The 71,117-nt window shown below is 39.0% G+C and overlaps 8 protein-coding genes across 8 annotated transcripts in view; 3 read left to right on the forward strand and 5 right to left on the reverse strand.

The window, feature by feature from the left end:
* Positions 1-5,837: 5,837 nt before the first annotated feature.
* Positions 5,838-7,551, reverse strand: LOC126583410 (putative transcription factor bHLH086). Its single transcript, XM_050247750.1, has 5 exons — positions 6,966-7,551; positions 6,586-6,693; positions 6,426-6,491; positions 6,254-6,319; positions 5,838-6,152 (listed from the first exon to the last, which is right to left on the reverse strand). Exons 1-5 carry the CDS (start codon positions 7,449-7,451, stop codon positions 6,027-6,029), a joined length of 852 nt encoding a protein of 283 aa, XP_050103707.1. The 5' UTR covers positions 7,452-7,551; the 3' UTR covers positions 5,838-6,026.
* A 9,021-nt stretch (positions 7,552-16,572) lies between these two features.
* On the forward strand, positions 16,573-18,699 carry LOC126583181 (benzyl alcohol O-benzoyltransferase-like). The gene is made up of 2 exons (XM_050247491.1): positions 16,573-17,065; positions 17,642-18,699. The coding sequence occupies exons 1-2, from the start codon at positions 16,616-16,618 to the stop codon at positions 18,572-18,574; spliced, it is 1,383 nt and encodes a 460-aa protein (XP_050103448.1). The 5' UTR covers positions 16,573-16,615; the 3' UTR covers positions 18,575-18,699.
* Positions 18,700-19,883: 1,184 nt separating this feature from the next.
* Positions 19,884-23,848, reverse strand: LOC126583060 (double-stranded RNA-binding protein 4-like). Its single transcript, XM_050247358.1, has 5 exons — positions 23,499-23,848; positions 22,066-22,337; positions 21,624-21,834; positions 20,973-21,504; positions 19,884-20,078 (listed from the first exon to the last, which is right to left on the reverse strand). The coding sequence occupies exons 1-5, from the start codon at positions 23,692-23,694 to the stop codon at positions 20,021-20,023; spliced, it is 1,269 nt and encodes a 422-aa protein (XP_050103315.1). The 5' UTR covers positions 23,695-23,848; the 3' UTR covers positions 19,884-20,020.
* A 19,999-nt stretch (positions 23,849-43,847) lies between these two features.
* Positions 43,848-45,928, forward strand: LOC126583045 (pentatricopeptide repeat-containing protein At1g77360, mitochondrial-like). Its single transcript, XM_050247345.1, has one exon. The coding sequence runs from the start codon at positions 44,135-44,137 to the stop codon at positions 45,740-45,742; it is 1,608 nt and encodes a 535-aa protein (XP_050103302.1). The 5' UTR covers positions 43,848-44,134; the 3' UTR covers positions 45,743-45,928.
* Positions 45,929-46,664: 736 nt separating this feature from the next.
* Positions 46,665-50,153, reverse strand: LOC126583047 (uridine 5'-monophosphate synthase). Its single transcript, XM_050247347.1, has 6 exons — positions 49,232-50,153; positions 48,444-48,527; positions 47,835-47,917; positions 47,666-47,753; positions 47,246-47,500; positions 46,665-47,045 (listed from the first exon to the last, which is right to left on the reverse strand). Exons 1-6 carry the CDS (start codon positions 50,036-50,038, stop codon positions 46,908-46,910), a joined length of 1,455 nt encoding a protein of 484 aa, XP_050103304.1. The 5' UTR covers positions 50,039-50,153; the 3' UTR covers positions 46,665-46,907.
* A 3,378-nt stretch (positions 50,154-53,531) lies between these two features.
* Positions 53,532-56,649, forward strand: LOC126583046 (probable serine/threonine-protein kinase PBL10). Its single transcript, XM_050247346.1, has 6 exons — positions 53,532-54,494; positions 54,580-54,837; positions 54,924-55,096; positions 55,229-55,308; positions 55,389-55,536; positions 56,065-56,649. The coding sequence occupies exons 1-6, from the start codon at positions 53,918-53,920 to the stop codon at positions 56,416-56,418; spliced, it is 1,590 nt and encodes a 529-aa protein (XP_050103303.1). The 5' UTR covers positions 53,532-53,917; the 3' UTR covers positions 56,419-56,649.
* A 1,608-nt stretch (positions 56,650-58,257) lies between these two features.
* LOC126583054 (polcalcin Bet v 4-like) lies at positions 58,258-58,831 on the reverse strand. The gene has a single exon (XM_050247353.1). It carries the CDS (start codon positions 58,636-58,638, stop codon positions 58,381-58,383), a length of 258 nt encoding a protein of 85 aa, XP_050103310.1. The 5' UTR covers positions 58,639-58,831; the 3' UTR covers positions 58,258-58,380.
* Positions 58,832-70,860: 12,029 nt separating this feature from the next.
* Positions 70,861-71,117, reverse strand: part of LOC126583048 (probable fructokinase-6, chloroplastic) — a 6,078-nt gene continuing 5,821 nt past the window's right edge. Inside the window, exon 7 of the mRNA XM_050247348.1 lies at positions 70,861-71,117. This exon is cut by the window's right edge and continues 114 nt beyond it. Coding sequence (XP_050103305.1) covers positions 71,097-71,117 — 21 coding nt within the window. The 3' untranslated portion in view covers positions 70,861-71,096.

Raw genomic sequence — 71,117 nt, forward strand, 5'->3', positions numbered from 1 at the left:
CTATAAGCCTTTAACATTTCATATAGGTTGCAAATCTAACTTCTAATTTACCCTCCAAAACTAACTATATACACTTCTTTTATAGAAAATTACCAATCTACCCTCTAATGTGTATCATATGCAAGTAACATAACTTAAATTGACGGAAGTGGTGACACACCACAACCTAAATCAGGGCGTGCTGACCGTTACATGAGGATGACGTAGCCATGTGCACAGTGCAGAAGCAATAGATATAAAAGGAATTACGAATAATAAAAACCCAATCAACTAGAGAATTAGCTAAAATAGAGTACTAGAGAGATATTAAGTGTGAATACACAACCAGAGCATAAATATCCTAAGTGTAGTCAAGCAGGACAAATACTAATTATACAACACCCGAGGGTGATCTTACATGGTGATGTTCTGTCAGAACCCCTGTCAGAATCCTCGTGATCCACCAAGCACTTCTACCTAAAACCTAGAGGGGCGCAAAACATAAAGTGTGAGTGGGCAAAAACAAAGCTTTTCAAAATCATTTCATTTCTCAAAAGTTCTAACCTCTCGCCGTAAAACCTGTATAATTTCCCAGAAAATAATAATAATAATAATAATAAGTTGTATCTGAAATCATAATCATACTCAAGATGAAAATCCATAGAAGTATACCATGCCAAATTATCTCAATGCAATGCTATAGGTAAACCAGGCAAAATATATAAATGTCAAATATCGCATCAGCCAAATCTCTCTAACTCAAACTGCATTGCTGGGTATATATCTCATAACCAATCTCAATCATATCAAATCAAATCCTGCACACGAGTCGGAACCACCTCAAGTGGCTTGTACGACAAGACTAGGTGAAAAGTAAATATGCTATAGTGCTACGATCGCGTGAAGGTTGTGCGAATGATCGCAGGTCACCTACAAGTCGAAACCACCTAAAGTGGTATGTACAACAAGCATGTGCACCTAACTTGGATCCAAGGAAATCATATGGTGCGGGAGGTGAACATCACATGAAAGACTGTGCCCTAACTCTGAGCGAGAGCACTAACACTAGGGTGCAGGTTTATGAGCTCTCATCACATCACAACATATCTCACATAACCGAAACAATCTCATACCGATGATTTATGAACTTACCTGGCACTTACCTATGCGTCCACATCACCAATCATGAGTGTATGTAACTACTAATGCATAATTAAAATAGATAGATACTTGCATGGCATTTCCAAAACATACATCCGTTTAAACATATTTTCTGGGAAAAATCTCAAGTATATAAGTATATACGGAAAACCAAAAGCCCACTCACTGGTATGTCGAAAGGTCGTAGCCCTCGAGCCTCGATTGATGGCGCTCGTCCCCAGGATAGGTCTCACCTATATACGAAATAACTGAATAAACGTTATTTAAAGCACATACACAAAACTAGGAAATAACTTCTCATACAAAGCTCAAATGGGGTATTTGAATATACCACCATGATCTACTCATCCCCAGGAACATCCCCATATTTTTAGAAAAAAACTTCATGACCCTACGCGCCCTCACGCACAGGTCAATGCACGGCCAGACGCGCGGCCCACGCGCAGGCACGTGCCTGGCACACCAAACGGATTCCCTAATGGCGTTAGGGAATATTCTGTTAAATATAAGCATATATCGTTAAAATCAACCAACGCCGTTAGTCGCTGTTAGGAATATTCCATCAATTTTGACGGAACATTCTGTCGTCTCCTACTTCAAACTCCAGCGACCGTCGCCGTCGCCGGAAACTGGAAAAACTTTAAAATCTTATAACTTCTTCATTTTTGTACCAAAATTCACCAAATTTATATCAAATTGAAGCCCTGAAGGAGTAGAATAAAACCTTACCACTTTTAGACCCTAAAACTCCGGGAACTCGCTGGAAAAAGCTCCGACCAAACTTAAAATTCGCCAATCTCGACTTCCCGACATCCAATTCACTTCGTTTTTCTTCTCCGAGCTTCGTAAGGATGTTTAAAAGCTTCCTACAAGCTTTAAATCTCTTGAAACATCCATAATTACGACCACATGAATAGTACTCTGAATCGGGGATTCTTAGTCCTCGTGAAATTGAAGGTTTCACGTCTTAAAATTTGTATGAATGAACTCAGAAACTTGCAAGGAGTTCAAAAATTACCTTATTGACGTCGATCCGTGCATGAAAGCTTGAGTTTGAAGTTCGTTCGTACGGCTTGTACGGAAAATGGAAAGAAGTCCGAAAGGGATGAGAGAGAGAGAGCACGAGAGTGATGTGTGTGTGTGAGTGAATGTGTGGTCGAAGTTGGCAACAACCACCAACCACCAACCACAAACTAGGAAAGTTTAGTTCTAATTGGTCCAAAATAATTAGAACTTAACATATTGGTCCACAACTCAAGTCTAAAGCACACAACATAACTCAAAACGTCCAAGGGCATATTCGAAATTTCACACCTAAAATATAATATTTCGGGACGGGTTGTGACAAGTGGCTTCGAATCTAATATTAGGGATGTAATTGGCATATTTTTATAATTCAAGGACTAATTTTTCTGAAAAAAATAGTTTAGGCATCTAATTTTCACTTAGGTGATAATTTAGAAAATAAATTGGCAATTTACCCTTTAAAATAACTTAAAGCATTTTAAGGTTTTTTTTTTTTACGAGATCATCTCTAACTCTTAGGCTAAAATTTTAAAATTTAGGTTTTGAACAAACTTAATCATTTTTCAATGGTTGGCCTAAAATAAGTTTTGGATTAAAACCTAAAATTTGGACAAACTTAACTCAAAATTTAGGCCAGGATTAAATGGTTGGGCCACCAAAATTTAGGTTTTAACCTAATCATTCTCCAATGGTTTGGTCTAAAGTAAGTTTTGGGTTAAAACCTAAAATTTGGGCAAATTTAAAATTTAAAATACATTAAATCTAACCATTGAGATCAAATATGAACAAATCTAACTGTTAAAAAAGATCTAACGGCCCACAATTAAATCCAATTGATGAAACAATTAAAACAATATTTAAATCAAAATTCACCAAAATAACTCTATAAATACATGTTCATGAGGTCGGTTTAATGAATTTTCAACCTTTCTCGGAATCTAAATATTTTAAAGGCAAAATGTTCATAAAAATAAATTATGATAACTACATAATTTTTTTTTTTGAAAAAAAAAACCAACAAAAATCATTTTAGCCTGAATTCATTCTTTAATAATCTTGAACTAAAATTTTAACTCAGAACCCTTGAAGCAAAAAAACTGTTCTTTAGTTAAAACCTAAATTTTTTGAGTTAAAATTTTTAGTTTTTAACCCGAGAGTTAGAGATGATTTGAAGCACTTATATATTTTGATTAAAAAGGTTAATATGCTTTTAATTGAAAGTGTGTTTTCAGGTTAAAGTGCTTTTTTAAATAGTTCTAAACGAGCAGCGACAATCGCATAGGGAGGTTAAATTATTTGGATTTATACCGAACAAGTTTGAACTTGAAATGCAGTGGAATAAAATCCTAATCAGTGCAGCAATTGGCCAGTACTAACTTTATAAAATAATAAAATATCTGGAAGCTACAGGCGTGAGCGTTGTCTTTGCAGTGGTTTGGCGATTAATCATGTCATTAGGAACCTTTTTTTTTCTTTTTTGTGAAACAATGCGATTGGGAACTTTATTATGCGGATGATAATGTTTGGCTGATCATGGGAACACGTGGTTTGCATGATTTGAGACTGGAATAGTGTAACTCTTACTAAAAACAATTATTTAATCATCAAAAAATCATAGGGAAAATTGTGTATTAAAACACAGTCCGATACAACAAGTGTCATAATACAATTAGTTTAATTATTATTGTTTTCAAATTTCCAACTAATTGTAATATTACACTTGTGACACGTTTATGTAAGGGTAATCAAAATCAAAAAGCAAAAATGAATTTTGAGATATTGAGAAAATTAAAAATTCATTCACGCAAATTTGGAATAATTGTCTTCCCCTACAATTCGGTGGTATTTGAATTCTAGGTTATTAGGGAAATCAGGATGAAGTTTTCCTCCCCATTATACGTTCGCATATTTTTTAAATTTCAAGATTGCCCTTGGCACTAACCAAACACCACCAACCCCTGCCCAGCAGAACCTTCCCTCTCCCTTCCCTCTGCCCTAAACACCTCCTTCTCCTATCCCACTCATTCTTTATCCTCAAACAATCCTTCCCCAAACCCCTTCCCAAACACACTTTCATCTCCTCTTCCTCCGCGGCTTCCACTTCCACTTCCACACCCATTCCCAATCCCACCCGCAAACCAATCCCCAATTTCCCCGACCCAACTCCAATGGGTCACCAGAACTGCCTCCTGCGACAACCTATCCACCCTTACACCTTACACCTTGACCATTACCATGACACCACCCTTACACCTTGACGATAACACCCACAAGACCACCAACTCACTTCAACTCATCCGCCGACTCAATTTTAGTAATCATATTGATTTTTATTCCGATTTATGTGAATCAGTAAACAACTTATACAGTTCAATATTATTTCTACTATGATTTCAGAAAATCTTAGTAAACAGTTTTAATAGGAATTTGATTCTTATTCCATTTAATTTCCTCTTCATCAATTCAATCATCTCATTCTAATTACGGCTTAGTAAACGAGTCATTCTGATTACGGCTTAGTAAACAAACCATTAGTGTACTGGGCTATCTGGCACACTAAATGTCTATCCTAATCATGTTCCAAATAGTTAAAACTAAGACTAACTTTTATCAAAAGATGGTGGTCCATGTTTCTAGTTAGTTGAATAACAAAAGTAAAAATCTAAATTGGACTCATCCAATGACACGACATCTTTAGGATTTAATTCAGAGTTCATCTCGATGTTTGGTGACTTTTCCATTTTGGCATCTTTTCCTTATGGTTAGGCAAATTTAGGTATGTGATAGTTTACTTTGAGAAACATAATAGTATTTTGATCCTAACCATTTGAATCTTTTGATCAACAAATCTAGATTGTAGTGTCCAGAAAACCCACATCTAGATAAAAAAAAAAAAAAAGGAAGAAGAGAGACATTAGTTTATTTTATTTTTTTAGTAACGAAATGTACGTTATTAACTTATTCATTAAGATGAAAAAAAAAACCGTACGATATTCAGTAACTTGGTTAATAGAAATTCTTACATCGAAATACGTTATCCAATTAGTTCGGTTGTAAATCTACGAAGTTTAAATACATATATGTGAAATCCAAATCAATATGAGTTCAAATAGAATATTAGATATTTTTTTGGGTCAAATAGAATGTTAGATTTGGCAAGTGTATAAATTCAAGTTTTGGAAAATGACCAATAAAAAAAGCAAAAATTGTAGATCATTTGGGGCCTCTTATTATTAGACATATTTTTTGGGCCTCATAAACTTAGGCTCAATCTAACAGTATGACTTTCAAGGTTATTTAACTAATTCCTCCACTCTTTAGAAATGATCAGTCCATGGACCATATTTCAAGTAAACTGAAATTCTTGGACTAGTTGGCTAATCTAGCATGCACTTCCTAACATTAAGTAGCCCAATATTGTTTCGTTAGATTATATAGATCTAACGTATATCAGTATTTGTTCCCTCTACTTGACTGTGGCCACATGCATGATGAAATTTTCCATAACCTCTTCGGGCCTGAAATGAGTGGATAACCGTGACTTGCCAACAGTTGTCACCTTTAAAAAAAAAAGAAAAAGAAAAAGTATATCGGTAGTTGACCATGTCTCTTTTCTAAAATATGGATCAGGGACAAAACAAATGGATTCTCTATGAATGGCACTAATGCAGTTACTTATAGATCAAGATGCATAATTAATTAGATCACAACATTTTCATAATTAAAGGAAAAATACAAATTGTAATTGTTAATTCATTGCCAACTTCCCTGTAAGACAGCTTTTTCTTTGCCTACATATATGGTTGTTCTTGTTTTTATTGTTACATATTTTTCTAGCTATTTGAAGTACCACTCAATAATTACTTTGAGCTTGAGCTTGTGTCTCTCTGAGATGATGAGAGGATGGCCTCAATGGCTTCTTTCACTTGAGAAATATCAGGAGCTTTCCCACCTTGAACGGGCCAAAATTCATCGGTCGCCAACACCTAAATCATCATATCTCACACATATAAGCGCTGTAGTATATATTTGAAGGCATGCAATAGAAACATTAATTTACAAGGAAATTATATATTTGATGTCACACCTTGACTTGTAGTTGAAGAAATTTAACATAATTGATCGCTTTCTCTAACATGGTGACCAAATCAACCTGCAAATATACAAAAATATAATATAAACTTGAAAACCCCAACTTTACAAGACATTATTTCATATGTTGAAGAAAAATACATAAGCTAGTTAAGAAATTAATCTACCTTGCAGCCATTGGGCACCAGTTCTTGCAGTATCTTAAGCCGCTCGCTAATCCGCTCTCTTCGATTCTGAAAGACAGATATTCTTTTATCATTATAAATTCCATTTCATATAGTTTGCTTAAGTTGCACTCAACGAATCAAAACTACAACACAAACAAACCTTGGCTGCAATACTTTGGGGGTCCTTAGAGGGACTTGTTGATGACTTGGGTTTGGGCTTCTTAGTTGAACCAGTGCATTGCTTCTTTGAAGGTTGCATGCTCTCTCCCTGTCAACAAATTTCTTCTATATCAAGGCCATTATGTGTGGTGCACAATTGAAACTATACAAGTTACATGACAATGTTAGCTTCCGTTTTAGCAAAAATCTACTGTTAATCTAGACGGCACATTTTAGCAACAATCAACTTGATATATTAAATAGTCGAGATAGACATTTATCCAACATAACATATGCTAAATTGTTCAATAAGAATTCGTATCGCACGACTAACCAAGTTAATTTTCGGAACAAATTAAGAGAAGAAAAAGGGGAGCTAACCGTAATGGGACGCTTGTGAAACCCCGCTTTTTGCTCGTCCGGTTCCTGGAAGCTATCAGATGCTTCAGAGTGTAACCATGCATAAGCCTCATGATCGCCATGATCTTCTTTTGAGGTATTGGGGATGGAGCTGCTGTAATTGCTAGCCGTCTGTAAACAACTAAAATCGCCCGAAAGACGTGGGTCACCGATGCCAGCCATCTGATTCCACTGGCTATAACTACCATGATACAAATCACTATCGCAGTCGTCTTTGCTGGTACTACCATTCAAGTAAATGCTTTGAGAACTCTGCTTGTTTTTATCAAAACTAAGCAAAGATTCACCACTGTTGTAGTACCCACTTTTGAAGTTAATGAGATGATCAGGTTGGTAATTAGATGTGGCTCTAAACACAAATCCATCAGAAAGATCTGAAACTTGAAGGGACTCATGAGTGCATGAGTCATGAGGAGTAGATATTCTAATGTCCTTGGCTAGTGCCATTTCTAGAGAGAGAGAGAGAGAGAGAGAGAGTAGAATGAGGCTAAAGTAAACTACTAAACTAGCTGATCAAGTAGTTAGCTAGCTAGGCACGCATATGCAGAATGACACGAAGAGTGGAAACCCTATTTGTAGGGATTCAAACTAAAAGGTAATATATATATCATTGGTTATGGGTCTGATTGAATTATCATTAATTAAATAAATAATTAAAATGTGTGACACTGGAAGTAGCTAGCTAGCAAAGTCTAATTAATTACATTGCTCATGGGAACAAGAAAAGTGTATAAATTAACTAATATTGTGGAGATTGAGATGTTTTTACGGTGTTCATCTTTGATCATAGGTGAAAGGTCACAAGTTCTCGTCTTACAGATAACAATGACGTATTATATTTGTGTTGTGTTCGATACTTAGTTATGTGCTTGATTCATTATACTGCCTAACTTAAATCACTCCCTTGGAGTAGAATATCCTTCTCTCGTTAGAGTAGAATATCGTTCTATAAAGATAAAAAAAAAACAAAAACTAATATTGCTGTAAATAATAATTAATTAATATTTTTGTACTGGGATTGTTAGCTGGCAGAAGTGAGGAATTAGATAGGGAGAAGATTAGAAGAAGATAATTTTTCTCCGAGGAAAAGCATGCAGCAGAAGGGTCGCCGGATCTTTCGCCATCCCACGTCGCTGAGATTCCTCCCAGAATTGAGAATTCATATATCACCGTTCCTCCGGAACCTGGACCACTTTAACGTAGCTTCCTACCAGCTTTCCCCTTCTCTCCCATCGGCACGTGGATTCCGGCTGTATTTTATTTGTTTTAATACTATTTTTTACATTCTATTTCTATTTCTATTTCTATACATAATAATGCATTCGTTATATAAATATGAATTGGATACAGTTATTGCATGGCCATTTACATTAGGGTATTATCTGGTTTTTAGTTTTTCTTCTCCATTACGAAGCTCAAGTTCAACTTTAAACCCTTCGGTACGCCTAAAGCCAAATTGTCAGTCAATTTTTCAAAGTAGGGTTAGCGCCCCACCACTAGTCACACTAATATTTTTCCAATTTAGTAAGTTGGGTAAAGCCAACCAACCAAATAAATAGATAACAACTTGGGAAGGCCAAACAGACCCAGTAGATAAAAAAAGGAGTAATTAGGTTTTCATCCTTATTTTTACTACTCTATTGATTAAAACCTTATTACTTTTCAATTTTTGATCAAGGTCCTTTGTATTAATAATATCATTAATTATTTCAATAATAAAATATTTTTTATTTCTAAATATATTCATTTAATATTAAAAATGTTACAATTAGTATATTTATATTTATGGCTAAATTTTTTATCATATATTTTTATTTTTAGTTTGTACCCATTTTTAATTTGCAACCCTTTTTTAATTTGTACCAATTTTCCTTTCAATTTTATTTTGTACCCATATATTAATTTCTTTTTGTGCCCATATTTTTTAAAGTTTTATTTGTATTGTACCCATATTTTTTTATTTATTTGTACCCATTTTTATTTTTGCTAAATGTACCCATTTTGAAGAATGTACCCATGTTTTGATACAATAATTTTTTGGTTATTTTTTATGAATGTACCCATGTTTACACACACACACACACACAATAGTATATTTATATTTTAATATTTTTAATCCCACAAATTATGGTTTTTTATTTAAAATCTCATTACTATAAACAACTATAAATTTTAATTTTTAATTTAAAAAATATAGTAACGTACATAGAAATAAATTATCAATTAATTTTAGGGACTTGGATCAAAATTTGAAAAACAACAAGGTTTCAGTCAAAGATTGTTCATAACTAGGGACCGCATCTAAAGTCTCCCATAAAAAAAAGACAGTAAGCATAACCCTAATTCCTATCTTACAATGGCGGCAGAATGTTGTTGCCACCGCCATGAACGCCTTGCCAGCAGCCACCAAGGCAGCTGCAGTGGAGAAATTAACAAAGTGTTGACCAAGGCTTCGCAACGCAAAAGTTTCAAACTCGCAGCAGCAAAACAAATCCCAACCTAAGCTCAACATTAGAACCGCTACACTAAGGGAGAGCCACCAGATCCAAAACACCTTCACATAAATGAGATTGTTTAATATAATTAGTTGTAATTTATTTTATCAAGTTTTTGTTAAAAAAATTGCATTCTTCAACAATTTCGATGTTTGGATATGTTGAGATGTGGTAACCAGAAGATACACTATATTTTCATTCCTTTATGATCTGAGATAGCAAAATCACTAATGCATATTGGTTTCCCTACAATGTCAAACGTTTTGTATAAGAGAGTGAATTCGTCATGTCTTTGAGTCTTTTTCATCAATGACATGTTTTAGTTGTAAGTGAACTGCCCAACTGAAAGCCTGTATCCCACATCTTGATACAAGTTGAGACTAAATTAAACTAAGCATTCCCTCAAGTCAAATAACATGTAAAGAATATTTACATGCGCTGAACATTTGGCTGCCTGTCAAACAAAGTTGGCATCCTTTTGTATATATATGTTTTATAAACCCATTGAAGATCATGGTCCACATGCATATGTTGTGTCTTTGACAAAGACAATAGGGGGAGGAAAAGGGAAACCCTAAGCTGGCATCGGAAGAAGAGAAAATTCCTTGTCTCAAGGAGATTGTTTTGTTCCTTACCTTGAACCTCTCACTTTCTTTTTGGTCCGAATCAACATCTATTTATTACACAACAGATCATATCTCTCTCTATATATCCAATAATTAAGATCTATATTGAGGCTTATTTTCAGTTACGACACATGTACCTTTATATGTTATGTTATCTTTCTTTACCACTTGCACTGTTTTTTAGTGTCCCACTTTACCCTCTATACTATATTATCTCACTTTAACTTTTTCTTCCTCAATGTTTTACTTTACTCTATTTCGTCAAATAAGTTAAGAGAGTCGTTAATTACATTGAGGTGACAAGGACAATTTAATCTTTTCAACTACGTTGGTTGTGCGGTATGTGAGATGTTAGTGGAACCCATGGTTAATGGAGGTGGATTAAGCTCATGCTAGGGTTTCATTTTTGTAGACTAAGAGAAAAATATAAGAAGAGAAAGTTGAATTTCAACATTCACGAATCAATTTCAATGTTTTTGGATGTTTTTGCAACAATTATTAGGGAGAATCTCTGCATCTATTGCTATCCTCTTCTTTAATTTTCTTAACATTGAGAAACCAAACCTTGGGTTGAGTTTTCTTCCACATCTTTGCATTCATGGGTCTTACTAATATAGTTGAAAAGACTACATTGTCCATGCTATGTTGGCACAATTAACGGCTCTTTTTCACTTATTTGATGAAAGAGGGTAAAGTGAGACATTGAAAAAGAGTGCAGGTGTTAAAGTGAGACAACATAGAGTCTAGGTAGTAAAGTGGAATATAGAGAGAGTGTGTAAGTGATAAAGTGAGTCAATATAGAGTACGTAGAGACTAAAGTGAAATTTAGTGAAGAGTACTAGAAAAATAAGCCTTATTTTAATGCCCTTTCCCTTAAGTCCTTGATGGTTCATAATCCTAATTCCATAACCTCTAAGAAGACTATTTATTGATTCCATCTGGCAGTTTTAAGTTTCTAGTCATTCTTTAATTATATGTTTAGCACATGTCAGAGCTGGTCTCAGTTCTAGGTTAAAGATTGAATTTGTCCCCTCTATCTTATATTATCTCTATTATATAGGTTGATAGGAAATAATATTCATTAGATAAATTTTAACGGTACATTAAAGACGTTGACAAGTAAAAAATATTACATATAAAAGTAATAATCTCAAAAGTAAAACTTAAGGAGGAACAAAACCACATAAGTGTAATAGCAACTCCAGTGGACAGGGGACCTCTTTAACCTAATCCCTTCCCTTCCTTGCTCCAGCCCACGTGGGCGATTGTGCTAAGGAAGGGTCCGTGTGAGAAGGGATGCACAAGTCCAAGGCCTGAGTGCTTGAGGGCTCTCTGATGCAAGGCTAACATTAGGATGACATCAGCCATGTTATAAAAAAATTTGCGTCAAGCGTCTCGTGGGGGTGCGTCACAAACTAGACTTCAGTCGGTGGGGCCCGCGGTTTGAATTCGGATATGTTACTATTTTGGATGCCACGTGGCACCCTCAAGGCCGTTGGATTTCAACGGATTTTTTTGGACCATTGGATTTCCAACGGTAAAAAAAAAATTCAAACCTCCCCCAACGGTTGGATGACGTGGCACAATCTCAGCTATTGGATTCCAGATCAACGGTCCACGTTATTCGCCTTTAAAAAAAATTTAAATAAAGAAAAAAGGAAAAAAAATTTGATTTGTTACCGTTGTGCCACGTGGCACAATCTAAAGGGTTGGATTTCAAATTTTCTTTAATCCAACGGTAAAAATTAATTAAGTTAATAAAAATTTAATAAAAAATGTAAAAAATTAATAAAAATCTGAAAAAATTAAAAAAAAAAAGATTTTATTTTTCTATAAATACCTTATCATTATCTTCCACCTTACACCACAATTTCATATTTTCTCAAATACTTTCAACCATATTCCAATCTTTCTCTCAAAGTTTCTATATACTTTTGTTTCCATCCTTTATTATTCCTCCTTATAACTCACCATCCATTCTAAGAAATCACACACCAAAATCAAAATATCTATCCTTATTCATAGTATATGCTTCCTTCTTACAATGTCTTCTCCAAGGATGTTGTGGGAAATCGATGAGCAAGAGAAATAATTGTTTAAGCAAGGGGAAGAAATGTTCAATCTCTAGGGGGCGAAAATGAAATAGAAGAGGATGAGGATGAGGAGCGTAGAAGGAGAGATGACGAAGCAAGAAGCCAAAGAGCCTCACATTCCCATCGAGTCATCCAAGATGTGGCTGAGATCTTTAGGCCCAGCCGTTCCGCAAACATTGATAGAAGCAGGCAACGACGAGGTAAGATCTCTTGGACGGTTATTTTGTCCGTAACAGTGCATTCCCTGATACATACTTTAGACGTCGTTTTAGAATGGAACGACATTTGTTCAACAAAATCATGATTGCTGTTTGCAACCATGATTCTTACTTTGTGCAAAAGAAAGATGCCTTTGGTGTCATGGGTCTCCTTCCTGAGCAAAAAATTATTGCTGCCTTGCGGATGCTTGCATATGGAGCATCTGTAATCCAAGTGGATGAGATATTGAGGATGGGTAAATTAACCATTCTTGAGTCCTTGATGAGGTTTTGTTCCGCAATCGAATCTATCTACACCAAAGAGTACCTTTGGAGACCTATGACAATGGACTTGCAAAGGCTTTTGAAGAAGGGTGAGATGCGAGGTTTTCCTGACATGATTGGAAGCATCGACTGTATGCACTGGACCTAGAAAAACTGTCCAAGTGCATGGCAAGGAACTTATGGGGACAAAAAAGGAGCAAAAAGTATCATTTTGGAGGCGGTGACATCATTTGATACATGGATTTGGCAAGCTTTTTTCGGTGTTCCGGGAGCTAAAAATGACCTCAATGACCTTGCCCAATCCCCAATGTTCAACGATATCCTGCAAGGAAAAGCACCAAAAGTCACGTATTAGGTCAATGGACATAAGTACCACGGAGCATACTACCTAGCAGACGACATTTACCCACGGTGGACATCATTTGTCAAAACAGTGCCACGTCCTGCAAGTGAAAAGGAAAAACACTTTGCAAGCTGTCAAGAGGGGTGTAGGAAGGATGTGGAGCATTGTTTTGATATCCTCCAAGCTCATTGGGTGATTGTCAGGGGTGCTGCCAGATTGTTTGATTTAGAGTCACTACAATCCATCATGATGACGTGTATCATTCTTCACAACATAATTGTGGAAGATGAGTATGATTATGATGTCATTGATGAATATGAACCAGACACGATGAACAATTCCAAAACACAAATATATTGTGCTCATGACACCACCGAAGAACCCGTGCAACACGAGCCATTAGAAAGGGATGGATGTTACAATGAAAGGCTCATTCAACGATATACTTCACTTCAATCCTCATACTATTACAAAGCCCGACAAATTGACTTGATAGAGCACTAGTGGGAATTGAAACAAGCTCAAAAAACTTAAGTTCATTTAGTGTGTTTTTTTTTAAGGGAAAATTAGGTTCACATCCTTCTTTTTGTTACTCCATTGATTAAAATCCTATTCATTTTCAATTTTTGATCAAGGTCCTTGGTATTAATAACATCATTAATTATTTGAATAATAAAATATTTTTATTTTTAAATATATTCCTTTAGTGTTAAAAATGTTACAATTAGTATATTTATATTTATGGCTAAATTTTTTATCATATATTTTTATTTTTAGTTTGTACCAATTTTTAATTTGCAAATATTTTTTTAATTTGTACCAATTTTCTTTTCATTTTTAATTTGTACCCATATATTAGTTTCTTTTTGTGCCCATATTTTTTAAAGTTTTATTTGTGTTTGTACCCATGTGTATACCATCACGTGACATTGTATATTTAATCAATGATAGAAAAATTACATATGGTATATTTATGTTTTATGCCTAAACTTTGTACCATATATTTATATTTTTAGTTTGTACCCACTTTTAATTTGCAACATTTTTTTTTTAATTTGTAGTATTTTCTTTTTAGTTTTATTTTGTACCCATTTATTAATTTCTTTTAGCACCTATATTTTTAAAAATTCATTTGTACTCATAATTTTTAATCTTTTATTTGTACCCTAATTTATTTATGATGTACCCATTCTTCTTTATTGATGTACCACTTTGTTATATGTGAAATGTACCAATTTTTTTGTAAAATGTACCAATTTTTTTAACACTATGGATACATTCTTTTGCCATTTATTATTTCTTATTTTTACATAGTTTTTATCCATTTATTCAATTAAAATGTTTGAATTTTTTTTATTATAACCGTTTCTAATAGTATTATAATGAAGGATTTTAAATTTATAGGATTATAAATCTCATAAAATATCAAACAATTAATTGCAAAACTATAAGAATATAAATATTAATAGTAATATAATGAGGTGTACAAAGTCAAGGGCCTTGATCAAACTTTGAATACTATTAAGGTTTTAATCAAAGAATGTTAAGGATTATGGACCACAATCAAATTATCCCTTTTTTTAATTTGGTGTGTTTATGTAAATTTAGCGAAGTCTATCGAAATCTATCACAAAAAATTATCCTTTCAGATAATGACATGTGGCACAACGAGATGGATTAAAAATCCTATCCGAAATTACAAATAAAATTATTTTTTATTATTTTATAAAATAAAAAATACTAATATTTTATTGTCTATTGTCATAACTATTCAGTTCAGGGATGAAGATGCAAAAAGCAATTATTGTTTATTAAGGGCATTTACTAGTCATTGGAGGGGATTCAATTGGCAGTTGCCTTGGGGGGGCCTTCCTACACTAGAAGTGCTCTAAGTATTGCTCACTTCACCAAATTAAAGCATAATCCTAAACCAAACTCATGCAACCCAAAATACTCGAAACCGTAAATTAGTGTCCAAAAATCCACATATTGGTTCTTCCTTACTTGTTTCATCAGTGTCTCCTCCTATACCAGTTCCAAATAACAATAATGTTTTGGTTCTTCTGATCAATCAAGTCTTTCATCTAGTACTAAGTCATTCAATCAAGAGGGAAAAGAAACCCATACCGAGTTGATTTTTAGCTGTTGTGTAATTAGTGTTAACTAGCTTTCGTTTGTTCAGCAGCAAATTCATTTGGGTATAAACAATTTCCAGTTCGAATGATTTTTTTTTAAAAAGAATCTTCAAATAAAGATTAAGAAATTAAACAGTTTTTATTATTAATTTTCTACAGAGTAGATACCTTATTCGTAAAATATGAGATATGCAAATTCTCCACATAGATGGAAGTTTATCCTTCCATTAAGTTCTAAGAGTATTTGGTATTGCTAGTTTTTCCTCTTGGAATTATCTTTTAAAAGGTACATTCTTATACATTCTATCGGTAGACTTGTGTAAAGATTATATATGATATTTCAGTTTTCATCACGTGATAAATTCTTGGTCGTATACCCACTACCAGAATTTGCGTAGAACACTCGACAAAAAAAAGTTTTGTTTAACAAAACCTTTCTTGTACATCTATCCTTGATCATTTAAACGGTTATTTCTGATTTCACAAAACAAAGAAACTAGCTAGCCAGCAGCTAGGGAGTTTCTTGACCTCACCAGAAGTAAAGAATAATTTAAAACTTCCACGCAATAGTCTGATTTTATCTTTATTCTGTTTTATTAAGCTAGTTGCTTGAATCCACGCCCATCCCTCTCACCCCAAAAGAACAGAAAAGAGATGGATTAGGTTAGTTCGGATAAAAGGAGTTGCAGCCTTGCATCCACAAGAACTTCTTACGACAAACAATCTTCTGAGAAATGAGGAAAACTTCCGTTAACATTGTATCATTTATGATAGAGGTCATGCTATACAAGAAATTGGAAAGATAAAAAACATTTGAAAAACCCAAGAAATTTGATGTCATCACCCTATGTATAACGTCATTCTATATTACAAAACCTAAAACATTATATATATGAGGATCAGGAACACAATGTTAACGGAACCATCAATATTTCAATCCAGAACTATCAAGACATTCATTTCTAGTGAAGAAATGAAAGAATAAGAAACAATAAAATCCCAACCATTTAATCCAGCAGTCATATGATTTTGGATTATGATGATTTTTTGTCGAGATGATATTTAAAGAGAAACCTAAAAAATAAACAGTTGGGTCGTAGAGTACATTTTTTAGTATATGTTCTAAAATCTTACGAAGTGATTCGGATACTATATACTAAAATGCGACCAGATTTTAGTATATGTTGTATCGGAATCACTTTTTTTCTGGTTCAAAGTATGGGCATGCAAAGCAATGAAACGCTTTTTTCCTGGTTCCCTTTATTCACTCGAAGTTAACAAAAAAGAGCTGACCGTTTGAAATGAATATTTGCATGAAGGCTACACTTATAAATCTCCACTATATATATAAGGACAGAGCTAGGGTACACCACCTCATTACCTCCAATCCAAAACCCACTCTCTCTGTCATCTATCCATCACACTATAAATTTACAAATGGCACCAATGTTGAAGTTCAATGTGCAAGTCAGCAAACCAGAGCTAATTCAACCTCAAAAACCAACCCCTAGAGAATTCAAATATTTATCCAACATTGATGACCAAAAAGGCCTAAGAAACCACATACCATTCGTCCATTTCTATCCCCCAAGCTTAGCCTCGTCATCCAAAGATCCAGTTGTGATGATCAAACAGGCCTTGGCCAAGGCCCTCGTTTACTACTATCCGGTGGCCGGGAGGCTCCGGTGTGCCGCTAAGGGTAAGCTTGTTGTGGACTGTTGTGGTGAGGGAGTGGTGTTTCGTGAAGGCGATGCCAATATCAAACTAGCACAACTGCATCAAGTTGAAGGTGGACCGAAGCCACCATTTCCACAATGGGAATGTTTTCTTGTGGATGATTTATGGGGTAGCGTCCTCATCACTGATTCACCTTTGCTTCGCATGCAGGTTTGTGACGATGACTATTTAAGTTATTACATAATCCTCGTCATGAAATAGCTCCATGTCGTGAATGTCTTTCCCTTTCGATTTTCGTCAATCGACGATAGAAAGGTCAAAATGAAAACACACATTGTTCATACACGTTGTATTTTAACTGGAATGTTCTACTACTTAGTACTATCACGCGGTCATGCATATATATAATAGTTCATCTGTTTCAAACTTTGAAGAAACGTGAGGCTCACCCCTCACGTATATAAATGGGTTTCATATCTATTAGAGATGTGATTCACATATTTACTGATTATATATATGTATGCTTACCGATACACTATGAGGGAAGGGTTGGACGTATACATTGGACTCTTTCCTGCCTAGCCACCCCCAACCCCCTTGCCTAAGGGGAACGGGTGGAGTTGGCTCCACAACTTTTGGATTGTATATCTATACGAACTAGAAAAGTTAATTAGTTTGTCTTGTTTGTTTTTGCTCTATTGAAAATCCTTTTTTGTTAAAAGAAAAGGGATGTGCACATAATTTTTCTTCCCTCCATTGATGTGTAAATTTCATGTCACTTGGCAGGTCACAAGGCTTGCATGCGGAGGGTTTGTGTTAGCATACACATTCAACCACTGCATCTGTGATGCCTATGGCGCTTACCTCTTCATGACAGCCGTTTCAGAATTCTGCTTGAATCCAACTCGAACTGCTCCATCGTCGTTACCATCTTGGGGAAGAGAAACTCTCAACCCCAGGTCACCTCCCACCATCTCCTACCCCCACCATGAGTATGACATAACTAGTAGTACTAATCATGATCCTACCATTTCTTACGCAGAAAGCGACTTCAAATCTCTTGCTCAAACATCACTGTTCCTCTCTCAGGCTGACATATCATCTCTCAAAAACCAAATTAGTCCCAGATGTCCCTCCTTTGATGCAATCGCGGGGTGTTTATGGAGGGTGAGGACTCGAACCCTAATGAGCCCTCAATCCACTACAAGGCTTCTCTTCCCTATTGATACCCGTTTTCGATCCAAGCCATCCCTTCCCAATGGCTATTACGGATGCGCTGTCGTGTTCCCATGCGCAATTGCAAAGGCAGCCGAACTAGTCAACAGTCCGTTATATTATGCTTCAAACTTGATCTCACAAGCGAAGAAGAGCGTCGTTGGGGAGGAGTATAGAGCTTCGGTTTTGGATTTCATTGAGATGAATGGGCGTAGAGGGTTTTGTTCGGAAGGGACGTTTGTGGTTTCGGACATGACCCGATTGCGGTTTGTTGATATGGATTTTGGTTGGGGGAAAGGTGTGTATGGTGGACCAGCAAGAGCTGGAACTGGGGTTGTACCTGGAATGGTGACTTCAGTTATTGCGCACAAAAATGAAGAGGGTGTTGAAGGAGTGTTGGTTCTGGTTTCACTACCTGTGGAGTCATTGGACAAGTTCCATGAAGAGGTAAGGAAAGAGATTGACAGGGGTATTTCTTCTGCCATACACATTTCTACATTGTAGGGGACAAATTAGATTCCCATATTATTATCCTCATCTCTGAAATACAAGATCAAGTTCCAAAAACTACACTTGATACTTGATGTAGCTTGATTTTTCGAAATAACAATATTCCGCTTGATTTATTATTCAGCCCAATGTGATTATGCTCATGTTTAGGACTACACAATTTCTGAATCCGAATATATTGAGATGAAAATTGTAATATAATTAAAGATTCCGATAATTCCCAACTCCGATTCAAAAAAAATTGAAGTGTTCCCAACTTATTCCGATAAAAAACTTCAGAAAATATTCTAATTTTTTAGTGTTTTTTTTTTTTTGAGATTCTTTTTTTATAGTTATCTACTCAAAATACGTACTTTATAATCAAAATTTGTATTTTATTGTTAGTTTAGTTACATTTTGTTCATTGTTTTTATATTAAACATACACTTATATTAAATAGGGTAAGCATTCTACCATACTACAAAATTAATTGAATATTAAAAAAAAAAACAATAAATTGCTGTACAAAAAAATTATAGAATATTCAAAAAATCATAAAATATATGAATGTTCGAAATATATTTCGAAATCTCTGAGATTACTCCAATTTTAAAATTTCCAAACATATCGAAAATTTTGAATTTAAAAATAGTGATCCTATCCTTCTGATAAACACCCCTACTCACATCTAGCCAATGGACCAAGGACATGATATGAAAATGAATTTGAAGGAAAATGAAGCGCAAAAGTTACTGTTTACAACTAGCCAATGGGCTCCTATAGCTCGGATGGAGCGCCTGCTTAGCAAGCGAAGGTCTTGAGTTCAACTCTCAACGAGAACATTATTTATAAGGAAAACTAATGAAAAGGATTTGGAAACTTTGAGTTTTAATGATAAGGACAAAATAAAGGATAAAGTGAATAGTACCAAGATTGACTTTTTAGTGTAAAAATGTGGTTTTTCGTTAAAGTGAACAGTACCGGGAGCTTTTCGTTAAAGTTCCCTTATTTATAACCATCATCCCCACCTTTGAATGTTTGCTTCCTTTGATTCATGCAATCCAAAACCTTGAAACAAAGAAAGCGTGCATACGCAACAAATGAGTGCGGAAAACACTTCCCGTTACTAAAAGCTTTTTATCAATAAGGGAACTACTTTTTGCTTTTGGTGGCCATATTGCCAAACAAAACTTTGCAATTGGTATTTTGTCCTTTAGCAAATTTTGGATCAAAAGTCAATTCCAATCAAAGCAAAAAAAGTCAGACGTCGATAAAAATGTAGGGCAAATTTTCTATCATACAAAGCAGAAGTGAAACATAAATCTGAGTCAAAACATTTCCGATTTCCAAGCAAGCAACCGCGATGTCTTATCTTACAGATGCAATCTAAACGTACAACATAATCTAAATACATAAGAGCTTGACCTACACCTTGCAATAGATACCGTGCGGTTATGGTATTCACTGCGAAGCTGCACAAGATGCTGGTTGATTCAAGTTCAAGGTACCAGCTGGCAACCTGCAATTTTCAGGATGCACTTATTAAGCTAGCGAATACAGATTACCATGGAACAATTAAACACGGAGCTTCAGCAAGAGTTGATGCAACGACGACGGTTTGAAGTTGGATTGAAGTATTTTAAAATGAAATTCAAACATAACTTCAAAGGAATTCATAGTACACATATATTTACCCTCCCCTCACCTGGAAACCGAGAAGATATACTACACCATCATAAACAAGTTTTTATTTTCTATTTGAAATCAAGTTGAAGATTGAGAACATTTTTGTAGATGATTGTTATACTAAAGGAAACCCATTGCTACTGCCTGCCCTCTATAAGAATCCAAGAACGGAACAAGATTTGAAAGAATTTATCCCTGCTCAATCATGTACATCTTTTGGTTGATTAATTTTCCGTAGGCACACACCAAAGTTTAAGAAAATGTGAAGGCATAATACCTTCTCCAAACAACAAAACAATCCAGCAGGCATATTAGCTTATGAATACTCAGCAAGGCAAATAAAGCAAAACACAAGCTCTGTTTTTTAAGTTACTCTCCTGATAAGTTATGACACCAGATTTTCGTTTCTAGAAAATTTTACCAACTCATTCTGCATTTGTAGAAAAGGGAAATTGCTGAGCAATTATGGGTTCGGGAGGGAAGGAAGGTGGGGACGGGTAAACATGGTACCGTGGGAAACCAAAGCAAAGGAAAACATTACATGATACACAAAATTCTTCAAATTGGAAAGCAACATATGCATCCATGTATTCAACCAATAGGAAGTTTCTTCAGTCTTCATGAGAAATAAAAAATGTAATTAAATCTTTATAGTGAATGAAAGCACAAGTCAAAATACATAAAAGAAATGGGAAATAAAAAATAATAACAATAAGCTATAACTTACTGATTATCATTCTGCAAGTTTGTTTCAGACTTCTTGTTCTTCCGCCGCTTTTTGGAAGCTGGAAGAACAGCCCAAAAAGTTGGAGCAGGGCCCAAGGAAGTGGGAGCAGGAGTCAAGGAAGTTGAGGCAGGGGCCAAGGAAGCTGAGGCAGGGGCCAAGGAAGCTGAGGCAGGGGCCAAGGAAGTTGAGGCAGGGGCCAAGGAAGTTGGGGTTGTGGCCAAGGAAGTTGAAACAACAACTAGGGGCTGCTTACAAGCTGGAGGAACAAAAGCTATGGGAAGCTGGGGGGGTGCTTGAGAAGCTGGTTCCTCTTGCTTCCGTTTGATAAATTCATGGCGTGGCGGATGCATTCCCAAAGATGCCTCAGGTGCAACGACTACTGGAGTGTCAGTTGAGATCACATAACCTTGTCCTGTGTTTACTGCTGAAGTTGCAAGACTGGCATGTGAAGAGTCTGGCTCCTTGCTCTTATGTGCAAGTTTGTATTTAGATCTAAGGATCTCGGACATAATGGGTGCTGATTCAGAATCACCTGAATTTATCTTCAATTAGTCAGCCACAAGAAAATAAGTGCATGTATCACATTAACTCACAACATGTAATTTTAGTTTCTCTGGAAACACATGTAAAATTAAATATAAAAAACAGTACCTAGAAGTGATTGAATAACAACACGAGCTGCTAACTGTTCAGCCTCTTTCTTGCTTTTTCCAACATCCCCAGTATAGGACACACCGTTGACAACCAAAGAAGATACAAAAAAAGGAACCTTCGCATTTCCCTGAAAAGTCTGGTAAGTAGGTGGTTCTATTTTCCTTTTCATATTATATTCATTCAGGATACTCTTGCAAAACACCAGATCCTGGAAAATAACCAGAGGAATGTAGTAAAATTTAATATCTTCCATTCTTTTATATATTGCATTGGTAAACGCAAAGTGTAAACAAGTAAGCATAAGTTTCATTTAGATAGTGATGATGCCCCAAAAAAGAGTTGCAAGCTAATTTGACAAAACAAGTTTTTGAACAATTCAGAGTATGTTAAAACAAAAATTTTGTACCCAAACTGAAACATTGAGCATAGAAAACCAAACCTCGTGAACAGGAGGAATAGTAGGAACTTCATCCTTTATCTTCTCTGTTATACTGATCATGGCTAGTCTAGCAGCATCTTGCTCAGCAGCTTTTCGACTAGCAAATGTGTTGGATGAAGCATAGCAAACTCCATCCACCAACACAGACGACCTAAAAGTTGATGGTGCATGTCGATTTCCTTCATTGACAGTCTGATAAACCGGAAGCGGGAGGCCTGCTCCCTGGGCATATTCTTGCAGTCGATTTTTGTGCGTCAAGTGATCTGGTAGGCCTACACGAACTCAAATGTATAAGAACTTCCAAAGATCCAATCTTTTGCAAGTAAGTTAACAGAAAACAATTTCAGCATGTGAAATTTAAAGAATTTTCCTTATGCACGTTCAAAGGCAATATAAAAGAAGTGATATCATAACAATAATTACTTGAAACAAGGCTTCATATTTATTTTTTTCATTCTTTGAGCGATTTCAACAATGTTGTTGTGCATGTTAAAACCCTAAATTTCCTAGTAATTTTTTATCGAAAGATCTTCAAAATTGCAATCCTACGAGTCACTAAACCCTAATTACAGATTATGCATTCAATCAAACCACCCTTGATTTCGCTTATCTCCTCCAAATTGCATCAAAGCATACTTCCAATTCAATCGATCAGGAAAATCACATGTATTATAAAGATAAATTAAGTTCTTAGTTATCATCAAAGCATAATTCAGTTGCAAGCCATAGTTATCATCAAAGCATAATTCAGTTGCAAGCCATACTCCTCTCCTTCGAAGATTAGTTTTAACAGCTAGAAAATTGTTACAGCATCTCCATACAAAATGTCCAAGCTTATTAGGCCTCTCCAATTTCAAGATCATCGGCCACAACTTATTCTTTTCACCCTTTCTACTAGATTCCTTCCAAGCTCACCATAACGCTCCAACTCTTGCGCCACCTTACACCCAGACTTGACAGTTAAGAGCTCGTGCTTAGTATAATGCCAGAACACTTTACCCGCACACCCCAAGCAATGTAACGGCATGCTCAAGATAGTTTTTGCCTCATCTCTAGTAAAACACATCTCAATCAAACCCGATGCCAACATCTCGTCTCATGATTAATTAATAACTCCCTCCACACGGTGCAGCCATATCGCCGCGAACAGATACAGAACGAAAGGCTCGAGGTATATGAAATTGAAAACACAATTTTCCTCAGTGAATAACAAATGTAGTTTGTTCTCCTAAACCAGACATAAAAACAGCAGCACAAAATTACTAAAAACCAACGAACAGCACGAAATCATGTGAATGCTTTTTGGCATTTCGTTCTTTCAACTGAAAAATAATAATGATAATAATAATAATAATAATAATTTCTATTATTTTCAGGTGGAACAGACAGAGATAAAGTAGTAGAAAGATGAAAATGCAAGAGGTAGGAGTTACTCTTAGAAGAGGAAGCTGATGCAGAAGCAGAAGAAGCTGATGGAGAAGCAGAGGAAGCCGGATTCTGAGCCGGAACTTGGTCCTGGACCGGAGCTGGGTTGAGAAATTGGTGATGAACCGGTGTCGGATTTTGTGGCGGAGGTTGGTTCGAGAGCTGCAATTGGAGCTGAGAGAGATTGGAATCGGAAGCCTCCATTTCCACAGATCTAAGAGAAATCCAGGTAGCTTCTAGGGTTTCTGAAGCGTTTATTCAGGTTTGTTGGTTGTGCGGCTCTTTATTTATTTCTGTGGAGGTTGGTTGGGAAAGTTGTTATATCCAGGTCTGGTTTAATGGATGTGACGAGTCATGAGTGAAGAGTGATGCGTGAAAAATTAAAAACTTGATATAGTACAATTTTGTGGATTGAGATTCTCTCCGTATCTCAAGTTTTTAATCTACCGGACTCATCAATTTGGATCATTCAATTTAGATTTTGGAATCCTTATTAGCTCATCTATTGGCCCACTTTACATATAATTTATGGTTAAATAGCTAAAATGATCCCTAAGATTTACATAACCCATCACTTTGATCTCTAACATTTCAAATCGATAAAAGTGGTCCCTGAGATTGTCCACCATCTATCATTTTGGTCATTCTATTAAAAACTCCGTTAAGTGTTCAAGAGCTCGTAGCCGGAAGTTTGGACAATTTTCAAAGCTTTGTAACTCAATCGTTTCTTAACCAAATTCAACCCATAATATATCAAAATGAAGATAGGAAAGTGTAGAATAAGATTATAACTATTTGAAAGACCAATGGCTGCCAGAGATAGCCGGAAAATAGCCTCAAAGTTGACTGGTCCGAAGGAAAACTGGAAAACTAGGTAAATTTTAAACGTTCATAACTTCTTCAATACTCAACGAAATCAAGTGATTCAAACACAAAAATCATACTTCTTGACGAGGCGAAGAGAATGGTACATTTTTCGATGACTAACTTGCTGTGGTTTGGCCGGAAAATGGCTCGAAAGTGGTTGTCTTGGTCTTGAGTTAGCCACTTTTGAGCCGTTTTTCGGCCAAACCATGGCACTTTTGCTGTAAAAAAAGTACCATTCTCTTCGTCTCGTCGAGAAGTATGATTTTTATTTTTGAATTACTTGATTTCGTTGATTATTGAAGAAGTTATGAACGTTTAAAGTTTACCCAGCTTCCGTCGAGTTTTCTAGTTTTCCCTTGAACTAGTCAACTTTAAGGAATTTTTCCCGCCATCTCCAACAGCCATTAAGCTTCCAAAAGGTATAATCTTATTCTACACTTTCCTATCTTCATTTTGATATATTATGGGTCCAATTTAGTTAAGAAACGATTGAGTTACGAAGCTTTGAAAATTGCCCAAACTTCCGGCCAAGAGCTCCGGGACACTTAACGGAGTTTTTAACGGAATGACCAAAAAGATGGATGGTGGACAATCTCAGGGACAACTTTTATCGATTTGAAATGTTAGGGACCAAAGTGATGAGTTATGCAAATCTCAGGGAACATTTTGGCTATTTAGCCTATAATATTTTTCTAAAAGTCCTCATGGGTCATAGGCAATCCAATCTCCGAAAGTAAATAGCAACTGCCTTTAGTGAACTGCTCAAGCGTCTTTTCACACTTGGACTGAATAGCCCATACTACTGACATTAGAATATTATTATTTTTTCTATAAAATAATATAAAATGTCATTTTATTTTTAATAATGTCGGATAATAACATATTGGTTGAAAGTATTTAAAAATATTGAAATGTGATGTAAGGTGGAAGAATATGGTTAGATATTTAAAAAAAAAATATATATATATACATAATTGTATATTCGTATATTTTTAATTATTTTTTATAAATGTTTTGCATTTTTAATTATTTTTTTTATCTTTTTTTAATTGTGGGTGACGTCATTATGATGTCACACCACCTAGGCGATTCGGCCCTGGTGGGGATGTCAGGCTTTCCTGGAGCCAAGTGGATTGATGTGAGCTGGAGGTTTTAAAAAAATCAAAATCCAGTTCCAGAAATCAAAACCTAGTTCAAATTTAAAACCTAGCTCAAAATCAAAACTTAAATCAACATCAGCAACCAAAGTTGTTGCCCCTAACGGAGAACAAGCATCGACGACCCCAAGCTATTGTCGTCCCAATCCAGCCAATGTCTTCGTCACTGTCGTGGGCACCGACGTTCTTGGCCTCCCATATTCCTTCAAGGTCAGTGAGTGCCTCCCATAAAGATCTAATCTTTTGTGGGTTTGGGTTTCAACGGAGATCATCGGCGATGCAGGTCCATCGTCAATCGTGCGTAGCAGAGGTCAAGGTCGAAGTAAAGCAGACAAGTTCATCGAAGTGAAGCACGGTCTTAACCAGTCCCATGCTTTTCTATCGATCTCACTAAGGCCTTCTAGTGAAAGTTTTAGTCGAGGCGAGTTCTCTTTAGTCCCACTAAAATTAGTCCTGCGCACAACAAATACAAAATTATTTCGACAACTAGTCAAATCTAGCTTAGTGAATGTTAGTGAGGGCAAACAAACACTCCCTTAAGGGGTAATCAATGTTGGCCGCAAATGAAATCCAACAGTCACCAAAACTTCTGTACGAATACATTGGCTCACTGATAATGATAGTTACTGGGTTTTATTATTAATTTAAGTTTTAAGTTTCTAATTTTTTTTAACGACGAAAAAAAAGACAAGAAAAAGACATTAAATTCATATGTAAACAAAATTTCACGTGGCAAAATTTGAGTGGAAGTATCACTGGCTGAAGTGGTGATACCGTACTACTCCATAATTTCTCGCTCTCTTGCTAGTTGCTATCCATTTTCATTTTATTGAGTATTTTTAACCAGAATCTTGAATTGTCGAGTCTCTTCAACTGGAATCTTGAGGCAGGAGGGCTCACAGACTGATAGGTCCGACCACTCAATATCGATATATTGATTATTAAGTCATTCATATTCTTAATGTTGGTAATATTTTAATTACATAATTATCAATATCGTATCGTATCAATATGATTATTAATTGAATTTAAGCAAAAACATAAATAGCGACGTGATATTATTTGATTAGAAAGTTGGAGAAGCTGGTTGTGAGGAGACCTGCCTCAAGATTTTCACTTTTATTTACTTTCTGGTTATATGGTTTAATTACATGTCAACTATGTAAATAACCATAGATTCAACAAAAAATAATTATTATCTTTCTTAGGTCATAATAGTTATTTGGCTTATTTGGGTTTATCATGTAGTTTTGGTCTTTTTTTTTAGCAAGCTACTTCTTCTTGTCGTTGGTTGCTAATTGCAGATATAGTTTGGATCTCGTAGCCTCGCGATATCCTATGTAATATTTTCTTTTCTGTCGGGCTTATACCCTGATCCAAAACAAGCCTCTGCAAGGTAGAAAACAAATGGCTTCCCTCTCAGTATTATTGTTTAATGGACTTTAACTGGCCGCTAATCGCTCTATCCACTTTGGATTAAACACCAACAATTTTGAGGTTTATCCAGTTGAATATCAAAGTGTGAACAAGACTAACAAGAATAATAAGAATATTATTAATAAACGAGAATGCCGAAACGGTTAACCTTAAGAGGCTACATTGTGACTAACTTATTCTCTAATGAATAACAAATCATGTTATTTATAATAAACTAACCCTAACCCTAAAAGGTAAGAAACTAAAACCCTAATGCTAAAGGGCTAAGCCCAGAAGACCAAACATTCAAATAAACCAAAATACAAATATTTTCCAACACTCTCTATCAAACTCATGGTGGTACACGACATGGGTTTGCCAAAGTAGATGTGGATGCAAAACTCCAAATTCCAGTGCCAATGCCGATGCTGATGCTGATGCCAATACCAATGCCGATGCCGATGCCAATACCAATACCGACGCTGATGCCGATGCCAATACCAATGCCGATACTGATGCCAATGCCGATGCCAATACCGATGCCAATATCAATACCGATGTTGATGCCGATGCTAATACCAATGCCGATGCCAATTCCAACTTCCAAACAAACAATAAAAAAATTCAACCAATCAGACTATATATTTCTTTGTGCCTGTGCGAACCTTCAAACAAAAAACCAACTTTTTTTTGTCTTTATTCTTTTCTACTTTTTTTTTAAAATCCTCTTTTTTTCTTATTCCTTTTTTATTTTCTCCCTTTCCTTCTTTCCTCCTGTTGTGCCTTTTTTTTCAATGGATGCAGTAACCAAGTCGAACAAAAGGAAAGGGATTGCAGCAAACAAAACAACTCCAGTGCAAAGTCAAACTGCAAGACTTCATATCGGTTGCGACATATTCAAATGGTAGAAGTCGATGCGGGTACGACCCGAGTCAAGGGGCAGATCAATCTGTGAGATGCAAGTTTGTGAAGGGTGCCGATGCTCCAGATGCATTTTAAACTACCAACAACTAATATCGAAATAAAAAAACAGACAAACTAATACGAGCAAACAGAAGCAGATTAAATCTCGAAGGATCAAACCTGCTCTGATACCAAGTTGAATATCAGAGTGCGAACAAGACTAACAAGAATAATAAGAATATTATTAATAAACGAGAATTCCAAAACGGCTTCAAAACCTTAAGAGGCTACATTGTGACTAACTTATTCTCTAATGAATAACAAAGCATGTTATTTATAATAAACTAACCCTAACCCTAAAAGGTAAGAAACTAAAACCCTAATGCTAATGGGCTAAGCCCAGAAGACCATTCAAATAAACCAAAATACAAATATTTTCCAACACATCCCATTTATACATAAGAGTCAAGAACAATGCTTGTAGCTTACTAGGTGGCGCGGTAAGAGAAATTATGGCCTCGGCCTCGTCCAACATTGCCTTAACCACCACTCCGTCGGCCACCTCGACCTGGCTACGACCTCCACCACAGCGATGCCTTGGCGAACTGCTAAATGTCTGCATAACCATCACAAGGAGGTGTTCAAAACATACATACTTGCAAACAGACAACGACTACTAAGTGATAGAAACTGAAGGCATTGGTGTCAGATTTTCGATACTTTTCGCTCAAGTTTCAAGCCGATAAGAATACCTCTTAGGAGAACCTTGTCTTCCCATTGTACATTCCATGATGAAGTGCATTGCACGACAGAGAATCAAAGAAGTCATCCTAACATAAACCGTCTGAAGAACAAGAAATCTAAATTAACAAAAGTCAATTCCTTAATATCACCTGACATGCTCTAACGTCATTTTCATCTAGAGTATCACATATGTTAAGCAAAACAATGAAATAGTAACGAAATGATTTAACTTCGTTAAGATTACAGCTAACTTAAACTTGAGTACTTCGTAATGCAGCGAAAATTCGTCAAGATTATACTAGCCATCAAACTTCTTTTAATTTTTCTTTTTGCCAGCATTCGTGACGTTGGAAATTCAAACAACCTGAATTCTATAGTGAACCATGAATATATTGTTGATCTTACATACCAACTTATTAAACAATCCACATTTTACATAAACTAATAGATTATAATGCTAAGTATAGCACTTCCAAAGGAGTAGGATTTTCTCCCCTCTTTTTTTCCCTCTCCTTCCCTCCCCTCCTATTTGAACGATTACGGTTAAGTCACGTCAATATCTTATATTAATTTTTTATAGAAAGAGAATGACAAAATAAAAAATGTGAGATGAGAGGACGAAATGGGATGGAAAAAGGAGGGAAAATAATCCTAATCCTTCTCGAAAAGCAAAAGCATCACAACTTCTATTGGAAAACAAACAAAATCCCACTTCAAAAATAACTACAAAAATCTAAAAATGAATATAAAAAGGGGAGTTTTAACGAAAAGTCCGCGGTACTGTTCACTTTAACGAAAAAACATATTTTTATACTAAAAAGTCAAACCTGGTACTATTCACTCTACTCTTTATTTTGACCTTATCATTAAAACTCAAAGTTTTCAAGTCCTTTTCATTAGTTTTCCTTAAAAATAACAACCTAATTGGCCAAAAAAACTAAAAGGGGGAGTTTTGATGACACCATTTCTCAGACCAATGCTGGATTCTTTTTTGTTTTTTGTTCTATCCCGGGGCCGATTTGCTATTCATGTAAAAGTGTTGGATGTAAAAAGGTGAATATTTTGTGTTTAACGGTAGGACTTTGAGAATGTATGTGTTTTTTTTTAAAAAGTACTTAAAATTGCTTCCTCAGCCAATTTATAAATCATAAACACTTTTAACTTTTCCGTAAACAAACGTTTGGATACACCTCAATTTTTAAAGGGATTTTGGATCTCAAATAAGTCCGTAGATGTTATATTGTAACACATATATCATGTCAGTCCATAGTATGATGTATGTTTGTACCATACTTGACCAATCCGGAAACTGCTGAGCACCGGTCAACGTTATACCGTCAAGGACCCAGAAGAGTTTCCCTCCAACCAGGAGGCCAATCACAACGCGACACGTGTCGACATCAGAAGCCAATCATAGCGCGACACGTGTCAACATCAGAAGCAAATCACAACACGACACGTGTCAATGTCAGAATGAAACTAGAAACTCTCTTCTATAAATAAAGATCATTCTCTTACAATATTTCCTAATGTCATTTGTACTAAATCATTCACTAGTACTCACTAAAGGAGAGCTTGAACCTATGTACTTGTGTAAACCCTTCACAATTAATGAGAACTCCTCTACTCCGTGGACGTAGCCAATCTGGGTGAACCACGTACATCTTGTGTTTGCTTCCCTGTCCCTATCCATTTACATACTTATTCACACTAGTGACTGGAGCAATCTAGTGAAGGTCACAAACTTAACATTTTCTGTTGTACCAAAGTCCTCGCTGATTTTGTGCATCAACATTTGGCGCCGTCTGTGGGAACGACACTTATTCCCACTCTCTTCAACTTTGTCAAGCTGGTTTCCACCATTCGTACATTCTCTTTTGACCAGGCATCCCTCTCCAACATGGGGAGCGAAGAAAGCCACAGCACACAGAATGACACCCCTCTTGCACCTAATGCAAAGCAACGAAAGAAGGAAGGAAAGAGAGTTGCTCTTCAAGCTAAAGTCGATGAGCTAGAAGCTCAAAACAACAAGATAGCAATGAAGAATGAGGTCCTTCAGGAGCAGTATGAAAAGCTCTTTGAGACGCTCCACGAACTATGCGTACTCAAACACGCGAGCTTGTTGCCCCTGTGGACATCAACCATTATCTGGGTACCCCCCAACACGGAGGGTCACCTTCATTCGACATGGGTATCCCTGATGAGGAGTGAGCTAATCAGCAAAACATTGATCAACATGAGACTTCTCTCAACCCAGCTGCTTCGACCCGAAGCAAGAGAAGTGGAGGAAGACACCTCTTTGTAAAAGGGTTGGAAGGATCGAAAGCCGTTTATCGTGACTGCCGAGACTTCCTTAAGCAACGTCGAGAGAATCCCCTTCACATATGCTCGAAGATCAATGACCTAAGGGTTTCTGAAAGACTCGGTCCCCTCCCACGACCCAGGCCAGCTGCCAATCTAGGGAAGGAACGACATGTCATAGATGAACATGAAGGTACAAGGGACTCTGAGGTATTCCAACAAACTCGCCCTAGAAGTCAGTACGGCGAGTCCAAGGAAAAATCACACACCCTTGCTCAAACTTTCCTACTTCCAAGAGGCGATGAAGGCTTACGAAAGAAAATCCCAGTGGTACATGACTCCACTCAAGACCCCCTTGTCATACAGCTCATTGAGGAAGTAAACAAGTTGAAGGCCGAAAGTCAGGTCGAGATACCTGACTGGAACCAACCCAGGCCTAGCCCTTTCATAAGGAGGATCCTCGACACCCTCATTCAAGTGAAAACAAAATAAAAGCTTGGTTTACAACTCTATACTAGAAGGGAGGACCCAATTGAACACCTTGACCTCTTTGAGTCCACCATGGTATATCGGATGCACACCGACGAAGAACGATGTCTTCTCTTCCCCTCCACCCTCTCTAGCGGAGCTCTAAAATGGTATTGCCGTCTTCCACCTGAGACAGTAGACTCATTTGAGGAATTAAGGAAATTGTTTGTCTCTCAACACATCTTCCAAACCGATCGCTTGCATTCTGCATATGACTTGTACACTATTTTCCAGAAGCCGGACGAGTCACTACGAGAGTATACTGGTCGTTTCAGCCATGAGTATTCTTACTGCGCTGAGGCAGATGACAAGACCGCCCTCAAGGCCTTCACGGCAGGCCTACGTGATTGTTTCTTCAAGTACATGATCAATGCCAACACTTAGAAGACTTACTCTGAGGTGCTGGCACATGCTTACAACCATGCCTCCGCCGAGGCAAGGACATATCAAAGGAAACCTCCCACAACCACCCCTTATCAGCAAGTAGGGAGTGGAAGCCAGATCCAACCAAATGAGAAGACCTCGACCTTCCAAACGGCAGCGGTGCCTCCTCCTGCCTTACTTAATACTTTGCCAAGTCAACAGATATATCAATCTCAGGGCAAAAGGAAAGATTTCCATCCTCACCAGTCTCATTTTAGTAAAAGGAGTAAGAGACACTACCGCAATAACCAAAGGTATCACCATGATAATCCCCGACCCCAGGCAGTCAACACAGTGTGTCAAGCACGTGTCAGGACAACCCCTACCCCGAGGTATGAGGCATACACACCTTTGAACGCCACATGCGTGGCTATTTACCCTAGCATAGCATACTTGATACTGAAGCCAAAACCGAGGCACCCGGATTACAAGCCCATGAAAAACACGGGCACGTTTTGCTGCTACCACGAGCATAACGGCCATGACGGCGAGAAGTGTATCACCCTTCGTAATCATATTGAAATTTTGGCACGTGAAGGAAAAATTGATCAATTCCTTCTTCACCCTCCAAGGGGTAACCGTAACCAACGCCAGGTAAATGTGATATATTCCATAAGTGGTGGCACACCCATATCTAAATCTTCCAACAGGACCATGAAAAATAGTGAACGAGCTTTAAGGTCTAGCCACCAAGTGTTTCACGTCGAAGACATCAGTGGAGGTAAGTATTAAAAGCCTAAATGGGATCCAATATGTTTCTACCCTGAAGAAGAAAGAGGTATCATCTACCCTCACAACAACCCATTGATTGTGAAAGCTCACATAGCCAACTTTTAAGTACGACAAATCCTGGTAGACACGGGGGCTTCTATCAATATCATGTTTGCTGAAGCTTTCATGGCACTTAATGTGGTTGAACACTTGTTCGACTGCTCGATTTCCCCTCTGATAAGCTTCTCCGGTGATATCGTGCAACCTTTGGGGAGCATACATTTACCTTTGACCATTGGTACAGGCCCTTACACAGCTACCATTACCACTAACTTCTTGGTGGTTGATTGCCCAACGACATACAATGTCATCTTCGGACGCATATGCATCAATGATCTCAAGGCCATGGTATCCACACACATGTTATTGATGAAATTTCCAACCTCCTATGGCAATGGTTACATCAGAGGAAATCAACTTAGTGCACGATCATGTTACAACACTTTGGTCAAGCAACATTACCTGCTTGTGCCCAAGGAAACCCTTTCTATACATGACCAAGTCATAAAGACCAGCCCAGACGAAGCCAGCTTGGATCTTCACGGTGGCAACAGTCAACCCGACGATCCTCGAGATGACTCTTTCACCCAGCAAGCACAACCTGCTGAAGAGTTGGAGAAGGTCTATATCTCAAAAGATTATCTGGATTGCATGGTGAAGATTGGTACCACCTTATCACCACTCATTTGGTTGGCATTGATCTCTTTTTTGCAAGAGAACACTGAGGTCTTCGCCTGGTCATAAGAGGACATGCCAGACATCTCTCCCGATATAATCTGTCATTGCTTAAGTATCGACCCCAAGACCAAGCCAGTGAGACAGAAACGAAGATCTTATGATGCTGAACGGTACGAGGCAATGAAGGCAGAAATTGAAAAACTTAAAGGCATAGGCTTCGTCCGCGAAGTCAATTATCCAACGTGGGTAGCAAATGTTGTCATTTTTAAGAAGAATCCGACCAAGGAAAGTCTCCTGCTCTAAAAGGTCTTGTGGAGAATGTGTGTCGATTACACCGACCTAAACAAAGGATGCCCGAATGATAGCTTTCATCTTCCTCTCATAGACAGACTTATAGACTCTACGGCAGGGTGTGAACTTTTGAGCTTCATAGATGCTTACTCAGGATACAACCAAATCCTCATGAACCCTCCTGACCAAGAACACATAGCCTTCACTACTGACAGGGGACTATATTGCTATAAAGTCATGCCCTTCAGCCTAAAGAATGCAGGAGCGACTTATTAGAGACTGGTCAATTCAATGTTCGCCGAACAAATTGGGAAGAGCATGGAAGTTTACATTGATGATATGCTAGTCAAGAGCAAACATGCTGACCAACACATCACCAACCTATCTGAAACTTTCACCATTCTGAAGAGGTTGAACCCCAACAAATGTGCCTTCGACGTAGGCTCTGACAAATTCTTAGGCTTCATGATAAACCAACGAGGCATTGAGGCTAATCCCGAGAAGATCAAAGCAATCCTCGACATGAAGGAACCAATAACTTCAAAAGACATCCAGAGCCTTACTGGCAATGTGGCAGCCTTAACTAGGTTCATCTCTAAGGCTATCGACAGATGTGCTCATTTCTTCAAAGCACTTAAGAGAAGTAAGAAGTACATTACATGGACTGATGAATGTGCTGAGGCATTCAAGAACCTCAAAGACTACATGAGTAAAGCCCATTTGCTCTCCAAACCTAAGGTTGGTGACACTCTCATTATCTATCTGTCGGTATCGGCTTCCGCAGTAAGTTCTTTTCTCATTCGATATGATGGTAATGTCGAACGGCCTGTCTACTACGCTAGCAAGGCCTTACAAGATGCGGAGACACGATACTCAAACATTGAGAAATTGGCTCTAGCATTAGTCATGTCTGCTCGAAAACTTCGCATTTACTTCCAAGCACACTTCATCATCGTGCTTACCAATCATCATCTTCGACAGATACTCCAAAGTCCTGACACTTCCGGATGAATGATCAAATGGGCGATAGTATTGGGTGAGTTTGACATCTCCTACCAACCAAAGCCAGCTGAGAAGGGCCAAGCAGTGGCAGGCTTCATCGCCGATTTCACATATCCTATTGACATTGTTTCTACGCCTAAAGAAGTGGTTTCATTACCCTCGGAAGCTCAGAAAATAGAACCAATAGGCCCAGCATGGAGTCTATATGTTGATGACTCGTCCAACCAACAGGGTTGTGGAGTAGGACTAGTCCTTACGACCCCTGACAAAGTGGCGATGGAATATGCTATTCGTTTTAAATTCAAGGCGTTGAACAATGAGGCCGAATATGAAACCCTCCTAGCAGGCTTACGTTTCGCCAAACACATTGGGGTTAAACGAATTGATATCTTCAGTAACTCCCAATTGGTGGTTAACCAGGTCACCAACAACTTTGACGCTAAGGATAGCTCCATGGTAGCATATCTGGCACAAACACAATTGTTGCTCAAGCACTTCTATTACTAGATCACCCAAATTCCTCGAGCGGCAAACAGTCATGCAGATGATTTAGCTCACCTCGCCTCAGCGGTGGAAGACAAGATTGGGAGAAAAATTCAGGTCGAATTGTTGGCAGCACCAAGCACCATGGCTGCAGAAGTGTGCAACTTACAACAAGGAGATAGTTGGATTACCTCAATTTATAGATTCCTTGCTCATGGCACCCTTCCAAATGACAAAGTCCAAGCTAAGCAGATTCGATACAAGGCTTCCCGTTACTTGATCATTAATGACCAACTCTACAAGCGGGGTTTTAACATACCAAACCTAAGATGCCTTACGCCCGCAGAGGCGAAAACTGTCCTTCGGGAAATACATGAAGGAGTTTGTGGAGATCATGCTGGATCTCGATCCCTAGCACACAAGGTTTTTCGCCATGGATATTACTGGCCAACATTCCACCAAAATGCCATTAGAATATCCCGTGCATGTGATAAGTGTCAACGCTACGCAACTATTCATCACTCCCCTCCCGAGCTGCTCACTCTTATGATCAGCCCTTGGCCCTTCACCCAATGAGGACTTTATTTGATCGGCCCAATGCCTGCAGGGAAGAGCAAGGTTCGCTATGCAATCGTTGCAGTTGGCTACTTCACAAAGTGAGCCGAAATCCATTACTGAGGCAAAAATAGAAGACTTCGTATGGAAGAACATTCCTTGCAGATTCAGCATTCCCAATGCGATAGTCACTGACAACGGGCGACAGTTCGACAACAATAAGTTCACGATGTTCTGCTCTAAGTTCAACATCAACTTATGTTTTGCCTCCCCAGCTCATCCCCAGTCTAATGGACAAGTTGAAGCCATCAACAAAATAATCAAGCGAACTTTGAAAACCAGCTTGGACAAGGCTAAAGGTTGTTGGCCAGAATTTGTACCCCAAGTTCTTTGGTCATATCGCACTTCGTATCGGACATCAACAGGAGAAACCCCATTCTCACTTGCCTTTGGTACAGAGGCAGTTGTCCCTGTTGAGCTTAAGCAGGCAACGTTCCTAGTCCAGAACTACGTGCAAAGCGAAAATGACAAACAACTTACCCTCAACTTAGATCTAGTCGAGGAACACAGAAACCAGGCTCACTTGAGAAATGTTGCCTACAACCAGCGCATCTCCAACTACTATGACTCAAGGGTCAAACCTCGTTCTTTCAAAGTGGAGGACTAGGTATTGAAGAAAAGATTACTCTGCGACAGAGTCCCGAGTAAAGGAACACTTAGTCCAAACTGGGATGGACCATTTGAAGTTGTTGGCATCAGTCGCCCTGGCTCCTACAAGCTTAGAAGCTCCAATGGCAAGACCCTTGGCCATCCATGGAACGCTGATCACTTGAAGTACTATTACAAGTAAACTCACATTGTACAAGTGTTAAGTTTCAGCCGTTCGCAGCCTATGTAACGAATACTATTTGGCATGAATTCAATAAAGAGGTGATTTAGACAACTTGATCCTAATCCTCTTACATTCCTAGCAATGAAACACTTGGGTTCAAAGCTTCAACATGAATGCTTCAAACATGAAACAAAGTCTAAGTATATGTCAACAAGACTATACAAATAAACGAACAGCTTCACAGTATATTCGTTCAATCATACATTCCAACACATTCATACATAAGCCAACTGTGCTTTGAAAGGGTTCAACATATTTTGTGTCATTCGACACTTGCTACAATGTGCCTAGACACCTTGCCCTTATTCTCACAAACCAGGTGATGAAATGTACAACCCGTACTCTCCTTCATGCCACCAACCAGGTGATGAAATGTACAACCCGTACTCTAATATAATTTGGCAACTTGCCACTCATGCCACCAACCAAGTGAAGAAGGAACTCATCTTCATGCCACCAACCAGGTGATGAAATGTACAACCCGTACTCTAATATCATTTGGCAACTTGCCATTCATGCCACCAACCAGGTGATGAAATGTACAACCCGTACTCTCCTTCATGCCACCAACCAGGTGATGAAATGCACAACCCGTACTCTAATATCATTTGGCAACTTGCCACTCATGCCACCAACCAGTTGAAGAAGGAACTCATCTTCATGCCACTAACCAGGTGATGAAATGTATAACCTGTACTCTCCTTCATGCCACCAACCAGGTGATGAAATGTACAACCCATACTCTAATATCATTTGGCAACTTGCCATTCATACCACCAACCAGGGAAAAAAGGAACTCACATTCGTACCACCAACCAAGTGATGAAAGCAACTCACCATTCATTCCACCTACTAGAAGACGAGTGGTACAACTTGTACATTTGAACTCCTAGCATTCACAAATAATCAAAAACCCTCAAGCTTGACAACTCAACTAGGTGAGCACTTATGCCCAACAAGAGTTATAGTCACCAACAAAGTCTTATTGCAAGCCAACAACAACTTCAGTGCATGGTGTACGAAGATCAAGCTATTCAGCCCTTTTGCATCTGCTTCAAACATTTCCCCTCTGTAACAATGCAAACACTACAACTCGTAAAAAGCTTCACACACTCTTTATCAAGACAGTGTGAAGCAAAACCAATTTATGGTGCCAACAAAAGCTTCATCAAAGGAGTTCAACCACAATTCTCAAAAGCTTCACACACTCTTGATCAAGACAGTGTGAAGCAAAACCAATTTATAGTGCCAACAAAAGCTTCATCAATGGAGGGCAACCACAATTCTCAAAAGCTTCACACCCTCTTGATCAAGACAGTGTGAAGCAAAACCAATTTATAATGCCAATAAGAGCTTCATCAATAGAGGGCAACCACAATTCTCAAAAGTTTCACACACTCTTGATCAAGACAGTGTGAAGCAAAACCAATGTATGGTGCCAACAAGAGCTTCATCAATGGAGGGCAACCACAATTCTCAAAAGCTTCACACACTCTTGATCAAGATAGTGTGAAGCAAAACCAATTTATGGTGCCAACAAAAGCTTTACCAAAGGAGTTCAACCACAATTCTTAAAAGCTTCACACACTCTTGATCAAGACAGTGTGAAGCAAAACCAATTTATGGTGCCAATAAGAGCTTCATCAATGGAGGGCAACTACAATTCTCAGACCTTCGAAACAAATTCAATTTATATGGTTCATCCAAACCTTCGACTACTACAAGGTGTGGCTTGCATCACAATCTTTTGCTCAACAGTATGGAAGCAAAATTTGTATATGTTGTCTCTCCCACATTTTCCAACTTCTACTTTCCTAAAAAAAAAAAAAAAAAAGGAAATTCAACAAAGCTTCATCAATGGAGGACAACTACAAATTCTCAAAAGCTTCAAAACTTCAACTCCAAAGCTTCACCAACAAAAGCTTCATCAATGAAGGACAACTACAAATTCTCAAAAGCTTCACACTATCTTGATCAAGATAGTGTGAAGCAAATTCAATTCATGGTACCCAACAAAAGCTTCAACTTCAAAGCTTCACCTACAAAGCTTCAACTCCAAAGCTTCACCTACAAAAGCTTCAACACAAAAGCTTCACCCACAAAAGCTTCACATACAAAAGCTTGACCCACAAAAGCTTCAACACAAAAGCTTCACCCACAAAAGCTTCACCTACAAAAGCTTGACCCACAAAAGCTTGACCTACAAAAGCTTCACCCACAAAAGCTTAACCTACAAAAGCTTGACCCACAAAAGCTTGACCTACAAAAGCTTCACCTACAAAAGCTTCACCTACAAAACCTTGACTCACAAAAGCTTGACCCACAAAAGCTTCACTCACAAAAGCTTGACCTACAAAAGCTTCACCTACAAAACCTTGTCCCATAAAAGCTTCACCCACAAAAGCTTCACCTACAAAAGCTTGACCCACAAAAGCTTGACCCACAAAAGCTTGACCTACAAAGCTTCAACACAAAAGCTTCACACTATCTTGGTCAAGATAATGTGAAGCAAAATCAATTCATGGTGCCCAACAAAGCTTTACCTACAAAGCTTCAACACCAAAGCTTCACTTACAAAGCTTTAAAATATATATGTATATATATATATATATATTTTTTTTTTTTCTGAAATTCGAAAAAAAAAATTTCAAAAAAAAAAAATTGCCTAGGCCTCTTCTTCTTTGGGCCTAACAACTTTCATAACAAATATATATGAAGAAGGAGTTTTGGGCTACCACTTAGAAAGGAAATGCCTCATTCGTCAACTCCCTCGACCGGAAACTTAGGGGACTCTTACCATATGCTACTGCACCTTGATACTCGGAAGTCTCACGACCACTCAGTGACTTGGATTTTTCAAGTCTCCAAACGAGAAGTTTTCCTCACTCGGGAAATTAAGGGAGCACTACCTCAATCTACATGCTTCACTCACAAAGCTTCAACATACAAGCTTCAACAAAAGGAAAAATTCAAAGAACTTAGTGAAAAAGGCCTTGGTGTATTTAACAGAATACATTGAAATGAAGCAACACTTATTTATTGATATTTCCGATAAGTTACAAATATGTACATATACATGAATCAAAATAAACAAACAAGAAGGAGCCTTCACAAAGGTTGCTCAGGAGAAGTCTCAGCATTCAGCAGAGCCCCAGAAAGAGGAGGCATCAAAGGGTGATTATTCGAAACCTCAGTACTAGGCAGAACCCCAGAAGGAGGAGGCACCGAAGGTTGATCATTTGGAGCTTCATTATGCGGTACAGCCCCAGAAGACGAAGGCAATAAATGCCTTTGGAATAAACCCACAAACCTCTGATGATCAAGTAAAATCTGACCATCAGATTCTTGCAGCTGGTCGAGCTTCCTCTTCATGTTTGTAGCATAGTCATGTGCGAGCCCGTGCAACTGTTTATTCTCATGTTTGAGCTCTCTGATATCCTATTTGAGACTTATCACTTCAGCCGCTATTGATTCAACTTGGCGGGTTCGAGCAAATAGGCATTGGGCCATATTAGACACAGAACCTGCATACTGCACACTGAGAGCCAGATAATCCTTAATAGCCAACTCATCAGACCGTTTGGAAAGTAGTCTGTTATCTTTGGGAGTGAGAAGGTTCTTGGCCACCATCGCAGCGGTCATATCATTCTTCATCACAGAGTCCCCAACGGTAAAAGGACCAGTAAGGGATAAGAAGGATGTGCACTATATGTTGTCTTGAGAAGGAATGGCTGCCTTTTCACCAAAGTTCAAGTCAAAACGACAGTCGGATGGGCCATACATTCTCAGAAATGATGAAAGAGAAATGAGGTGCAATAAATCTCTGAAGTAAGGGGAAAATTCCTACAAGCAATAACTTTCTAAATGTACTCCTTGCACACAATTAGTGCCCTTATAAAAGAAAGGGCAACATGGTCGTTGGTTCAAAAATCGAAGAGGCACCACTCTCCGAATTTCGAAGAGGCACCACTTTCCACACGCAACATCATCTCATCGGGTACCACAGATAACTTTGCCAAAGATCTCTGACAAAGTTTAGACACATAAATTTTGAAGGTCCAGCTACCCTACTATTACCCATAAGGGTAAAGGAACAGCACCACTGCTTGATAACTAGAAAGTCCAAATGTGTGTCAACCTCCGTGCTCCGTGGCAAGGCAGACTGGAAAAAATGTCCAACCTTTAATCACATTCGAGAAAACACTCCCAACAAGATTGCTTGCTAAAAAATAGAAGAGGAACCATTCTCCAAATCTCGAGAGCCAGACTCCCAACAAGATTACTTTCTCAAAAATCGAAGAGACACTGCTTTTCGAATCTCAAGAGTCAGACTCCCAACAGGATTGCTTTCTAAAAAATCGAAGAGGCACCGTTCTATGAATCTCGAGAGCCAAATCCTCGACAGGATTGCTTGTTCGAAAACCGAAGAGGCACAACTCTCCGAACTTCGAGAGCCAGATTTCCTTGGATAAAGCTTGTCTGCAATCTTCACACGCAACATCAGCTTTCCAGATACCACATACCGCTTTTTCAAAGCACTCTGACAAAGTTAAAACATGTGAAGCTTGCAGCTCCCACTACATTGCTATGACCAATAAGGGTAAAGGAATAACATTATTACTTACTCAAAAATCCAAGAGGCACCGCCCTCCGAATCTCAAGAGCCAGACTCCTAACAGGATTACTTTATCAAAAATTGAAGAGGCACCGCTCTCCGAATCTTAAGAGCCAGACTCTCAATAGGATTGCTTTCTCAAAAATCGAAGAGGCACCGCTCTCTAAATCTCAAGAGCCAAATCCCCGTCAGGATTGCTTGTTCGAAATCCGAAGAGGCATCGCTCTCTGAACTTCGAGAGCCAGATTTCCTTGGATAAAGCTTGTCTGCAATCTTTACACACAACATCAGCTTTCCAGATACCACATACCAATTTTTCAATGCGTTTTGACAAAGTTAAAACACGTGAAGCTTGTAGCTCCCACTACATTGCTACGACCAAGAAGGGTAAAGGAATAGCATTACTACTTGTTGTTAGGGAGACTCCTATATATGTCGACCTCCATCCTCCACGAACAGGCAGACCTGCAAAAATGCTCAACCTTCCTTATATCTAAGAGGGCACTCCTAACGAAACCTCTCGAAATACTCAGCTTTCTCCCCCCCCAATAATACCTATGCAAACCAGCCACACCAGAGCAAGAGTATCTCATATCATCAGGGTCAAAAGTAAGAGTATCCCATATCATGCTTTTTCCCTGTCTTTTCCTTTGCCCTTGTTCTTACCTGCAAGACAAGGAGAACGAGAACAATCAGTCAGCACTTGGAATCAAGCTTCCGGTCAGAAACTGACTGCCTGGAACCCCTTACCTGATTACTTACCTAGCATTGCTCTCGAGTACTCATCTTCAACATTTTATGCTTCCAGAAAAGATACCACATCTGCCTGAGGAACAGATAAGGCAAGTGAGAAGGATACAAGGAAGCATGTGGATACAAGCGCATCAGAACACATGCCGATTCATCTATTACTTCGTCAACAACAAAAGTATCACATATCATCAAGGTCAAACGCACTCTTGATTTAATGGACTTGTTTTGACCCTCAAATTCTTGAGTCGTCTTTATACTCTGGAGGAAACCAGAAAACCCTGCCCAGTTCAAGAATAAGCCTGTGGAAAGTTACTTCTTTAAAAGCAAAAGTATCTCATATCATCTCTTCTCCATTTGCTTCTCCTTATCCTTGTTACTGTTTACAACACAAGGAGAAGGAGAACAATCAACCGGAAGCCGAAGTCGAACCTCCGATCCAGGTTGCTTGCTTGGAAGTCTGATTGCTTACCTTGTCTGTTACCTCTTTCGGCAAATCTCCTAGCTCGGCGACTTGGGGGACTCCTACTATAGGGTTTTGTATCATACTTGACCAAGCCCGAAACTACAAGTAAGCTTCGAGTGAAATTGATACATTACCTTGTGCATCTTCATCGATTAAAGATACCACCCCTGGATGGAGGAAAAGTACTTCCAGAGAAGATGTCATATCTACGTATAAGACAGATAAGGCAAGTGAAAATGATACCACACTTCGGTACTTAGAAGTTTCGTGATTACTCAATGGCTTGGATCTTGCAAGTCCCCAACCGAGGAGCTTCCCTCACTCGGGAACTTAGGGGAGCACTGTTTGTACCATACTTGACCAATCCTGAAACTACTGAGTATCAGTCAACGTTATACCGTCAAGGACCCAGAAGAGTTTCCCAACAACCAGAAGGCTAATCACAGCACGACACGTGTCGACATCAGAAGCCAATCATAGCGCAACACGTGTCAACATCAAAAGACAATCACAACACGATACGTGTCAATGTTAGAATGAAACTAGAAACTCTCTTCTATAAATAAAGATCATTCTCTCACAATATTTCCTAATGTCATTTGTACTAAATCATTCACTAGTACTCACTAAAGGAGAGCTTGAACCTATGTACTTGTGTTAACCCTTCACAATTAATGAGAACTCCTCTACTCCGTGGACGTAACCAATTTGGGTGAACCACGTACATCTTGTGTTTGCTTCGCTGTCCCTATCCATTTACATACTTATTCACACCAGTGACCGGAGCAATCTAGTGAAGGTCACAAACTTAACATTTTCTGTTGTACCGAAGTCCTCGATGATTTTGTGCATCAACAATGTACAACTGATTTTTTTGGAATGATTATTTTCACTCATCACATTTTGCTTCACACACTCGTTCAATTTATTAATAGTTTTTTTATGTAATTATATAGGATGACAATTCAACACGGCATTTTATTCCACAAATACTCTAAAAAAATTATTAACTAATCAAAAGAGTGTAACAAAATAAAATAAAGTGAAAATCACAACATCCCTCGTCCCTCAGGCTCTCGTAATTGCATTTTTTTGGGGTATCTATTTGAGTTCATTGATGAATTAATATATGAGTTGAGTATTAGGCTTGAGTTTCTCATGTCACGAATTCAACAAACAAAATTTAAATGAGTTTCAAGTCCAAATTGAATAGAACGGATTGGTCAAATTAAAACCAAACCATACAGATTAATTATTCGATTTGGGGTTCGGTTTGTGGATTAAAATGAAACGAACTAGACTATGCCAATTGTTTTAGTATCTTGAAATCAAATATAAAAGATTGATCAGCTCAAGTGGTTAATAACGCCTTATATCTCATTTGAAATCTTTGAATTCAAATTTCACCGTCTTAATATCGTTTGTGTAAAATAAAAAAGCTCAAATAATATATTTTGAAAAACTTTTAACAGAAAAAGAAAGTCGGCAATGATGCTCACCGAAGAAAATCAAAATAACAGAACCCGAAGAAAAATCACAATAAAAGCACCCAAATGCAAAACCTAAAATTATTTACAAAATACCAAAATGAAATACACAGGTAAAATTGATCCTTGCGCACATGAGAATCCGATTTAAGGAGCTTTTCTCCCTTCTCTTCTTCTTCCCGTCGATTTTCTGATCCGAAGGGACACCGTCCTCCGCTCCACCACCGCCCACCGGTGTCTGTTTTCAGGTGCCAATCTAGGGTTCTCGAAGCTCCGTAAAATCCTCTCCTTCGGGTTCATCTTACAAATATTCATATGCCTAGACCCAGCAAAAAACGCCGCCATGGCTACCCACCTCCCAACAATCCCTCTTCTGCCAACCCAATTCACCATAAACGTCAACCCGCCAAGAAACTGCATTCTTCCTCCAACCCAACTCACAGAACCCCCAATTCCCCAACCCCAATTCACAAAACGCTCAATTCTTCAGCCGTAGCTCTTTTGCCGGCGGACCCACATACCCAAACCCCAGTAGCAAAGCGCCCAACCTTCGCCTCGTACCTCGACACTCCGAATCTGCCTCCGAGAATCGGACTTCTCTGCGAAATATTGGCCAAAACCCACACCCTTTCTGTTGAGGAACGGTTGGAGGAGACCGGTGTTAGAGTGACCCAAGAAGATGTTGAAGAGGTGCTCAAACTGTCCTACGGGTTCCCGGGCCCGTCAGTGAAGTTTTTCCGGTGGGCCGGTCGCCAGCTCAATGACGTTCACAGCCCCTATGCTTGGAACTTGCTTGTTGATCTTTTGGGCAAGAATTGCTTCTTTGATGCAATGTGGGATGCCATCAGTGCCATGGCGAAAGAAAGGTTACTCTCTTTGGCCACTTTTGCTTCTGTTTTTAGTAGCTATGTAGTTGCCAATCGTGTCAAAGAGGCTATTTCGACTTTTGAGTGTATGAGCCAATATGGTTGTCCTAGGGACATTGTGGCCTTGAATTCGCTTTTGAGTGCAATTTGCAGAGATGGCAAGACCGCTGATGCCGTTGAGTTTTTGCGTGTCGCCAAGGTTAAGATTAGGCCGGACCCTGACACCTATGCCATTTTGTTGGAGGGTTTGGAAAATGAAGGCAATGTGGATTGTGCTAGGCAGGTCTTTTCTGAGATGGTGATTGAAATCGGTTGGGACCCCAACAATGTTCCGGCTTATGATTCATTCTTGAATACTTTGCTTAAGGGACCTGACGGGATCCGTGAGGCGGTGAAGGTCTTTGAGACCTTAAAAAATAGGAGGTGTTATCCGGGGATCAGTTTTTTCAGGCTTGCGCTGGATGAGTGTGTCAAGAAGTGCGATTCTAGGGGAGCAGACACTCTCTGGCAGGCAATGGTAGGGAGAATTGGATGCCAACCTGATACGAGTATGTATAATTTGGTGATTTCTTTACATTGTCGTGATGGCAATGTTGATTTAGCAAAAAGGATGTTCGATGAGATGGTGTACAATAGGGCATTCCCGAATTCACAAACATATAACATGGTGTTTAAGCTTTTAATCAAGGATAGGAAGTTAAAGGAGGCTTCGGCATTGTTTACAGAGATGGTTAAAAATGAGTGTGTTCCAGAGCTTGCTAATTGTGACATAGCAGTAAGGATTTTCCTGGATTTTGGGGACCCTTACTTTGCTATAAAAGTTTGGAAGTGCATGATAGAGAATTACCATTCTGGCTTGGAGGATACAGGGAATTTGTTGGTTGTAGGGCTCCGCGATTTGAATAGGGTCCCAGAAGCTGTTAAGTACGCGGAGGATATGATTGCAAGAGGAATGAAGTTGGACTTTTCGACATTGTCAAAACTGAAACAGGACCTCTTCCGAGCAAGGAAGGAATACGTGTACAATGAGCTTTTGAGAAAGTGGAAAGCTCTATAGGTAGGTTCGAAATACTTGGAATCATACATGTTTGCTACATGGTTGCACTAGTTTTCCTATTCCATCTATGCTGTGTCAACTGAGATGTAATTTCAGATGGCCATTTTTTATAACGAGGATATTAGTTCTTTTCTTGTGAATGTAATTATCAGTTTAGCCATCTATTCTATTTAGACTTCTACTTCAGATGCAATGTTGGTTATATAATTTGGTGAAAATTTATCCATCTATACTTTATATCTCTAGGCATAGTGAGGAAAATTTGATGTGTGTGTGTATGTGTGTGTGTGTGTATCCTTTCCAAACAGAACCCTCAAATTATGTTAATCTGTGCTCAAAATATGTGGACTGTCAACGGCGTCTCTTCAAATGGAGAAAATAAACTTGGAATGAGATTATTATATGAAAGATATTAATATCCTTGGTTAGTCATAAATAGAAAAATTTGTAAACTTTATGTGGAAAAAGGGTGGAATTTATGGGGCATATATCCCAACATTAAATTCTGTTTATATAGGTGTTGTTTCCAAATTGTATGGTAATACGAGTTTTGAGGAAGAGAATGCTAAGGGGACTCTCCATAGACTCTATTAGTTCATGTTTTTGGCACAATATTTTATAATGTTGACATGAGAATTGAGGTTAAACTATAAAGATGTTTTTAGCACATTGTTGTATAATGTTGGCATGAGAATTGACGTTAAACTATGAACTGACAGATAGACAATGGAGAGTCCCATTTTGAAAAAGTTCCCTTAGCACTTCTCTTCAAGGAAACATTACATAAACGATCAGCGTACGGATTGATCCCTACGTAAATGATCAACTTCAAATTCTTTATTTAAAACTGTGCTAATAGGTAGCCACATAAGAAACTCCACTAATTCGTTGTAGTTAGTATTCTTAAACTCACTTATCCAAGTGCACTGTAAATGTTCTGATTTGTCTTTTATATTTGCTTTGCACTCTTCAAGTTATTTCCATTAAGCCTTGCTTTAAAGTTGGGTGCCAAAAAGGCACATAGAGACATTAATACCACAAGCCTCACATCCTCTGGTTTCACAAAACCACACATTCATGTGAATCATACTTCACTCACTCCTCGGGTAATTAGAAAATAATGTAAGCATAACTGAAACAAGGGAGGCAGCCTAATACAAATATCTTAGCTGCTGTTGCTGCATTTAGCCAAATATGCATCCCAGCCTTGACGACGGTATTCATGAGCCACCTCCGCAGGGTTTGCGGCTTTTATAATTCCACGACCCACAATTATGATGTCACTACCTCTATCGTAGATGACCTGAAACACAATATGTTTCGGTCACAACGCTGGCTCATAAAATAGTATAGTCATAACAAATGCAGGTCAAAACATAGATAAGTGATGCAAATGCCCCTTTGAGCAGCCAAACTCAATCCCTCGAACAACGGTATGAGCATCAAATCTCTCAAGTTATGGTTGCCAAACTGATACAGTAGTGTAGTATATAGTAATCTTACGGAGTTTGGAGTGTTATATTGCTGGCCAAGAGCATCACCACCGGTTACCATTTTCACTCCAGGAGTTGCCTGGATGAAAGCTGGATTTACTGGTGCCCCCGGCCATGATGCTGGGTTAACTGAAATGAAGCCAATCACAAAGTCAGAATGCTCCTCTGCTATCTTCACTGCGGCAGCTGTGTAATCTCCCCTTGCAAAGTTACCGGCTGAGCTCATTTCGGCAAGGAGCAACAGCCCCCTACCATGTGGCAAACCCTACAAGAGAGAGAGAGAGAGAGAGAGAGAGAGAGAGAGAGAGAGAGAGAGAGAGAGAGAGAGAGAGAGAGAGAGAGAGAGTACACAGTAGTAAACAGTTAGGAAAAATTAATTCATCTGAGCAAAAATTTATGCAGAGGGAGCCATCAATCCAAAGTCACAAACCTTCAACTTTAGTCCATCAACTATCCCAGGACCAGAGATTATATGACAGTTGACAATATCAGCCCAGTCCAGTATACGGAATATACCTCTGCAAACAGAAAAAACTGATAAGCTAAAATGATACTAACATACAGAAAAATAAGAAAAAAAAGCTGAGCCTGAGCCTCACCCTTCATACTGCATTGTTACTGTGTTACCAATGTCTGCGAACTTGCGATCTTCGAAAATCAGGAAATTATGTTTATCTGCAATCTTCAATTGGGTAAGGCACATATCAGCTATAACTCGACAATTGTTTTCAATCAACCAAAACATATTTGTAACTGTATAAATTGAATACAGTCCTGCTCAGAAGAAAGCTATGACTTGACAATTACTAAGTTCCACCACTGATAATAATATGAATAATCAGTGCAATTATTTATTAGTGCATGACATTATATTTCTTTTGAATTAAAGCCATGGCTTTGAAAATGCAGGCTTAAAATGGTTTTAGCAATCCATTCAGGCAAGTAATACCAAGGGGGAACACTATTGATTCAGATGTTCGTAATGAAAGATCAAGCGGTTTTCCGGAAGCTTGCTTGATCTAACTAAAACTCAAGCAGCAATTAAGAACAGATAACAGATGAAGTAACAATTTACTATCTCAATCTGCACCAACATTCACATCAATGCCATCAAGAAATTATAAAATCTACATGAACCAGCAGCCATAAATCATGATTAATATCAAGTTGCATTACAAAACATGAAGAAAAAATATTTAGAAACATACTGAGCGAAGTTTAGAGCCAAAATCCGGGGTGAAGTCGGGCAATATATCAACATGGGTTTTCAGTAAACAAATCTCCGGTCCAACCTGCATTAAAATGTTTACATCATAGAATCAGTGACCATCACAACAATAGATATTCAACTATCCCCGTTCTTTTCTTATTCAATTCACTTCCCTCTCTCATCACAGATTGTTCAAATTTACAAGGCACCTGCCTTTGTCTACATACTACTGTCAAAGTGCATTTACAAATCTAGCAACAAATACATATTTAAATAACATAGTACAACAACAAAAAAAACCCAGTTAGAAATCTAGAATATCATATTACCAGAATATCACAACCAACAGTGGCACAATAAGTTAATTTCGAATTTCGATCCCAAAATTCTATGCTGTTCCGGAATATATCCTATAGTGCAGGTGTTAAACCGTTCAATCTTTAGTCATTGTATCTTCGGCCGAAGATCTAACAGTCGAATTTGACCAAGATCTAACGGTAAAAAAAAGTTTGGCTCCGGAGTATATTAGAAAATCTATATCCGAATCGTGAAAAATTAGCCTCATCCGGATCATGAAACCATTTGTCTAACTCCAACCCTGCAAAGGTTTAAGCTTGCACATGGACATAGTGTAGCTTCCTACATGGCAGTTCCTAGTCCAACTTCTTGGTAACACCCACGTGTATATTTATAACACTTGGCTCCAACAATACAGTTAAATTACAGTGCTTTCATATATTTTCCGGGAAAATTAAAAGATTCCGAGAAAATCCAAGAAAATCTCACCTTCTCAGCTATGTCGAGCAACTCCTTGGCAGTCGCAACATCGGCAGCCACACATAGATTGCTCTGCTTCTGCACCATCACCTCAAAAAGCCTCTTCCCCGTCGGATTCTTTGACACCTTCGCTCTCTCCTCCAGCGCCAAACCCCTAACCTTCACCTTCTCCACACTGTTCGGCACAACCGGCGGCGCCGCCACCTTCCGATTCTCCTCCAAAAACTTCAAAACAATCAACTCCGTCTCCTCCCCGACCTTCCCCTTCTCCTTCAACACCCTCACCATCTCGCTCAACCGAAACAGCGAGTGCAGTCGAATCCCATTCTCCTCCAAATTCTCCCTCCCGCCCTGTTCCCGGTCGATCAGCACAACAGCGTCTTCGACCTTCAGACCGGCGGCGCGTAGGGGCGCAGCCGTCTCCAAAACCGATCCGCCGCTAGTAACCAAGTCCTCGATTATGAGGCAGACTTGGTCTGGCTTAAAGACGCCTTCGATGGCCTTGGCGGTGCCGTAGTCCTTGACCTCCTTGCGGCGCATGAGCATGGGGAGGTCATTGGACGTGCTGATGCAGGTGGCGATTGGGAGGGCGGTGTAGGGGACGCCGCAGATGAGGTCGTAGCGCGTGGAGGAGGGGACGGTGGCGATTAGGGTTTGGGAAATTTGGCTGAGGAGGGTGGGGTAAGATACGATGAGGCGGAGGTCTATGTAGATTGGGGAGGAGATGCCGGATTTGAGTTTGAAGTTGCCGAACTTGACGGCGGAGATGTCGTGGAGTTGGAGGATGAGGGACTCGGTGGACGGCAAAGATGCCATTTTTGATAAGACGGTGGCGGCGGATTGGGAAGAGAAGAAGGAGAGTTCGTGGAGAGAGTGAGCAGCGAGCGCACGCAGTGGCTTTTGCGTACGGAATAAATAGAGAAGATGCTGAAATGTGAATAAAGCAAAATGAAAAAGGAAAAAAGGTTTTACAAACTTTTTTTTATTCAAAAACACTTAATTAATTTTTTTTTCTTCTTTTAAAAAAAAAAAATCAGCTGATGATTTCGTCTCTTCACAAGGTCGAGAAGATTCAAAGAAGCATTTCAGCAACTCCTGAAATGTAATTAATTTTTTAAATTATAAATACAAAATGTTGTAGTAATGGGTAATGAGGAGTGTTGCTCTTGCGCATTATGTTCAAAACCCGGCTCCCTAATATAACATCTAATCTAGTAACTTTAACGTTTTACAAAAAAAAAAAAAATGTTTAAAAATTCAGTTGACTTATATTGAATTTTTGCGTTTGATGACAGAATCATAATTAAGGTAAAGTTTGTTAACATCTGTTTCTTCACAAATTATCGCCATATTTATTCATAAATTATCGAAAATCATTTTTTCATAAATTACAGAAAACTGATTCTTCATAAGAACATAGTTTTTACTTGGCTGCAGTGCAAAGTAGAATATAATTATTTAAAAGTCCAATTATTTTTAAAAAGTATATAATAGAGATTGTACGATAATTGTTTTTAGGTTTGAGAAAATGTGGATAATTTATGAAGAAGTAGTAGCCGAAAATTTATGAAGAAACAGTCGATGGTGCCATCAAATTTCAACTTAATCACAATATTGTCACAACAATTAAAATTTAATATAATACAATGTTGTCACCGCTTTCTTGTTTTTTGTCCTTGTTACTAATAAAAGTTCATTAAGTATTTTTTATTAAAATTTTGTTATCTAAGGCAGTGTTCTAAAAAACGTCATAGGCAGCCGTCTAGGCGCTGGGCGTCTAGCAACCGAGACTTTTTTGGGCAAATCGGGCGGAAAAATCGGGTTGGGCCTAGCGGGCTAGGCGGGCTGGGCGGCTAGGCGAGCTAGGTGGGCTAGGCGGTCCTAGGCGGTCCTAGGCGGTTCTAGGAGGTTTTTATTTATTTTTTTTTTTATTAATTGCGTGCTTTTTTCTTTTTTGGTTTCATGGTGGTATACTTATGGAAATGATGTATCTAATTTGCAAATGATGGATTTACTACAAGTTCATCCAATACTTATGAAAATAGTGTACCTAATTTGCATTTTATCATTATTTTATTATCCATACAAATATAGTTTTTTTTTAGGTGTCAATATGCACTTATTTACAAGATACACAAGAAATTTACCTAAATCCGCCTAGGCGCTAGGCGCTAGCCAGCCGTCCGACTAGCGCCTAACGTTTTTTAAAACCTTAATCTAAGGTCCTTTTCATTTAAGAAAATCGAACATAAAATCTCTTACTTATAAATATAAATAAATACCACTAAATTGTAATGCTAATTACTAATGACTCAACCGTCAATTTATATATATCCCGCCAACTAATAATAATCTGCCGTGGATAGTTATTTTTTGGGTCATCAGACAATGTTAGCATATAACAAGCATGCTCATGATTTGAGATTTGATTAAAAATTTGTGATGTTTATTTTCAATAAATATTTCATCACTAAAAAATGGTGTCAGTTTTCACATTGTAACATTGCAGTGTGAAAGTGAGGTGCAAAATAAATAAAAATAAAAATTAATTAAAACAGAAGAAAGTGAATGTGAGAACAGAACAGAGTGCGCAAAAGAGTAGAGAGAATAGAAAAAGAAAAGGGAGGAAGATATGAGAGCGTTTGCAGACAGAAGATTGTGGGTGGATCCCGCTGGACCAAAAACCCAAACATAATGAGACAAAGGTCAAGAAAATATCTAAATGTCAATTTACTAAAACACCCTTGAACTTCATAGTTTCGTAAAATCTTCGTCATTATCCAAATTTCGTTCCGCTTAACGTTCGTGTCATAGAGTGCTACGAGAAAATCCTACTTTGATAGGTCATTAGTGTCACGACCCAAAATGTCAACTGAAATCAACATATTCTCCTTTTGGAACGTGAAAGCGTGGCCTATCGATGCTTCAAACCTTCGGAATTTGAAGTTAGAGGTGTCAGGAAAGTTACCACAGGGATAACTGGCTTGTGGCAGTCAAGTGTTCATAGCGATGTTGCTTTTTGATTCTTCGATGTTGGCTTTTCCTATGATTATGAAGCAAAATTCACCAAGTATTGGATTGTTCGCCCACGAATAGAGAACGTGAGCTGAATTTAGACCAGCATTTTGATCATTTTCCATCTTCGTGAATTAAAATACTCTTATTTTTAGGATGGGCTGTAACATTATATTTATATTATATATGCCTCCCACCCCCCCCCCCCCCCCCCGAAAAAAAACAGAAGCCCAAGTCTCTGACGAAGTTTGGGCTAAGTTGGGTTGTCGGCTGTTGGATTGTAATTTTGGGAGGTTACCAACCTACAAACTCTTTTTCTTTGGTGCAATCATTTATATAATCTTCATTTGTTTAATTTTTTTCTTTCTTTTGTAAATTCTAAATTCCCAAATCATATCATCATTTCCTACTCATTGACCCTCTCAAGTTCCTTGTCTCTTAATTCTTCACTTGATTTAGGTGTTCTACAAAATTCCATAATTACTCTAATTACTTTTCCATGATTAGCAGTGATTTTGTCATGCTCCAAATCTTAATTATAAAGTAGGTGTACTAATTATTGTCTTGATAAGTACCTATTATCATTGTTAGAGGTGAGCATCAAACCGGCCAAACTGCGGAAAATGATCAACTCCAAGGGTAATTCATGGTTTGGTTCAATTTCAAGTCTTGACAATTCAGAAATCAAAAGGTTCGCAAAATTGAACCAAACCATATAGGCTTGTTAATTGTTCAAAACTGATTGGAATCCCAAACTGGCCAAACCAAATCGAACCACACCACCCAATAGTAGTTTGGTTTGGTTCAATTTCACTTTGTAGTTTTTATTAGTTAAAATCTAATCAATCTAAACTGCGTTTTATAGCATAAGTCTTAATTTCAACTTATCATGTTATAGAGTTCAATACCAATTTTTATGATTAGCTCATTATTAAAAATATATTATTAATTAAAAAAAAGTTCAATAGTTATTTACTTAGTCCGGAATTGTGTATGAAAATGATCCAAATCAGAATACACGCACATATCATAATACAATTAAAGAAAATAATATATTATTACGTGTCTCTTTAATTATTTTACGATACGTAGAGTACTAGCTTGAATACCGGGTTAGAAAATTTTCTACTAAACAGGGGCGGATGCTTAAACTGCGATGAAAAATACGAGTTTATCCCTTAATGTCTACCTCCCAAGTCCAAATCCAAATTATTCTGGAGTGGTTCTGGCTGTCCACATCAGGGCAAACAGGAAGAATCTCTCTCATTTCTGGGATCAACTCAGGCTTTCTCTTCCCCCCTCCTCCCACCACTTAAAATAATTGCCTTTTGTTTTCTTGGTAAATGAAAAAATTAATCCCAAATTCAACCAAAAGTAAGCAACCGACCCCATAACCATACAAACACCCACTCTCCTTCCTCCTCCTCTCAGTCAGTAGCCAGTCTTTCTTTCTTTCTCACATATACATACACACACACACACACACACACACATTGCTGTCTCAGATAGCCCATCTCTCTCTCCAACCCCACATTCATTGGGAAATTCTCTCCCACCCTTCAAGCAAAGCAGCTTTCACTTTTTTATCGTTCTCTTTTCTTTGGGTCTCTCTCTCTCTCTCTCTCTCTCTCTCTTGTTTCTGGGGTTGTGTGCTTTTTAGTCATTGAGATCTGCATCAAGATGGGTAACTCCCAAGGCACCTTCACCAACTGCAGAGAGCCACCCAATGCCCTTCCTCCTCCTCTTCCTCTCTACACTTCCTCCTCTGTAGCCACAGATCACAACTACTGTGACTACAATGACCACAGAATCAAAACCCTTGTGAAGAAAATGTTGAGGGAGTTTGGCTTGTCCTGTTTTCTCCCACCTCGCCAGAAAAAGAGCAACCAGAAGACCCCAGTTGATGACGACAGCAACAACAACAAGAAGATAAATTTAGAGCACAACAAAGCGTGGCTGCTGGCGGAGTCCGGCGGGTGTGGGGCGGAGTTGGAAAATGCCGATCCCCATTCGGTTAACTCCTCCTTCAGATTCACCTTCTGCTCTCAGGTGGAGCTGGATTCCATGAACATGAGCTCCTCCGCCGCTGCAACGGTTCTAATGGTGAATTTGGGAAATGGGATGTCTGAATCCAAAGCTAAAGAGGTCAAGTGGAGGCGATTTGAGTCGTTGGAGAGGAGCATTTCCCCAATGACTCACACTTTGATCAGATTTAGCTACGGTGAAATTCTTGCTGCCACTCGCAATTTTTCGAAAGGTAATGAAATGGGATTGTTTTGTTTGAATCAAAATTTGATCATTTTTTCTTGTGAAATTTTAATGGAATTTGTTGTTTTGGGCAGGTAGAGTTTTGGGGAGGGGAGCTTTGAGCTGTGTATTTAGGGGCAGAGTTGGGATTTTCAGAACTGCAGTGGCGATCAAGCGACTGGACAAGGAAGATAAAGAGTCTGCTAAGGCATTTTGTAGAGAGTTGATGATTTCTAGCTCTCTTCACAACCCAAATGTGACACCTCTTGTGGGGTTTTGCATTGATCCGGAGGAGGGCTTGTTTTTGGTTTACAAGTATGTCTCCGGGGGAAGCTTGGAGCGTCATTTGCACGGTGAGTTCTCTTGTTTCGGTCTTTTGAATCGAACTTTGTTTCAAGTTTGGTGAGTTTTGACTGATTTACGACACGCTCATTTGCAGAGAAAACGAGGGGAGGTAAGGGCTCTGCAACACTTCCTTGGTTTGTAAGGCACAAAGTTGCCATTGGAATTGCTGAGGCAATTGCGTATCTGCATAATGGAACCGAACGATGTATTGTTCACAGAGATATCAAACCCTCAAACATTCTCCTTTCGTCCAAGAAAACCGCCAAGGTAAATGGAGAGCAATTTTATGGATCTCACTCTGGTTTGAAATTAAACTGTTTTCAATGGAATTAGATTTTACTCTATACACTATACAAGTAATTTGATTGACTGACTGCGTTGCATCGATATTGCTTGCAGTTATGTGATTTTGGATTAGCCACTTGGACTTCCGCACCTTCCGTTCCCTTCCTTTGCAAAACTGTCAAAGGAACATTTGGGTACGATCTTGAGAAAACTTAAACTCCCGTTGCTTGTGTTCAATTTTTATTCATTGCGCGAATTAAAATGGCATGTGCAGTTACTTGGCTCCTGAGTACTTCCAGCATGGGAAAATATCGGATAAAACCGATGTGTATGCTTTTGGAGTGGTCTTGCTGGAATTGATAACCGGAAGGAAGCCAATTGAAGCAAGAAGGCCACAAGGAGAAGAAAACTTGGTTCTCTGGGTAGGTCATCTTACTACCTTCCTTTTTTGCCTTTACCTCCTTTTTTAATATTTGATGGTGAATTGATGGGCCCTTGATTGCTTCTCATGCTGGACATAGTTTATTTTCCTTTAATAGCTTATTCTTCTTTGACACGGCGATATTCTAAACTACTCTGATTTATGGGGAGAGGGATTCAAACTCGGGTGAGTCGCCGCCCCAGGGGGGAACACTATTCAGGCCAATTGGCCTAACCCACGTCTCTTTAAAACTTTAGTATGAACTATTTTCAAAACGCTCGTTTATTCAATTCGGCTACTTACTCCATCGGATAGAAACTTTTCTTAGCAAGGGTTTGTCTACCAACCAAATAACTTTCTGAAAGTCAAATTTCTTGAATCATTCGGTAAACCTTCCGTATGGTGTTTCAATGGAAGTCATCAAAACTTCTTGTTTAAAATATGAAAAATGTTTGTGGTGTACATTAGATTTTGGAATTGGTTGCTATAAGTTATAGCTCACAAATGTGCCACTTCCATTTTTCATCAGGCAAAGCCCCTCTTGTGTAAAGGGAGAGGAGCTATCGAGGAGCTGCTTGATCCACGAATAAAATGCACTTCGAGAAATTCAAATCAAATTGCACGGATGATTGAAGCTGCAGCTGCCTGCGTAACGAGTGAAGAATCCCGGAGGCCAAGCATCTGTGAGATAATGGCAATACTGAAAGGTGAAGAAGAACCTAGCGTCTCCAAGAGGAAGAGGCCTAGTTTTCTGGGGAATGGATTGTCGATTGATTGTTATTCTCAATTACAACAAACGAATAGCGAGATGAAGAGTCACCTGGCTTTGGCTATGTTAGGAGTTTCCGAGTTTGAAGATGATGATCATCTTTACGGGCGTTGATTCGTTGCAGATAAATTATCTTGATTTTTCGGTTCTTTGATTTGTTGTTGTTTGTTTGAAGTTTGAACAGAGTGGTTTGCTAGAAGTGAGTACTGAGTGTAGATATTGTAGATAGGAATAGGAGTCTGATGTGTATATCTTCCATGTACCTGTCCCTATTTAGCTATTCTAACCGGGAAAATTGTAACACATTTTGTTTTAGTTTAAAGTTCTCGTTTGATTACCATTTAATACTACGATCTAGATCTAACGGTGCTTCTCTCCGTTTTGAAGTGAGAGGTATCAAGTTCGAAATTCGTGGACGGCAAGTTCAATATTAATTTATTTCCTCACCTGTTATTGTATATCTGTAAAAAATAAATAAGTTCTTGCTCCATTAAGCGTATGAATTTGTAATGCTTTCTCACATTGGGGTAAGGACAACACTTGCTGGCAGCTCATGTTTGCTAGAGAGATTTCGTAAGAAAATTTTCCCACATTAAACAAGATTAGTTTCAGTTTTCAACACCAAAAAGGCAAAAACTGAAATCTTGTTTAGTAATTACTTTTAGTTTTCAGTAAAAAGACAAAAACTAAAATTTTGTTTTATAATAACTTTTAGTTTTCAGTCTTCAATAACAAGAACGAAAAACTTTGGTAACTACTTTCAGTTTTTAGTTTTCAATACCAAAAATTGAAAAAGCCTTAAGTTTTTACATTTTTATTTTTAGTTTTCATTTTTTTTAAACAAACAAGATTTCAGTTTTCAATTTAAAAAAAAAATGAAAAATGAAAACCAAAACTGAAAACTGAAAACGAATAGTTATCAAACGGCCCCTAAGATTTCATTAGACAATGGCTAGTTCCCAAAAACTTGAGTTGTTATGCAATTAGGCAACAATGTATTTCAAGCTTACATCATTTCTCACTTACAGCCCCATCGTGCACCATTTAAATCTACAAATAAGTAAAATATAGACGGATGACTGAACTCAAAATCTCACTTACAAAAGAAGTAATAATAACTTATTAGACAACTACTAAGCCTCGAAACTCAAAGAGTTCAAACTTTTAAGATAAATTGTTGTTTAACATGGTATCATAAACCTGGTCAGTTTCGAAGCGATCCAGACCTTTGATGGTTATTAGCTGGAACATACATGCATTTGAAATAGCATGAATTCAAGTATTTTTGGTTATGGAATTGATAAGTAGGATATGGCCATGGGGACACTGTTTTCTGGTTACAATGTCACATCAAATGTGCTTTTTTTTTTTTTTGGAAGCACAAATGTGATTTTGTTGGCCAATTGGCAGATTTTGCAAAAGATTGCCAATCCAGGTAACATTATCCAAATATTAAAAAAAAGAAGGTCCATGAAGATGTGTAGGTACATTCACCACCTATACATTTTTCTGCACAATTAATTGAATTTGGGGTGACATACCAACTACACCATACATATATTTTATCTAATTTTATTCTAATTAAAAAGAATGATCATTTTTTGACATTTAGTTGCAGAAATGATCAAGTATCGTTATTCATCGTTGTGTGGTCATTATATGATAAAATATGTCGTCATTATTATTATAAAATATTATCTCTGCAAATAATCATTCCTGCTAATTGTCCCTTATTTTTTCATTAAAACTCTGTTACCAAATCTGTGTCTATTTGAAATGTATCAAATTATATAATATATGTGTTGTGCGTGTAAGGTTGATTTATAGTTTAAATAATTAAGAGCATTCACTTCTGATCGTTGAGGTGACGTGTTCTCGAATGGACACAGAAGCAAGATATCATTTGGCATGGTATGGGATATTAAGAAGTTTACAGTTTAACTACCATATTAATTCAAATGAACCTTAACAATCAATGCACGTCTTGTCTCATAAGGGCATGGAATGAGTCACATAAACACACAAGACATTAAAGAGAATGGGATAAACAAATTAATAAATTGAAGAGAAACACCACTAAAATATTTTGGCAATATCTTTAATTAAACCACGGTTAGCTAGAGCAAAATCTAAATATTCTTGGTACGAAATGAAGCCATCACCGTCGGTATCAATCTCCATCATCATAGATTTCACTTCGTCTGGTTTAACGCAGCCTAGGGTTTCCAATGCATCTCCTAGCTCAGCTGCAGAGATTTTGCCATCGCCATTCGTGTCAAATCGCTTGAAAATGCGCTCTCGATCAGCCTTTTCTTTAGGATCTTCTTCTGCCATTGTTTGTATAGTTGATTATAACGTGCTTTCTCTAAGTTGAGTTTTGGTTTGTAAATAGATTAATGAATGCGAGAATGAGGGGTAAAAATATGGTGGTTTGTGGTAAATGAATGTGTAATTGAAGAAAGGTAAAAAATTAGGTTCTTAAAAGATGGTTTTGCGAAAGCGTAAGATAGTCCGTCAAATTATGGGTTTAAGAATGAGTCAATGATTGCCTGAAGAGAGAAATTTTCAAAGATTTAACTGCAAAGAAGGAAAATTGAAGTTTTCTAAGACAACTTGTTGTAGAGCTTGTTGTTCGGACAATACTTTAATCCTTACCATTTGTTTTAATTCTTACCGTTTAACGTCGTTTAAGAAAGTTATTACACGTTTCGACCAAAAACAAAAAGAGAAAATTATTACACGTGTATTTTCTAACTAAAAAAAAGGAAAATGTGGACATATGTTCGGTTTGGTTTAGTGGATAATTTTTGGTCAATTTGTAAGAGAATAATTTGAACACGTGTTTTAGTGGTTTGTCCCATTTTTCCTAAAAAAAAATTAAAGAAAAAGACAGTTGCAATAGTTAGATGGACAATGTAAGGGATGAAATAGCACTGGTGGATGTGTTAACTAGAAGGATATAGATCATATCATAATCTCTTCCACCAAAGCCACCTAATCAAGTAATCTAGATCCTTAAAATTTGATTTAACAGCTAACAGTAAAGGTCCATTTTAAAAATTATAACAATTTTAACTGTTTAATCAAATTTCAAATGCCTAAAGCACTTCATTAGATGACTTTGATGGGAGAGATTAGGAGAGCATCTCTTTCCCAACTAAAGATGGAAACTTCTGGAAGGAACCACTAAAGTGCATTCCACGCGTCAAATTTATAAGAAGAGATGAGATGAAATGTTGGGAGAAATTATTAGGTGATAAAATTGATTCAAGTCCAACAGTATAAACAACGGACATATGGCCAATTTTCAATGGAAGTACCATAACTGACTTGGTAATATCGTAATATCTAATAATTTCTATGATGTTAGAGAGATTATATAATGTGCTAAGAACATGATACATCAAGTTTCATAATACAATTAGTTGAAAATTTGAATAATTTCAACTACTTGTATTACGACACTTAGTGTACCAGGTATTGTTCCCGGTACACTGAAAATTTTCTCCCGATGTTTAATGGATAGTGTGATATTCGGGAGAATTTTTCAATTGACTGTCATATTAACACATGATGCTGTAATTTCTATGATATAATTGGACGAATAAAACAAATCACATTGTTGACACTTTAATATACTTGAGCTTTATTATGTTAGATTGGCTTGTGTTAGAATGTATTATTAATATCGTAATTTTTATGCATTGTCATTTGTGGAGTCAAAAATAATCAAAAGGCGACACGTGGATTCTTGGGTAAAAGAGGACAAAAATACCCTTGAGGCATACTGAGATTCCTACGCGCGAGCAGCGGGCAATCATCCCTAAACCAAGTCAAAAGTGCCTAAAATAGGTAACAATTTAAAGCATATTTCATCAAATCCTTTCTATAAGGTAATTCCTAAAACCTAATTTATTCTATATATTTTGTATTCCATTATTTAGCTAATCAATTAGCTAAATGATATTTTCCTTTCATATTCCCTAAAAATTGATTAATTAAGGGATTAATTACCTAATCAATCCCTTAATTATCAATTAAAACACTCATTCACACCTAAAACTACTAAGAGGCCGGCCACCTCCCTTTTCCTAACCTTTTTCACTTTTCTCCATTTTATTACCCCATTTATACAAATAATCAATTTTGTAACTCCTAATTAAACCCAAAAAACCCTAGCCACCTCCTATCCCTATAAATATACTCTCATTCTCACCAAAAAAGCTAATTCCAACACTTTGGGCAAAAATCCCAAAATTCTCTAAACACTATTTCTCTCTAAATTCTAACTTTGGCATCGGAGGTTCTTCGGCCAAAGCCCCCCATTCATCGTGGGCGCGTGAGACTCTTGGCCTTAACCTAAGGCGTAGAAGACTCTCACACAAAAAGGTTTTTTTTCTTTATTTTCTAGTCCATTTGAATATTTTTCATACGTTCTTATTGTTAGAATTTTTTACTTGCAAAGGTTCTTTGATAAAACGTATAAGCAAAATATAATAGCTAGAAATTTAGAAAATTCCACAAGTGAAAATTCTAATGTTCAAGAAATGGGATTGCGGAGATCCGTGAGGCTAAATGCGATAATAAGTGGAGCAGCACCACAACCACGAGTTTCCACCATGGGAACCACCATAGTGGCTACCTCGATAGCCACCTGTGGCGAGGTCCATGGTGCCTTCACCACGACTCGAGCCATGCCATCCAAGGCTCACAGCACCAAGGCCACAGCCCAAGTCATGCCATCCAAGTTTGCACGGGCCCGAGCTCAAGCCTCACATTCGCATGCATCACATACTAAGAAGCCTGCTCCCGCCAAGCAACTTGCTCTCGCGACCTAGCCTGCTCCCACCAAGCAACCTGCTCTCGCGGCCCAGCCTGCTCCTGCCAAGCAGCCTGCTCTCGTGACCCAGCTTGCTCCCGACGAGCAGCCCACTCCCTTGGTCCAGCTTGTTTTCGTTGAGCAGCCCACTCCCGTGGCCCGGCCTGCTCCCGTCGAGCAACCCACTCTCACGGCCCAACCTACTCCTACCGAGCAGCCTGCTCTCGTGACCCAGCCTGCTCCCGACGAGCAGCCCACTCCCGTGGCCCAGCTAGCTCTAGTCGAGCAGCCCACTCTCACGGCCCAGCCTGCTCTCGTGGCCCAGCCTGCTCTCGTGGCTTTCCAAGCAGCCCAAGTCAGCCCAAGACTATCTCAACCATCCGGACCTACCATCGAGCTAGGGGCATTCTCACCATATTTTTTCGCGGATTTGACATTTCCCAACTCAAATCTCGCACCCGAAGTCTACCTCATTTCCACTGCCCAATGAGGCACATTCATTCCAAGCTCTTCCAATCCAAATGGCGAACAACACTTGTCTCGACAAGTTATAGAGTTGACGAGTGCCCTTGCACAACAGACAATCTTGGTGAATCAACTTTTGCAACGCATCAGGATCCAACGTGCCCTGGACGAGGTATCTCGAAGTAGGACAAGGGCAAACGGACCTTTCCAGCAGTGTCCCGGCAAGCAGCCACTCGACCAGCCACAAGCCGAACGTTTGGGCAGTGTACATTCCCGTCTTAGTGCGCGGATGAGCATGCACTCTCGACTAGGCCCACGGATGAGCATACATTCACGGTTGGGGTCATACTCCGATAGTCAACATGAGCAACCTTCCAGGCAAAGTGTCCATTCGCGGCTAAGCCCACAAGGAACATCATCCACCTCACATCAGAGTAGGCAGCACGACGGACGGAGAGAAGCAGTCACTCAATCTAGCTCAAGTTCAACCAGCAGCCTGCAAAGAACTCGCTCGCCTGCTAGGAACGCACTACATGCATTGCATCCGCGGCATAAACGAGCTAAACACATGGAAGACCAGCCTAGACCAGCAAGTCATAGCTGGAGGCAGCCGAGAGCTCCGCTACCCTAACAAAGGCAAATTCAGAAAGAAGTAGAGAGACTCTTGACCAAGCGATTGCATGATTTCCAACACAACGAGGTCACCGACGAGGCACTACGACGGAACATGACCAACATAAGCAAGTCACCCTTCACGGACGAGATCGAGCAGGCAGAGCCTCCACGCGAGTTCAGCATGCCACATTTCACATCTTTCAAAGGGGATGAAGACCCAGAAAGACACTTAAAGCGCTACCGAAGCGCAATGATCCTTTATCGAAACAACGATGATCTCATGTGCAAGATATTCGCCACCACTCTACAAGGCGAGGCGCAAGATTGGTTCTACACCCTGCCGCCACAATCCATCCGAAATTTCTACGAACTTTCTTTGGTTTTCACCAAAGAATATTCATCTTATCGCTTGATAAAAAAGAAGTCTGACCATTTGTTCGACGTCAAGAAGAACCCAAAGGAGTCGTTTCGCGACTATGTGAGGAGGTTCAAAGTAGAGAAGGCAAAAATAGTCGGATGCAACGACTCGATAGCTAGAGTAGCCTTCCAAAAAGGACTTCCAGCAGACCACCCGCTATTCGAAAAATTGATCATGAAAGAAGATCTAACTCTGACAGACTCTTTTGCTTTGGCAGAGAAGCATGCACTTTGGGATGAGGCTTGCCAATGCACATTCAAGGATTTGAAGAAGTACCCGACATCATCTCCCTAGAAGCAGCGGAAGACTTATTCGCATGTTTGACAGTATCTAAAGTAGCAATAAGCTCTACCATCATGCGAGAAGAGCTGGGGGCCCGACTACCTGTATTCTACAGTTCAAAAGCTCTCATCGATGCTATTAAAAATTCAAAAGTTAACTTTGGCGATAATTGTTGTAACCCAAAAGCTTAAGTTTTACCTTCAAACGCAAGCAGTCATCATCATGACGTACTATTCCGCCGAATCCAAACCAGCGACGATAAAGGCGTAGACCCTGGCAGATGCAAGTTTTTTGACGAACGCAACAACTCGGCCCAAAGACGCCCCGAAGGCAGCCGAGCACACTTTAGCCACACCTGCTCCCTTAGTGGAGATTTCTGGAGTTTGCATGTCGATGGCGCATCCAACTACGAAGGCTCGTAAGCAGCCGTGGTTATTGCCACCCCAGACGTTTCAATGCTCAAGCAGGCGATCACTCTAAGCTTCAAAGCATCTAACAACGAAACAGAGTACGAAACCCCACTAGCAGGCCTTCGAATGACAAAAGACTTGGTAGTGAAAAAGCTTTCAATTCATTCTGAGTCCTAGCTAATCACCAGCCAGACTACTAGGGGCAAATGCATGATGATCGTGGCAACCGACTACTTCACCAATAAGAAAAGAAAATGGCCAAATGAACTCCAAGGATGTCTATGGGCATATCGCACAACCAAAAGACGAGCAACCGAAAGGAGATGGCTATAAGCTTAGATCTGGCAGAAGAGAGGTGCAAACAGACTATCACTCGCATCGCAACCTACCAGCATCAGCTCCTCTCCAGCTACAACAAAAGGGCCAAGATCCGGCAGTTCCAGCCTGGAGATCTGGTCATAAGAAAAACCTTCATCACTACCAGCAGAAAAGGCTCCAAAAATATGGATCCCATCTGGGAAAGTCCGTACAAGATCAGCAGAGTAGGTGGCAAGATTCGGCAGCATCAACTCCTCTCCAGCTACAACAAAAGGGCCAAGATTCGGCAGTTCCAGCCTGGAGATCTGGTCATAAGAAAAACCTTCATCACTGCCAGCAGAAAAGGCTCAAAAAATATGGATCCCATCTGGGAAAGTCCATACAAGATCAGCAGAGTAGGTGGCAAGAATAATTACACCCTCATTACCATAAAACGACAAAAAGATCGAAAAACAGTGGAACGCCTACAATTTGAAGAAGTACCATATGTGACCTATCGCTACATCAAAGCCCGAAGACTCAAGCAACTCGACGGGCACTACCTCACCAGCCGAAGATTATCCAGTTGTTATGCAGTTCTTACCTTACATCTAAGTTCTCGTTCGTTTAACTCGTTTTTCAATGAGGAATTCAGAAGTAATCACGACTTGGCTTGGCTGCATGCTTACAACAACTGATCACTCCTGCACTTCAAAAGAAGACCGCGCCCTTCTTAGAGACTTACCGTAGGAATTGCGCCCCTCCCCCGAGGGACCAACCATGCTCTTCAGTGCGAGAGGGTAAACTAATTGCTCTCCAACGCGAGAGGGTAAACCAATTCCCCGACACCCACATGGGTCAGCTCTCCAAGAACGGGAGGATAAACTCTACACTCTGAATAACCAGACGTGGATGAGCTGGGCTGCCTTAGTATAACTAGATGCACGATGGCTTGCGCCGAGATTCCTAGAAGTAGCCGCAATGGTCTTTTTCAAGGCTTAGCTAACTGAAGAATTTTGGGTCTTTTGGTCTAATCCGTGGGGAACCGGGCCCTAAAGATGAAGAGGGCACATTACGCAGTACATCCGATGGACGGCTGCCCTGGAATCCTAAAGCTGCTATCGAGTGCATTAAGGTAGCCTACGGATTCCGGAAGACTGCCTACGGCTTGCCCTTCGAGCAGTAAAGCCGCACTAGACTTATACAACTGCACATTCTTGTGAAAGGTTAAACAAGCTAGCACGCATATACGAAGTTTTATCCATTGTCGACATGCTACGTAGTCGATAAGCTTCATCTCTGCCAAGCGCGGAACAACCTACACCAAGTCCTAAAGTGTTGTGATACTTGTTACGCAACCTAAAGAATTGGAGAAAGTCAAGGTTAACAGCCTAGTGGTTACGCGGACTTGTCTGCTTCTGTAAGTAAGGCATCCGGCTGCCAACCCAATGGCTAACAACTTTGCAAAGTTCTACACCAACACCTACGGCTGCATAGGCTACGCGAGCTTGTCTGCTTATAAAAAAGTAGCATGCTTGCCACTGGTCTATTAAGTCTAAAGGTTAGGGCATGAACAAAAGAAGCAAAAATGAAGAAAAGCTAAGGAAAACATGTTTATAAACAACTAGCAAAGGCCGAATGAGTTCAAGCAAAACAAGAGCTACAAGGAAAAACAAAGAAAATCTTAAATGCTACCTAAATGACTACACTTTAGCAGCCTGGACATCCCACGACTATTTGGTCGCCACACCTTCAGTGGCCGCGAAGCTCTTAGCAGTGGCATCACCCCCGACTGCTCCAGCCTGGGCACCAACTTCTCCAATTACTTCACCAATACCAACATGGATGCGCTGCAGCTCATCCACTTCTTTCTTCAAACTTTAGTTGATCTTCATTACACCTTGACGTTCCAACACTTGGGGTTCAAGCCTATCGACGATTCTCTTGAAGTGGATCATTTGATTATAAGCAGTAATCAACTTTTCATCCTTTGCATAAGCAGCGAAAGAAGTATTTGGTTTTTTTTTCTCAGCCGACATCTCTTGAGCAGGCAGGGAAGATCCCTTTTCCCACCTTTACTTGCAGCAGGATCCACAACGGTGATTGGACGAGCCAATGCATCTGCCTTGATCATATTCACCTCTTATTTTGGGAGCAGCCCACGTTTCTTTTGACGAAGAGAGTTAAAGTAGCCAACGCCATTCGTGGTACCCAGCAGGGGAGTTCAACCCAACATTCTAGCAGCTCATGAGGCCCGCAACCTCTTCATTTCTCTCAATCACTTGCCTAGCTCGCGTCATGTCCAAAAGCCCAAAAAGACATGAGCCATGTGACTCGCCTAGCACTGCGCCACATCGCCACAATCCGTGACCCCAGCCATACAAGCTGCCTTTGGTTCTAGCCAAGTCGAGCAGCTTAAAGCAGTGGTCCCTGCCATAATACCTTATCGGCCCATGCCGAGCCGACTCCTGGCCCATGCCGAGCCGACTCCTGGCCCATGCCAGCCGACATGCCGCACTACCTCGACAGATGCCCGTAGCATTATCCAAGAAGAAGACAAGGAAAATTAATTTTTTCTTACCTCAGTGCGGCATGAAGAAGACGAAGAAAGCAATGAAAGACGGTCCTTTGCACGGGCAAGATGTGGAAAATTGCTAAAGGAGGGGGAACAAATATCCTCTAAGCTATCTCTCTCTTGTAGGGTAGAATAAATCGCTCTCCAAAGTTGATTTAATAACCCACTTACGGTGGACTTAAATAGGCTTTGAGAGAAATTTATTTCTCTTTCCTAGAAGGATCTAATTTCCTATTAAAGAGAGAATCTACATCAAAATAGGAAGCTATCCCACGTTTCCTAAAGCAAGATGATCTCTACACCTGTTGCCCTTTCCTACGAGCAACCCAACAGGTGTGGGGGCATTGTGGAGCCAAAAATAATCACAAGGTGACACGTGGATTCTTGGGTAAAAGAGGACAAAAATACCCTTGAAGCATACTGGGATTCCTACGCGTGAGCAACGGGCAATCATCCCTAAACCAAGTCAAAAGTGCCCAAAATAGGTAACAATTTAAAGCCTATTTCATCAAATCCTTTCTATAAGGTAATTCCTAAAACCTAATTTATTCTATATATTTTGTATTCCATTATTTAGCTAATCAATTAGCTAAATGATATTTTCCTTTCATATTCTCTAAAAATTGATTAATTAAGGGATTAATTACCTAATCAATCCCTTAATTATCAATTAAAACACCCATTCACACCTAAAACTACTATGAGGCCGGCCACCTCCCTTTTCCTAACCTTTTTCACTTTTCTCCATTTTATTACCCCATTTATACAAATAATCAATTTTGTAACTCCTAATTAAACCTAAATTAAACCCAAAAAACCCCAGCCACCTCCTATCCCTATAAATATACTCTCATTCTCACCAAAAAAGCCAATTCCAACACTTTGGCAAAAATCCCAAAATTCTCTAAACACTCTTTCTCTCTAAATTCTAACTTTAGCATCGAAGGTTCTTCGGCCAAAGCCCCCCCCCCCATTCATCGTGGGCGTGTGAGGCTCTTGGCCTTAACTTAAGGTGTTAATTGTTTTGTAGGTGCAAAATTGTCCAAGATCAAGGAGGAAGAAATTTGCATCCACATCATTCATGTTATAACATCTAAATTTGTTGATGCACAAAACCGGAGGGGTCTTGGAACAACGTAAATCCGATCGTGAATCTGCAAGAAATGTAAAGAACACAAGATGTATCGTGGTTCACCCCAATGATTGGGTTACGTCCACACTGATGTGATTGTATTTCTCTGTAAGAGCCTCGCTATAGAGATATAAGGCTTGAGGTTTGTGAGGGTGAGGAGGCCCTTTTATAGACTAAGGGCTCCTCCCCTTTTTACATATTTACTCATTCATTTATTACATAATTACATTTGAGTCCCCCGAGTATTTATACGAGATCTAAATACGGAGGTCCTAAGTATGGTACAAACATTAGTCCCCCAAGTCTTCAGTTAAGAAAGTCTTTTGGCTGGAGACTTGAAATTCAATCCATGTGTGGGCCGAAGTAACTAGATGTCATATATAACTGATACTCTATATGAGGCGATGCCCAATCCGAAATGATGCTCAACCAGAAATAGCATATGTTGCGAGACTGCTCTGCTTGTGACTTATGTTGCCTTGGTTGGCTCGACTTGTGGCGTTTGAAGGTGAGGGAGTCCCTTTTATAGAATAAGGGCTCGCTCCTCAATACATGAATGATAGGCTAGAGTTGATGCTTTCTAATGATGGTGAGGGAGTCCCTTTTATAGAATAAGGGCTTGCTCCTCAACACATAAATAATGGGCTAAGTCACCCAAGTATTTTTTATGAGGCCCAGTTGCGGAAGCCCAATATATGGTGTACAGTGTAGTCCCCCAAGTCTTTAGTCAACAGAGTCTGTTGGTTGAAGACTTCAAATTGAATCTATGTATGGGCCGAAGTGGCGGTTGTTCGGAGGCGGTATTTGTATACCCTGCACTGAAGCTTTGTAGGTGAAGCTTTGCAAGTGAAGCTTTGAAGCTGGAGCTTTTGTAAATGAAGCTTTCGAAGCTGGAGCTCTGTAAATGAAGCTTTGGAAGTTGATTGACATGAGTGATGCTCATGAATGTTTATGTATGATTGACATGAGTGATGCTTATGTATAATTTTGGAGTACTGGACGTACTTTTGATCACCTAGTGGGTGATAATAGCGGCTGGCTGCCAAATCATTTTGGAGTACTGGGCGTACCTTTGATCACTTGGTTGGTGATAATAGCGGCAGGCTGCCGAATAATTTTTAGAATACTGGGCGTACTTTTAATCACCTGGTTGGTGATAATAGAGGGCTGGCTCTTTTGGGCATATGGGCATTTGCCCTCCACATAACATTCCAGCCCATTATTTTGGGCTTGCCGTTTTTTTTTTTTATTATTATTTTTTTATTTTTATTACCCTCTGATGGGGTTATACAGATGTCTTCGAAAGGATAAGAAAAATAAATCACATCATTCTGGTGGGGTGTTTATTCCTTGCTTTTGCTTTCTGCTTTTACTTTGTTTTTTCTGCTTTGCTTTTGCTTTCTTCTTTTCTTTTTTCTGCTGCACCTCTCTCTGTCTCTTTCCACCTCCAGACATACTTTTTCTTTTTATCTTCTTCCTTTAATTCTTTTTCTGAAATATTCTCTCAACAACATCATTCTACAACCCACGTTTAGCTCATCCTCCGGTGAAAAGCCCGCCATTAACGAGATCGAGCTTCATGTGGTCCACCACGGAGAGCACGGCGTCTACGGCCATCGACGCGAGCAGAGTCGGGTACTGGCTCACCACCTTGCTGTTGAGCGATGTGCTTGTAGACTTGACAAGCGAATCACGGTCCATGAGCTTGACGGGGACGGCCATGGTAGTCAAGACGTCGACTGCAATAGCTCGCCCATCTACTTCAGCGGCGATGCTACCTTTGATTCCCAAACCGACGCATACTTGTAATGTGCACAGGAATATCCAAGCTGTGTTCAAACGGGGACGGAAAATGGGACTTGGGAACTCGGTTATGATGGTGATTTTTCTTGTTCTTCCAACTCGAAAAACGTGTTGCAGAGCACCCAATCAGCTTTATCAACATTGGAAAACTGACTCCCAACCATGTTATAGACAGCTGGGTAAGACCCAAAATCATAGACAAATGATGGCATGTCCCAAGGCTCAAGTGGCGGCAACCTAGGAACCAAAATTTGAGACTGATCACTGAAAGGAAGTTTAAGCAGTCCTCTGTGGACATGGTAGTAAATGTTCCCAGCAGCACAAGACTGAGTGAACTAACACGCTGCAACCATACTCCGGAGATCCAGAGCTGAACTGGCCAAACCCATAATCTTCCAGAAATTAAGTGCTTGAATGAAGAACGTAGTGAAAAAGGTCCAGCTGGACGGGGACGTCAGGGTTCTTGGTCAGCAGCTGCGAAGCTAAGTCCGCTGGAGAAAAGAAAGTGCCATGCCCGACTTTCGTCATGATCTCGAGGAGGTCGAACTCGAGGGCTGTCTTGAGCACCATGGGGAAAGCAGGGGCGTTGGCTAGCTGCATGGCGAAGAGGTTTGTTTCTTCGTCGGAGACTTGGGTTGGAGTCATCTGAGTCTTTCCAGTCGAACCCATTTTTTGGATTTGGTGTTGGTAGGGAGAGAGAGCCTGCGAAGGTTTCCTGGAGAAGCCAAAGAATGAGGTTTTGGGTTCTTAGGTTGTGCAAATTCTGCAGATTTTGCAGATTCACGGTAATGGTGAAAAAATGAAAGAGAACCGACATAGTTTTTCGTGTCAATTCCCACGGACGACGCCAAATGTTGATGCACAAAACCTGAGGGGTCTTGGAACAACGTAAATTCGACCGTGAATCTGCAAGAAATGTAAAGAACACAAGATGTATCGTGGTTCACCCCAATATTTAGGCTACGTCCACACTGATGTAATTGTATTTCTTTGTAAGAGCCTCTCTATAGAGATATGAGGCTTAAGGTTTGTGAGGGTGAGGATGCCCTTTTATAGACTAAGGGCTCCTCCCTTTTTTACATATTTACCCCTTCATTTATTACATAATTACATTTGAATCCCTCGAGTATTTATACGAAATCTAAATACAGATGTCCTAAGTATGGTACAAACAAAATTAATAACACCACCACTTACCATGCGACCCTCGCACTCAAAATTTTCACGATATTTGAAAGATTGAGTGGCCTAAAATTTCGAAAGTAGGTGCTCTAACAAAGTAGAATATGCTGTCAAGTACTATAGCTTGGTTGGCTGAAGGGACTTGTTTCTGACAAAATTCGGTTCCAAGTCCCACCAGAGCTTGAGATTGGAAGTTCAGCAATAATAGGGAATCAAGCTGCCTAACAAAAAGATTCCACAATCAAGGAAATAAATAAGATGGAAAGCAAACATACAAGTAATTTGCAAGAAAATAGCCTCCAACATTTTGAAGACGGTAACACCAAGTGACAATGCAACCGGGGTGCTATGAGTCCACAAAATCCACGTGTGCTCGATCAAAACCTATCATTAGTCCCCGACTGTTGTAAATGGTCACTTTAAAACTAGAATTGATAATTTACCCGATACAAAGCTGTACGGTAAGTTAAAAGGAAGAAAGCCGAAAATGAGTGGAAAAATAAACGACGAAAATATTTGGATCAGAGATACGAAAAACGCAAAAGAAAACACTATTAATGTCGTACCTCAGAACGAATGTTGATTGAATTATAGTGATGTGGTGTTATACAATCAACTTCTTATTTTGTTGAACCAATTAACTTGGCTACAAATGGCTGAGGTCTATCTCACAACAACACGAACTGGCCACGACACTTTATCTGAAGTTCACTTTCAGCTGGTTTCAGTGTTGCGACCATTATGACATACAGGGAGGGTACCCTAGGAGGTAGTTACATATTTACATCGAAAACCTAGGCTACAGACTTGAGAAT

This window comes from Malus sylvestris, chromosome 9, assembly GCF_916048215.2.
Source record: "Malus sylvestris chromosome 9, drMalSylv7.2, whole genome shotgun sequence".
Taxonomy (NCBI): domain Eukaryota; kingdom Viridiplantae; phylum Streptophyta; class Magnoliopsida; order Rosales; family Rosaceae; genus Malus; species Malus sylvestris.

Coding starts and splice junctions, on each gene's coding strand:
- LOC126583410 (XM_050247750.1), bottom strand. CDS start 7,451: ATGGCACTAGCCAAGGACATTAGAATATCTACTCCTCATGACTCATGC. Junction 6,694..6,965: donor TTCACAAGCGTCCCATTACG/GTTAGCTCCCCT, acceptor ATTTGTTGACAG/GGAGAGAGCATGCAACCTTC. Junction 6,320..6,425: donor TGGTGCCCAATGGCTGCAAG/GTAGATTAATTT, acceptor GTATATTTGCAG/GTTGATTTGGTCACCATGTT.
- LOC126583181 (XM_050247491.1), top strand. CDS start 16,616: ATGGCACCAATGTTGAAGTTCAATGTGCAAGTCAGCAAACCAGAGCTA. Junction 17,066..17,641: donor CACCTTTGCTTCGCATGCAG/GTTTGTGACGAT, acceptor GTCACTTGGCAG/GTCACAAGGCTTGCATGCGG.
- LOC126583060 (XM_050247358.1), bottom strand. CDS start 23,694: ATGGAGGCTTCCGATTCCAATCTCTCTCAGCTCCAATTGCAGCTCTCG. Junction 21,835..22,065: donor CTATTCCTCCTGTTCACGAG/GTTTGGTTTTCT, acceptor GTTATTTTCCAG/GATCTGGTGTTTTGCAAGAG. Junction 20,079..20,972: donor AACTTGCAGAATGATAATCA/GTAAGTTATAGC, acceptor TGAAAATTGCAG/GTTGCCAGCTGGTACCTTGA.
- LOC126583045 (XM_050247345.1), top strand. CDS start 44,135: ATGCCTAGACCCAGCAAAAAACGCCGCCATGGCTACCCACCTCCCAAC.
- LOC126583047 (XM_050247347.1), bottom strand. CDS start 50,038: ATGGCATCTTTGCCGTCCACCGAGTCCCTCATCCTCCAACTCCACGAC. Junction 47,754..47,834: donor GTAACAATGCAGTATGAAGG/GTGAGGCTCAGG, acceptor TTCTGTTTGCAG/AGGTATATTCCGTATACTGG. Junction 47,046..47,245: donor AATATAACACTCCAAACTCC/GTAAGATTACTA, acceptor ATTGTGTTTCAG/GTCATCTACGATAGAGGTAG.
- LOC126583046 (XM_050247346.1), top strand. CDS start 53,918: ATGGGTAACTCCCAAGGCACCTTCACCAACTGCAGAGAGCCACCCAAT. Junction 55,097..55,228: donor CGTCCAAGAAAACCGCCAAG/GTAAATGGAGAG, acceptor TATTGCTTGCAG/TTATGTGATTTTGGATTAGC. Junction 55,537..56,064: donor AAGAAAACTTGGTTCTCTGG/GTAGGTCATCTT, acceptor ATTTTTCATCAG/GCAAAGCCCCTCTTGTGTAA.
- LOC126583054 (XM_050247353.1), bottom strand. CDS start 58,638: ATGGCAGAAGAAGATCCTAAAGAAAAGGCTGATCGAGAGCGCATTTTC.